At 41.1% G+C, this 72,089-nt stretch overlaps 1 protein-coding gene across 1 annotated transcript; it reads right to left on the bottom strand.

The window, feature by feature from the left end:
* Positions 1-11,282: 11,282 nt before the first annotated feature.
* On the bottom strand, positions 11,283-37,180 carry LOC311084173 (hydroperoxide isomerase ALOXE3-like). Its single transcript, XM_084116079.1, has 16 exons — positions 37,108-37,180; positions 36,942-37,000; positions 36,672-36,822; positions 36,222-36,426; positions 24,601-24,682; positions 24,367-24,489; positions 23,292-23,395; positions 20,713-20,882; positions 20,457-20,600; positions 19,798-20,001; positions 17,735-17,821; positions 17,218-17,387; positions 16,718-16,839; positions 14,213-14,313; positions 11,874-12,044; positions 11,283-11,595 (listed from the first exon to the last, which is right to left on the bottom strand). Exons 3-16 carry the CDS (start codon positions 36,813-36,815, stop codon positions 11,416-11,418), a joined length of 2,007 nt encoding a protein of 668 aa, XP_083972205.1. The 5' UTR covers positions 36,816-36,822; positions 36,942-37,000; positions 37,108-37,180; the 3' UTR covers positions 11,283-11,415.
* Positions 37,181-72,089: the final 34,909 nt, after the last annotated feature.

Here is a 72,089-nt window from a genome sequence, read left to right on the forward strand (position 1 = left end):
ATACACCTCAAATTAAGCTCATAAACACGAGAAGCTCAAACACACACTTCAGCAACACAAGAATGAAACACAAATGTGTTGTTTATCTAAAGTCATTTTTGCTTATTAGTAATTGGAACATCAAAGGTCAACAGCAAAGGCATTGCTTAATGAAGTGAGATTAAATACATAAAGTATTTGTATTATTTAATATATTACCATATTCTGAGTTTTTACTGTTTTTACTGATTTTGAGGAATGCTGAATATGTTTTTGTGCAAGTGAGATGCAATAACCCTCATGTTCACACACAAACGCCTCTGCACTTACTGCCGGTCTCTCCCAGCATGGGGACAGGAGAGCTATCAGGCCGTAAATGGGAAAACCTGTGTTACTACTTTGAAACAGTGACTCGGATATTTTGTTGTAAATTTAAAAGTAACTAGTGCAAAATGCCCGTGCAAAATCAGTTTTTGTGTGTGTTTTTAGTAATTGTTGGTTTGGTGCCCGTGAAAGAGACTGTGAACGCATTGAATTCAGGGAGCAGGCTAGGTTACTACAAATGATGGCTGTGAATAAAATATAATTCAGAAGTAAACAGTGTAGCTGACAGAGTGTTTATGTCAGAATGTTTATTTTTAAACCACAACCTTTTTTTTACCGATATATTTAAGAAAACGCTATGCTTGAGCAAACAGCTTGTGAATAGGCAACTACAAATCGTCCCCTTGGAATTATAAGGTTCTATCTGACATTTTTGTCAAAATTTAGTTATTCTCATATTCTCATTCTGTGACCACTTCTTTACATTATGTGATGTTGTTTTTTAAGTTGTGTACATTTTGGAACTTTTTATTTAGAAAATAAAAAGGTTCTTTCTACACAGTCGAATGGAATGCAAAAACTTTAAAGCTCAATATCTCAAAACTGCTCAGAACGCAGATAGAACCTTATAATTCCAAGGGGACAAAATGATGCCCGTGAAAGAGACTGTGATCGCATTGAATAGGATGTGTTTAGTTGGTGAATAGCATAGACTACTATTACACAGTAGCGATAACGTTAAGCGCACCAGAATCTATCTATCAATTACAGAAGTAAACAGCATAGCTGACTTATAGATTCAGTTTACATCCACAATGAATTACATCCACATCCATCGATTCAGGGAGCAGTGCAAAGTGCCCGTGCAAAATCAGTTTTTGTGTGTGTTTTTAGTAATTGTTGGTTTCTTGGTAAAGAAAACTATAATATTCAGAAGGAACCAAACTATAATATTCAGAAGTAAACAGTGTAGCTGACAGAGTGTTTATGTCAGAATGTTTATTTTTAAACCACAACCTTTTAAAAATGATATATTTAACGATATCTTTAGCATTTCTCATCCAAACAACGTCAAACTTGGCACTGCACTTACTCGTGCCCGTAGCGAGACACCTGTCGAGTTTGAAATCAATCGGACTAACAGTTCGAGAGATATGCGGTTAACAGACACACACACAGACAGACACACACACAGACAGACAGACAGACGTTCCTGTAATTTATAGATAGATGTAACTGTGAAGTCACTCGTCACTTGAAGAAAGTAATCTGATAAAGTAATGCGATACCCCGAACACTGCTTGTGAATGTTCTCTGAACGTGCTGAAATAATTAGTAACATTCAAGAAACTAGTGCAAAATGCCCGTGCAAAATCAGTTTGTGTTTTTAGTAATTGTTGGTTTGGTGTGATTGAGTGCTCATTGTTACAATTACACAGCAAAAGTTCAGTGACATTTTTATTTGTGCATGGTAGAAAGCACACAGTGAACTCTGAGAGAACGCTACGCTTGAGCAAACAGTTTGTGAATAGGCTACTACAAATGATGCCCGTGAAAGAGAATGTGAACGCATTGAAAAGGATATGTTTAGCTGGTGAATAGCATTTACACAGTAGCGATAACGTTAAGCGCACCAGAATGAAATATACTGTAATATTCAGAAGTAAACAGCATAGCTGACTTATAGATTCAGTTTACATCCACAAATGAATAAGCGCGTCGATTCAGGGAGCAGTGCAAAGTGCCCGTGCAAAATCAGTTTTTGTGAGCTGATCGCAGAACAAAAAAGTTCAGGAGATATTTCATGATAAAAAATAACTTTTATATTGATTCAATGGATTAATTGCATTTTGAAAAAAAAAAAAGTGTCATGAATTTATTGCATTTTTGGGAAAAAATTATTCGTTTTTATAATAAGTCTGTGAAAATCAAAATCTGGATTTGAATTTTTTATGATATTATAACCTAAAGATGCTATGTGAAAGTTTGAAACAGAAAATAGTGGTTTTCATCTTGCCACTTTCTTGGTAAAGAAAACACATCAAATTAATCAAAATGGATTTATCACGTTCTGGAACCAAACTATAATATTCAGAAGTAAACAGTGTAGCTGACAGAGTGTTTATGTCAGAGTGTTTATTTTTAAACCACAACCTTCTAAAAATTATATATTTAACGATAGCTTTTGCATTTCTCATCCAAACAACGTCAAACTTGGCACTGCACTTACTCGTGCCCGTAGCAAGACACCTGTCGAGTTTGAAATCCATCGGACTAACGGTTCGAGAGATATGTGGTTAACAGACAGACACACACACAGACACACACACAGACACACACACAGACAGACAGACAGACGTTCCTGTAATTTATAGAGAGATGTTAGACGATTGTCCAACTAAAACAATTCATTAAAGAAAAAAACACTCCACCAATGATGTATAAATAATGTTTTTGTGTGAATGTTTTGAGAACATGATTAAAGGCCAGATAACTTTGAACGAACTTTCTATTAATGTTACTAGAAGAACGTTTGTTCGTAACTTTGAGGTTCTGAGAACATTCCCTGTCAGCTGGGAATTCCCTTAAAGCAGGAGGTGTCTGATGTCTCCCGCTTCATTAGGTGTCAGGATCATGAGATGAAGAAAGAGCAGAAGAGGCAGGAGATCAGGAGGGAGGCTGGAGTGACTCCGAGATCTCGATCTGAGGGAACAGGCCATGAGAGAGAGCAAGAAACAGGAAGAGAATAGGAGATCGACGAATGCTTTTCAGGTACGGCGGTTGTTGGACAACATTCACACAGTGAAAGCAGACTGGACCAGATGCGGTTCTGAAACCCCTTCTTCTGTCTTCCATCAGGAGCTTCTGACCGAAAGAGAGCTGAAGAAAGCAGCGGAGGCTCAGAGGAAGGAGGAAGAAGAGGAGAAGAGACAGCAGATCTCCAGCCAGAGAGAGGAACAGAAGAGAGTGTGGAGGGAGAAGCAGGAGGGATACTCAGGTGCTCTACATCAGGCGTCCTCAGAGATCACAGGATTCTCATCAGTGCCAGAAATTAACTTCTTTATTTTGCTTCCTACAGCTGATTTCAGGAGCATGTTCTTACATGTATGAGGGCTAGCACGTATTAAACACACAGCATGCTGATTATTAGTGTTAGACACTTCCAACCCAGACTAAACTTGATATATTAAATGCTAGACAACAGGTAAAATAACTTTGGGCGCATTTTAGGCATTTTTGTTACTTTAAAACTGTGAATCTCTAGAGATCATGGGCTGTTATTTTAGTATTATTTATAGTATACAGTATTTAGAAATTACCTTTTATTTGTATAGTTTAAGTTTTAGGAATTGTGAGTATGTGCTTTTGTCATTTTTTTTATTCGTTTTTTTTATTTATTTCTTTTGAGGTTTATTTTATATTTATTTCAGTTTTAGTTTTAGTAATTTTAGTACTTCAACTTACATATTGAAACGTTATTTCAGTTAGATGCCAAGGCAACATTTCAAAGTTTAAGTTTAAGTTTCTCATCTAATGTCTCATCTAATATATATATATATTTTTTAGCTTCATAACACTGTAAACCCTAACGCTCAAAATAATTCATTGTTTTGAGTATGGCCAACTCAAATTATACAAATTAGTTCCATCAAATTAACAAAAGATACTTAAAATTTTATGAGTATTTAAAACTTTCTTTTTTCTTTTGAGTTCACAAAACTGACACATTTTAAGTAAGTTGAATTGTTCGGTGTTTTGAGTTCTATGAACTTGTTTCTTTTCATTTTGACAAACTTAAATTGAACTGAAACTAGGCTGGGATTTTTATTTCCCAGCATGCTTTGCTATGACGCTCAAAAGGGAGAGTAAATGCTAAAATGTTTTTTGTGTCATATTAATGTTAAGTGGGAGATTTAGTAGTGTTTAATGTTTTGTTATGCTAGTTTAGAAGAGTTTCTGTTATGTTGGGTTTTTTGTGGAGTTATCATCATGGCTGGTGACGAGTGGAGCATGAGCTTGGTTTGAGAACAGTGTGTGTTAAATGTTTAAAGTTGCTGTACTCATTCCGCAAGTGCTATGATGCTATCGTGTCACCAATTAGCAATGTAGCACTTGTTGAATTAGCTGGTTAAATCTAGCCAAGTTTCCACTACTAAAAATGTTGAAGTTGAGATTAGATGGGAATTTTAGGTTGTGTATGAATTATCTTACTCAAATATTTAAAGTTAAGAGCAATTCAAATGTATGATTACAAAACAAAAATCTGCAAGCTCTGCTTACTTAAACATTCAATTTGTTAACTTAAACGATTTGATGTAACTGATTACCTCAAATTATTTGAGTTTTGCCAACTTTATTCGGGTCTTCAGTGTATTTAACCAACTAGAAACTGCTCTTTCTGAGTGTTTGTTTCAAATTCAAACTTGCTTGCAAACCAGTTCCAATCTTTCATTAGTCTGTGAAAGGTCTTTTGGGAACATTTATACAAATGTAAATAAATTAGTATAAACCTAAATTCAAAATAAACTAATTCAAAAGATTGTTACCTGACAAACCATTTGACATCCACATTCTTACAACTTGCTCATTCAAGAATCACATCTAACTGGGAAGGTTATTGAAATCAGTGTGGGAAGCCTGGAGAGAGAGTATAACCCTTTCCACTGCTTGCTTTGTCTCAGAACTGGGCGTGTGTTTGTCTTTATGTTTGCTTTAGAGAGCGTCAAAGACCCAGAGAGACTGTTATACAGAAGTTAGCCGTGCAGAAGCAGGAAGACATCGATCTTCTGAGGAAGAACGAGGAACAGAACATCGCAAAAGCAGACGCTGAGCGTGAGGCCAAACGGGCCCGAGTGCAGTGTGAGGAAGAAGAAAAACATGCAGCCATGCTGGAGTCTATCGCTGCACACAGAGAATCCAGGGTAAATGACCTATTCCTGATGTTTTATACATGTAAACATGTCTAAATCTGTGCTCCGCGTCGTGCCTCACATCGCCCCTCAGCCGCTCCACTGTAACACACGGCTGCGCGGGGCTCATGGCTTCAGTTTACCACAGTGATGCTGGGTTTGAGCATCACACTGTTTATATATATATTTTGAAATGCCTTTATTGAATTAAACATTTTTCTCGACTCTATATCAGAGGCAAATGCTGGAACGAAAGGCAGAGGAAGAAAAACAGAAATCTCTGGAGACGCTGAATGCACTGAAGGAAGCAGACAACTTCAAGCTCAAAAACCTAAAGAAGAAGGAAAAGCACTCCAAGACATCTACATACAAGAAAGGGTGGGTATTATTTTAATATGTGTTATTTTATGCATTAAACTCATAATTTCTCTCTAATGCAACACTGGTTTTGTAAAGGCTGAAAAGCGTGCAAGGGCTCTCCGTACGAGAAAAGAACAGAAAGACTTTGTGGTGAAGATCATCGCTCTCATCGTTGAGGAGGAAAACCAGTTCCAGAAATACACCAAACGAGTCATCGAAGCAGCGGAGAAGGCGGAGAGAGACGTCTACCCTCTCCTGAGGACCAGCGGTCAGTGCGCGGACACGGCGAGAGCGCGCAAGTGTTTTCTTCTTAATCTCCAGTTCTCCTGTTGTTCACTTTACTATTTGACTCAAGATAAGGCTATTTTCGATTCTCTGCTTATTTTTAATTTTTACCTTCAAGTCAAGTCAAGTCATCTTCATTTATATAGCGCTTTTAACAATGTAGATTGTTTCAAAGCAGCTTTACAGAGATAAACGTATAATTTATGGTAACAGAGATTGTTTTGGCTTTATAGCGGTTCTTTAGTAAAGTTATTTTCCAGCTAAGGTTAGTTTTGATTGATTCGCTTCCGTCGCAACAATCATTTGTTATTAAATTAGGGGCCGCTATTTATTTTATCAATTCAGGGTAGATACACGAATTGAGTTTCCCGACATCGCTTTATCTGTAGAGTGATAAAGGGATCCTCCATAGGGAGAGACTAGTTGGCTCTTCAGCACTGCGTTGTCATCGGGTCCAGGCGAAGGTCCTTCATCAGATCTGGATACGGCAGGCTGCGGGAAAACCTCGGGATAAACAAAGACACTAAAATTAGCGTAGATGCCATTCTTCTCATGATGTAACGAGTACATCAGGATTTATGGGAAGTGTTCCCGGTTCCAGCTGACCTAATCTATGCAGCCTAACATTGAATTATAGAAGTCTATAATGTATTATGTGAATGCTAGGTCAAAGAGATGTGTCTTTAATCTGGCTTTGAACTGACAGAGTGTGTCTGCTTCCCGGAAAATGGTAGGAAGGCTGTTCCAAAGTTTTGGTGCTAAATAGGAGAAGGATCTGCCACCAGCAGTCGATTTTGATATTCTAGGTATTATCAACTGGCCGGAGTTTTGAGATCGCAATAGATGTGACGGACTATAATGCGTTAAGAGCTCGCTCAAGTACTGCGGGGCTAAACCATTTAGTGCTTTGTACGTGATCAGCAATATTTTAAAATTGATGCGATGTTTAATAGGGAGCCAGTGCAGTGTTGACAGAACCGGGCTAATATGGTCATACTTCCTGGTTCTGGTAAGAACTCGAGCTGCTGCGTTTTGGACCAGCTGTAGTTTGTTTATTAAGCGTGCAGGGCAACCACCCAGTAGAGCATTACAATAATCTAGCCTTGAGCTCATGAACGCATTAACTAATTGTTCCGCATTTGTCAATGAGAGCATATGACGTAATTTAGATATATTTTTAAGATGGAAAAATGCAGTTTGACAGATACTAGACACGTGACTTTCAAATGAAAGATTGGTATCAAAGAGCACACCCAGGTTCCTAACCGACGACGAAGACTTAGCAGAGCAGCCATCAAGTGTTAGACAGTATTCTAGGTTATTACGTTATTACGTAAATCTTCACACAAATCTGTATTTTATTTAGACGCGTTCCTACTTTAAACTACAGCCACGTCTTAAAAGTATTGCACTTCAAATGTTATTGCACTTACTCCTGGATCAGATTACACGATTTAGACTCCTAAAATCTTGTTGTGTCGTGGACAAGAAACATGTCAGACTACACGTTGCTTTCCGACCAGTCATCGGGTGCCGTCTCACACACATTCACTCGCACACACACACACACACACACACACGCAACTCACTCACTCACTCACTCACTCACTCACTCACTCACTCACACACACACACACACACACACACACTCTCTCTAGCTTACTCCCTCACACAAACGCACTCACTCACGCTCACTCACTCACACACACTCACTCACGCTCACTCACTCACTCTCTCGCACACACACACACACTTACTCTCGCTCACTCACTCACTCTCTCGCACACACACACTTACTCTCGCTCACTCATTCACTCTCTCGCACACACACACACACACTCACTCTCTCTCAATCACTCACTCTCTCGCACACACACACCCACTCTCGCTCACTCACTCACTCTCTCGCACACACTCACTCTCGCTCAATCACTCACTCTCTCGCACACACACACTCACTCTCACTCAATCACTCACTCTCTCGCACACACACACACTCACTCTCGCTCAATCACTCACTCTCTCGCACACACACACACACTTACTCTTGCTCAATCACTCACTCTCTCGCACACACAGACCCACTCTCGCTCACTCACTCACTCTCACACACACACTCACTCTCGCTCAATCACTCACTCTCTCGCACACACACACTTACTCTCGCTCACTCACTCACTCTCTCGCACACACACACACACTTACTCTCGCTCAATCACTCACTCTCTCGCACACACAGACCCACTCTCGCTCACTCACTCACTCTCTCGCACACAGACACACTACTCTCGCTCAATCACTCACACTCTCGCACACACACACACTCACTCTCGCTCACTGACTCGCACACACACACACACACACACTCACTCTCGCTCACTCACTCACTCACTCTCTCGCACAAACACCCACTCTCACTCACTCATTCACTCACACACACACACACACACACTCACTCATTCACTCACACACACACACACACTCACTCACGCTCACTCACACACACACACACACACACACACACACACACACACTCACTCACGCTCACTCACTCACTCTCTCGCACACACACAGTGAGTGAGTGAGCTAGAGTGAGTGTGTGTGTGCGAGTCAGTGAGCGAGAGTGAGTGTGTGTGTGTGCGAGAGAGTGAGTGATTGAGCGAGGGTAAGTGTGTGTGTGTGCGAGAGAGTGAGTGAGTGAGTGAGCGAGAGTGGGTCTGTGTGTGCGAGAGAGTGAGTGATTGAGCGAGAGTAAGTGTGTGTGTGTGTGCGAGAGAGTGAGTGAGTGAGCGAGAGTAAGTGTGTGTGTCTGCGAGAGAGTGAGTGATTGAGCGAGAGTGAGTGTGTGTGTGTGAGAGTGAGTGAGTGAGTGAGCGAGAGTGGGTCTGTGTGTGTGAGAGAGTGAGTGAGTGAGCAAGAGTGAGTGTGTGTGTGTGTGTGCGAGAGAGTGAGTGATTGATTGAGCGAGAGTGAGTGTGTGTGTGTGCGAGAGAGTGAGTGATTGAGCGAGAGTGAGTGTGTGTGTGCGAGAGAGTGAGTGATTGAGAGAGAGTGAGTGTGTGTGTGTGCGAGAGAGTGAATGAGTGAGCGAGAGTAAGTGTGTGTGTGTGTGTGTGTGTGCGAGAGAGTGAGTGAGTGAGCGTGTGTGTGTGTGTGTGAGTGAGTGAGCGTGAGTGAGTGCGTTTGTGTGAGGGAGTAAGCTAGAGAGAGAGAGTGTGTGTGTGTGTGTGTGTGTGTGAGTGAGTGAGTGAGTGAGTGAGTGTGTGTGTCTGTGCGAGTGAATGTGTGTGAGACGGCACGCGATGACTGGTCGGAAAGCAACGTGTAGTCTGACATGTTTCTTGTCCACGACACAACAAGATTTTAGGAGTGTAAATTGTGTAATCTGATCCAGGCGTAAGTGTCGCCTCCAGCAGCTTGTTTAGATTTCTCCCATTTTGGGATTATTTGCTTCATTGCTGGGCCGAGACAGCAACTGTAAACTGATATAAACTAGAGGAGATTCAGGACAAGACCAGGACCAGCGGTCAGTGCGCGGACACGGCGAGAGCGCGCAAGTGTTTTCTTCTTAATATCCAGTTCTCCTGTTGTTCACTTTACTATTTGACTCAAGATAAGGCTATTTTCGATTCTCTGCTTATTTTTAATTTTTACCTTCACACAAATCTGTATTTTATTTAGACGCGTTCCTACTTTAAACTAGAAAAAAAAGTTTGATGAGACAAACTTTAAGTTGGCTTGAGAAAGCTGGACCAGAGAGTTTGAAGAAGTTTAAAGTAGTTTGAAGTTTGATAGACAGATTAGTTCAAAAGAAAGAATAGTTAGAAAAAAAGAAACAGATTAGTTTGAAAGAAAAAGAAAGATTAGTTTGAAAGATAGATATATAGAGATTACTTTCATTGAAAGCAAGATTAGTTAGAAAGAAAGATTAGTTAGAAAAAAAGAAGGAAAGATTTGTTAGAAAGAAGGAAAGATTAGTTAGAAAGAAAGATAGCAAGATAGATTAGAAAGAAAGAAAGATAGATTAGTTAGAAAGAAAGAGATTAGTTAGAAAGATAAGTTTGAGAGAAAGAAAGATATATAGATTAGTTAGAAAGAAAGAAGGAAAGATTTGTTAAAAAGAAAGAAAGATTAGTTAGGAAGAAAGAAAAAGATAGATTAGTTAGAAAGAAAGATAGATGATTAATTAGAAAGAAAGATAGATAATTAGATAGATAGATAGATAGATAGATAGATAGATAGATAGATTAGTTAGAAAGAGATTTGTTAGAAAGAAAGAAAAAGAAAGAAAGAAAGAAAGAAAGAAAGAAAGAAAGAAAGAAAGAAAGATGGATTAGTTAAAAAGAAAGATCAGGTCAGCCGGAACCGGGAACACTTCCCATAAATCCTGATGTACTCGTTACATCATAAGAAGAATGGCGTCTACGCTAATATTAGTCTCTCTGTTTATACCGAGGTTTACCACAGCCTGCCGGATCCAGGCCATATCCAGATCTTATGAAGGACCAGCGCCTGGACGGGTCGACAACGCAGTCCTGAAGTGTCAACCAGTTTCTCCGTTTCCTGAGGTGAGGTGGACCCCGGCCGTATCCAGATTATAGAGACACCAGCCACCATAGTCACATGTTTGCCGGGAGCCAGAGCGCCTGACATCAAAGCAAATTTAAAAGTGCTGGCTAATGCTAATCGTAAATTCTCTAAAATTATTATTCACGTCGGCACTAATGATGTTAGACTCCGCCAGTCGGAGATCACCAAAATTAATATTAAAGAGGTGTGTGAACTTGCAAGTACGACGTCAGGCACTGTAATTTGCTCTGGCCCCCTTCCTGTTCGCCGGAGTGATAAGATAGTTAGTAGATTGTCCTCACTCAATGGCTGGCTGTCGAGATGGTGTGTGAATTCTAAAAGGTGGAGGGGAGGAGGGTGTGGCAGGGGGGCCTCCAACATACATTTTGCCTAGGGCCTCCAAATGTCTAGAACCGGCCCTGTGTGTGTGTGTGTGTGTGTGTGTGTGTGTATAGTTAAGTGTGGTGTAGCAATTGAGGGCTACAGCAGTCCATCTCCCTCCTTTAAATTTTCTTTTGTATTTTTTTTTTTTGTACATTTGCAGTTGTTTTTGTTTTTTCTTTGTTCCTTTTTTGTGACTTGTGAATATTGACCTGTCTCTCTACTCGCCCGCATATTGGTAACGAACGTGTGTGCCCCCCTGTATAGGACTGATATTTCCCGGTGGCGTAGTCGAGTGTTAAGTATAGTTCTGGGGTCTCTATTTTCCCTATTACCTAACGGTCCTGCCACATATGCAATGTTTAATATCGCAGGATTGTACTGATTAATGTCACTAGATGGCACCACAGCTGTAAAAACATATATCATAATCCACAAGTTAAAAAACAAATGCACCACACATTAAGCAGAGCCTTTCACATCATTTTTTATTTTCTCTGAAAGGCAACATCCATGATTCACTTTGATTTATTTTTGCTTTGGTCTTTATTTTTATTTTCAAAGCTATTAATAGAAAGACAAATGTATTAAGGACTACTGTATCCTTTCAAATGGCTACACTGTTGTCCACATTTTTGGGGTTCAGATAGGTGTAGGGAAGCTCCAACTTCTTGTTCCGCTTCTCGATGAGATCTGACAACTCCTCCAGATCCTTTTGAAAATCTTTAATGAGCTTGCAGGGGACCTCTTCATCATACAGATTTTCAGGGAATTTTCCCAGAGGGTACTACAGACAGAGTATCAAGATTGTAATCGTAAATAACATGTTGATAAGAAACATGTTTATAACAATGTTTAACACACTACGCATGACAGCACACTAATACTCTGTAAGAGCCCACTGCAACTCTATGCTTACACTTTGCTAAATCTCTTTTGTAATGTAACAGTCAGGTAATGCAAACTAGAGGAATGAAAGCAGTGTAAGTAAGCCATTGTCATCCAGAGTAATATGACACCATTTTGCAGTCTTTTAACATGTACCCTGATGGTGTAAAAACTCACATGGTCTGCAGAGTCATTGCTCAGGAGTTTCAGGACAGCCATCCCATTCACTGTCGTGCCCACATCAGGTAGGGTCTCCAGGATCGTGAGCTCAGTGGTCTGGCCTTTCTTCTTGGGAGGGGGCATTCTGAGGGCAGTGGGGTAGTTAGGCATCCAGCCGCCAAAGTCATACTGGGGGGAAAGAATTTGTGAGAAATGTGATAAGTCAAATATTCATAAAGAATAACAAGAGCGCATAATTCACATTACTTAGGCCATGGAAAGTGGATATTGACAGGTTTTTCTCGTCGTCCTGGGCTACTTGCTCTAGGGCAGTGGTTCTCAAACTTTTTAGTCATGCCCCCCTTAAACACAATCTGGTAACAAGTCAACAGTCTTAAGAAGAATGATTCAGTGGAATTGGTGCTGCTTTATCAAGGCAGAGCGCCAACCACTATTCATGCACTTGAAAGCCGTTGTAACGTCTGTGTTCTGTTTTTCTGCTGATCTCCTGTGCACTTAAGAGAACCGCTGCCCTAGGAGGTTAAAGCTTCTTGAGGTAATGTTACAGTAATAACAGAAACAGTTTAAAGTAGAGTCTGCAAATATGGGTTTGTGAAAGGTTGTTGACATTTGAGCTCAATATCAAGAAAGTGAAAACCCTCCCCTTCATGCTGCTGAAGCTTGATTAGCAGGGATTGTATATAGCTCGGTCTATATGTTTGTTTCCCAATCTTAGCCAGAACAACAGAGGGTTTTTGAGCTCGAACACTGAATGTCATTGTAGGTTGCAGTAGAGATGAAACAAGATCTAAGTGCGGCAGTCTTAAACTTTAATTACAAAAACAAACTCAAATCTTGACAAAACAGAATGTCATGATCAGGAATAGAACAACCAACTAAACAAGACGTTAGAACTGACAACTGGATACGACTAAACAGGGCTTAAGTACACCACAAACAGAGGAAGCCCCCAAAACGCTGTCGCCGTCTAAACGAAAGGCACATCTGATAAAATATTTTTACATTTTCACCCGCGAGCGCTCTCGGATGATCGGATGATAAGAGCAGATCATTTCTGACTCTAATGAGAGCAGTCTCAGTACTATGGTACGGTCTAAATCCTGACTGAAAATCCTCACAGACATCATTTCTTTCTAAAAAGGAACATAGTTGTGAGGATACCACCTTTTCTAGTATCTTTTACAGAAAAGGTATGTATTAATATGTATTAAACCTAGTATGTATTAATAATGGGGATGGTACAAGAATAAATGTTATAAATGTGAAGGAGACAACAGTTGAAATTACAGTAGTATCTGAATCAATAGCAGGGGTATGTTGGTGGGAAGTTAAAAAAACAAAACACGATTGGGAGTAAAATAAGGCTACCGAACAAGCCACTGAACTGCCCCTCCAAACCTCCCACCGGCTATCTGAGTTTGAGACTGACTTAAAACAAAGAGAAGTCGCAATTCACACTTAAATCGCTATTCTAGACATTAGCATTAGGCTATTAAAGTGTTGATAATGAAGGAATTAAATTATTTAGGCTACATGCAAGTAATATTTCTATCATATATATATTATATGTATATTATATAATTGACCCACACTCCTAACTAGCAGGTGGCGGTAATGCACCTAAAAGTTGTATGCCAACCGCCATAAACAAGCAAGAAGTTGCTTGTCAGACGAACATGATCCTCGCTGTAAGCCATGTCACACTGCAAGATCTCAGTTGTCATAAATATCAGACTGTACGACAGTCAAGACATGTTAAAAACTTACAAATGCAAGAAAACTCGTCAGGAGTTTTACATCATCAATCAATGACGCTGACAGTGAGCTGCGTTACACGCAGGATTGAAATGGGGGCTACAAAGAAATCTCTAACGTTAATTTTGGTCATGGCTTGTCTTGAAAAACAAAGACAATTTGACGGTCGTCATAGGAGAAGTCACACTGCAGGACTGAGATTCAAATCTTCTGACACTGCCAGAATTCTGTCGGTGGTAAAATGTGATCGCAGCGGTCAGAAGTCAAACTAACGATCAAAGACTTCAGATTTTAGCCAAAGATCAGAGGAATCTTTTAGGATTTGCTGAATTTCTCTCAGACGGCCAAATCGTGGCCAAAATCGCACAGTGTGCACTCGGCTTAACACAAAGGCCGCAAAATACGGGAACAGAACTATACACATGAATCAAAATACATGAACACGTGACACTCAGCGTACAGCTAGAGGAATGTGTGGAGCAATTCGCTGGATTTGAGGGAAAGTGTATGAGATTAGGATCACGGACTGCAGCTTTAATGGCTCTGTGTGATTGGAAGTGAATTGACTTGTACTAACTGACCTGTCCACTGTTTACAGCGGCATGTTGGGCTGATGCAGTGAAGATCACCATGGTGACAAACTTGATAAGCTCTTCCAATGTCTGAAAAGATGATGGTATTCCTGTGAAAAATAATAAAAGGCTGTTTCTGTGAGGAACTCAGTTTAGGATATTTATACATGCACACACTCACTCACTCGCACTCACTCACTCACACACTCACACACTCACACACTCACACACACACACAGAAATGGAAAGTGGAGCCATAAACCAAACTTTGACTATTGACCTGGTTAAATTGTCAATTACAGTGGGGTTTACAAAAGAGGTTGTGCCTCAAAGCAAATATCAAAAACGATAGATTTTCCATCTATTCTATCTATCTATTCTATGCAAATACTAGAGCTGGGCGATTTTTTCCCCTAAAAAAATCTGCGATTTTTTTATAAAAAACTCGATTTATGATTCGATTCGATTTTCCCGCCCCCATTTAAAACAAAATAACTGCGAACTGTAAATATATTTTAAAAATATATATTTATTGTATTTAATTAAAGTGCATCAACATAAACAAAATTGCAAAGGCAAACCCTTTCTCTAACTGAAAAGTCACTGTGCAGTGTGCAACAAAGATGGTTAAACAAATAATTTATTTATACTGTATTTGGATTGAGCTAATAAAACAACAAAAATTCCTGAGGTAACTCTTATGTTCAGATTACACGATTTTTGTCTGTTACGATAGTCACTGTGTCAGATTACACGATTTTGACTCCTAAAAATCTTTAGGACAAGAAACATGTCAGACTACACGTTGTTTTCCGACCAGTCATCGCGAGCCATCTCACACACTCATTCACTCGCACATATACACAAGCTCACTCACATAGCCTACACACACACACACACACACTCACTCACTCACTCACATACACGCACTCTCTCTCTCTCTCTCTCTCTCTCTCACACACACACACACACACACACTCATCACTCACTCTCGCTCACACACACTCGCTCACTCATTCGCGAACACACACTCTCACTCACTCACTCACTCGCGCGCCGTCGTCGTGGAGGACCGTTAAAAAATTAAACATGCTAGTCTTTTTGTCGTGATGTCGTGAAGCATCGAGGGCTGCGCCGCAGGGAGCGTGCTACGGAAACCCTGAACGAAGATCTGGTGAATGCAAAATGTATGTATTGTATGCTGAAGAGGGGGAGAAAAAATAAAAAAAATCGATTTTTTGAAAATATGAATCGATTTGACCTACCAACTCGATTTTTAAATCAAATCGATTTTTTCCCCAGCCCTAGCAAATACTAATCTGAACACACACACACAAAAGAAAGGAAACCTTTGTTGGATTAAATGTCCTAATATGGCAACAATTCCGTTGGAAATGCATACTCATTGGTTCCTACTAAATTCTGAAAAAACAGAAATTCTAATTATTGGCTGCTCTGTCGAGTCTTCGTCGTCGGTTAGGAACCTGGGTGTGCTCTTTGATACCAATCTTTCATTTGAAAGTCACGCGTCTAATATCTGTAAAACCGCATTCTTCCATCTTAAATATATATCTAAACTACGCCATATGCTCTCATTGACAAATGCAGAACAATTAGTTCATGCGTTCATGACCTCAAGGCTAGATTATTGTAATGCTCTACTGGGTGGTTGCCCTGCACGCTTAATAAACAAACTACAGCTGGTTCAAAACGAGCGAGCTCTTAACGCATTATAGTCTTTCACGTCTACTGTGATCTCAAAATTCCGGCCAGTTAATAATACCTAGAATATCAAAATTGACTGAAGAATGGCGTCTACGCTAATTTTAGTGTCTTTGTTTATCCCAAGGTTTTCCCGCAGCCTGCCGGATCCAGGCCGTATCCAGATCTGACGAAGGACCTTCGCCTGGACCCGATGACATAGCGGGGTGCTGAAGTGCCAACTAGTTTCTCCTTTAGGAGGATCCCTTTACCACTCTACAGATAAAATGTTGTCGGGAAAATTCGGTTTGCGTATCTACCCCGAAGTGACAAAATTCTGTATCAAAAATGTTAAGGCCAGACAAGTAGTTTTTTAAGGCTTGGTTTGTAGGGAATTACAAACCTGCGCACATATATTCAAACACGCATACCAATAGACTGAACTCGTAATACGCATGTGCACGCCATCAGCGTTTCTCACAGGTTTCACGTTTAAAGTCTGTGTAGAGTTTCCTGTCGTGTTAGCGGCCCCTAATTTAATAACTAATGATCGTTGCGACCGAAGTGAATCAATCAAATTAACTTTAGCTGGAAAATAACTTTATTCAAGAACTGCTATAAAGCCAAAACAATCTCTGTTACTTTAAACTATCCTTGTATCTCTGTAAAGCTGCTTTGGAACAATCTACATTGTTAAAAGCGCTATATAAATGAAGATAACTTGACTTGGTCTAGACACATTTTTATTCCACCAGAAATCACACTTGCAGCATCTTCAACTGCAACAGCCCTGATAACGGACTAATAACAGACCTGAGGAATGTCTTTCCAGGAAGCCATTGGTGAATATCTCACTGATCCAACACTGTAGCTCTGTGTCATTTGGCACATCTTCATCATGTTGATAGTAGTGTGGCAAGAAAGCTGCAACAAACCTGTAAGCAACCTCACAGTCAGATGTTTTCCAGGTTTACATATTTACAGCTTTACTTTTTTTTGAAGATTTGCTTTGCATTTATTTCTTAAGCAGGAATATATTCAAAGCGACTTACAACACAGTACATGTGCTGCATGTGCTTACTGACTAGACCCATGAACCTGTATAATTGACGTTGTATTTGTTGAAATATGAATCAGAAATTGCACCAGGATGTATTAGTTCAGCCCTAAAAACTGAGTGTATTATGTAACACACACACACACACACACAGAGAGAGAGAGAGAGAGAGAGAGAGAGAAAGAGAGAGAGAGAGAGAGAGAGAGCATAATGCCTATCAATAAAACACTAGACTAAACTCCACTGGTAGTCATACTTGTTGATGATATCCCAGAGTCTCATCCCATCATCTCTGTAGTAGTAGCAGGGCACAGTCTCCAGGCCTCTCTCAGAGATGTTATCGGGAAGACAGAGGGCGCTGTAGGTCAGGGAGGCAGTAGCGCGCTTCAGCAACTTCACCAATGACTCTCCACCTACTCCTGCATACTAAGAGTGGTATCATTAATGGAGAGAAGACATGACAAAGTTAGGTCAAAGGCTACTGTATAACAAAGTTCTGTCACCACCACTCCCATAATAATTTCCACATTTTTAAATAAAAAATTATAAATTAGTAAAGGCAATCTAGCAATCTTTTACTAGCAATCTAGCAATCTACTGTTCAAGATGTCAGTCATCACAGAAAACATTAAAGAGCCATTAATGTATTTTTTTGTACCAATCTTACAAGATATGTTTGCAGGTACATAGGATAGTGAACTGAATTCAACAGTGTATTGGATTATAATTGAAGACTGAACCTTTAGTGCTCTTTAACCATGACATATGCATACCATGCTAATGGCCCCATCCGTGGATATCAGTCGACTTCGGGCCATGGTGTTGATCTGGAGCGTGTATCGCATATGGGGAAAGAGGAGCTACAGAAGGAAAAGTAAGTAAGAGATTTGCATTCACTGCCTTCACATTCTTTGAAGATAAAAATATATGAATAAAGAATGAATTTTAATTTCTTGTCTGTGAGTGCGTGCGTTATTGCACCTGCGTGTGTGTACCTGTACCTGCAAGCCTGCTTTTGTATGTGACTTCCTTAATTCCATTCCAGTTATTCTTACATGAATTACAGAATAATTACATTTTTTGAGAGAATGGTAGGATGGAGATGAATGGGTTTGAGTAAGACATTACTTGTACCTAATGTTCTGTGTAGTCTGTGACCAGTGTTGGGAACGTTACTTTAAAGGGCACCTATTATGCCTCTTTTCACAAGATGTAAAAGAATTTGGAAACACTTTGCAGTTTGAATGTCCTGCATAAACAAAATTACAGAATGTTTTTGTTTCCACTGTTTGATCGTGTCCGCGCCTCACACACACACACACAAATGTAACACTTTGCGACTTTTCGATCGTGTCCGCATCTCTCTTTCTCTCTCTCTCACACACTCACACACACACACACACACTCCAGCATTCCAATCTTTACATCGCAGCCTGCTCCAGAGCCATGTTCAGAGCTAAGGCGGGGCTACAGATTAGGTGTCCCTAAAGAACCCGCGTATAACAGTAGTTCCGCATTACATTAATTAATTTGCACGCGAGTTTTATTTATTTTTATACCGTGTATTCTCCGTGTAAATGTATGCACCAAACCATGACGCCCGTACGGGTACATGTACCGTTCCACCCCTAGTTCTTGCCTTTGACCTCAATGAATTTGAAGTAGTGCTTATATCTCCACCTTGAAAATGCCAACTTTTTATCGGATTACTCCTGACTCGCCATCTCTGCTGCTCAATCTCTGTTTAGCTGATGTGTGTGTGTGTGTGTGTGTGTGTGTGTGTGTGTGTGGCGCGTGTGCTGGCATGTGTGTAAAAAACACTGGCTCTGATTGGCTACCATGAAACACATGACTCTGCCTTAGCCAATCATAATTGCTTACCTCTTTATTAACCCACCTCCTCACTAGCTGTGCGAGCCAGGGGTGCGTTCGGATTACACAGTTTATTCAATCAATGCATAGTAACGCACCGCATTTAACGTCCAGTAATGTTAACGGCGTTGTAACGACAGGAAAAGTAATTAATTAGATTTCCCCGTTACTGAAAAAATAACGTTGTTACCTAACGCCGTTCTTTTAAACGGCGTTATTCCAAACACTGTCTGTGACCACAGGCTTTAGATATCTCAGTCTCGCTCTCCAAAAGGCAATAATGAAGGGCAGGCTTTTTCACAAAGCCACATCTCTGAGGTAAAATAAACAGCTGTGACCACAGACCACAGCTGAAAAACTCCCCTGCTGTCAAATAGTATAGAAGTAACCTACATTATTTAAAGCTACACTGTATAATATTTTAAGTTGATTCTTAGCAAAAAACACTTTGTTCTTTCAAAATGATAGATTCTCATTAATGTGTAATAACTTCAACCAACTAATTAATTATTCTTGTAAGTGTATAATCTGCTATTTAGAATACATACGAGCGAGTCGCTCGAATGGCGGAAGCCATGTTGCGCATCCATCTTGAAAATACATTAGACAAAGAGGGACATACCTGGAAATTCAAGCTTGGCCTTTTTTCACGCAGTGGCACAGTGACGAATGCGAGGGGGAGATTACTCGCGACTGCCGGCAGATTTGAAATAATACGGCCACCATAGTAGTTAAAACGCCCTCGGAATGGGAGGGGCTAGAAAGTAATATTCAGCTGGTAGTCATATACAATTTCACCGCTAGGTGGGAGAAAATCCTACACAGTGTAGCTTTAACTCTCTATCATTCTCTCTCTCTCTCTGTCTTTCTCTGTGGATATGGCATGTCTGGAACACGCCCCTGTTGTTCTATGAGCCCTCGCCGTTCACACGTCAAACCAACTCATGCGCGACAGATTCAATACCTTGTGGAGAGGATGTGAAGAGGGAAGATTGCGCAACATGGCCACGGTGAACACCTCCGCCAGCAGGTGAGTCCTCAGCAGGTGAAAGTCCACCTCGTGAACGCCAAACTCTGCGTTTCGGACGAAGAGCTTGGCCAGTTTCCAGTCGGCCTTTGAATCCGTTGGGAGGAAGATGGGGTTGTCTTTGCTGGGCTGTTGCATTAACTGTGCAGATTAAATTTGAACATCCGTGAAAATGGTACAAACGGTTTCTGAGGGAATCTGGGTAATTATTTTTAAAGACATTGACATCTTAAAAAAAGGTTTATTTAATGTTTAATCATTCAGACATGTTTGCCTACTCATCAGTTGTACATTATATATATCACCTTTTCTTTGTTTCTTTGTAATAATTTGGTTATTTACCTCATCTTTCAAGATTTATTCATCTGTATTTCATTTAATAAAGACTGACCATGTAGTTCTGTTTGGGTCAAAGCACTTCGATGTCACCCTGGGATATTGCTTCTTGAGCATTTCCCAGCTGAAGACAATTCTAATCCCTCTATATGCTCAAGGAGCGATATCCCATACAGCGTGATGTCTTGTGTTCTCCCTCAAAGAGCCGAGGTTTTATTCATAACCTGTGGATTTCTGCACTTCGGATGCAAGATACGCACCTGAATGGCGATGGGCTTCATCATGCCTTGAGGGTTGCAGTACAGCAGGACCAGGGGAGCCGTGAGATACTGCTTCCTGCCACTGACAACATTCCCCACCAGCCCGTCCAACATCTTATAGTCAGACAAGAAGATGTTCCCTTTCTGGGTATGGGGGTAGACCACACCAAATAATGAAGAAACCCAGGAAATGAGACAAAACCAAAGCAAACCAGACGCAGTCATTCCAAATCATTGCCAGGAGCAAGTAGCATACCTTCATCTCCTGCTCCAAGCTGCTCCCTCTTAGGGAGTCTTTGACCATGTCATCTGTGACGGGGAAATTCTCGGGCAGAGTTGAGCAGCGCTGGATCATCATGGGATTGAGGCCATTCAGAAACTGGTAGCCAAAGAAGTCATCCTTATCCCAGTGCTCCTTACAGTATTCTGCAAAGCATGCTGTGTCAGAACATATCCCTTACGACACGAAAATATATTTCTAATATATGAATGATCAATATATTAAATGGTTTAACAGTATATTTGAAAATACACAGAATAATATAGTGTGTTAATATATTACAATGTATTGAATAATACATAAGGAATTGACGCTTTTCATATATTGAAAAATATCGGACAACATATGTACTAATATATCATAATGTATGTAACTTTATATTCAGTAATACACTTCATAATATATAGATATATATGTGATTAGATATGGTACTGCATGTGTAATATATTGCAGATATATTAATAAATACTCATACAACTTAAACACACATATATATATAGAGAGAGAGAGAGAAATATAGAATGTAATATATTTCTTATATATTTTTTAATTAATTTACATTATAAGTGTTTCATATTTTCAAGCTAATTAACAAAAGCACAAGCACACCTGCATGTACTTAAGTATTTATCCAAGAGACTATCACTGTGCTGAGGAGTGCACAGCCATTACTTTGTTAAATATAATAATTATAGTTTAAATGATCTATGGCCAATCATCAACCGAACCACAGGCTCTACTCTTCAGCACAATGGTAACTCCAAAAACTCAGATATACCAGAAAATCGTTCTAATTAAAAAAATAATAGAACAATAAACACTAACAGATCTCAGGCCTATATTAATATTGAGCAGAACACATTAAATAACACTTAATTTGAACATTTGCTCTCCTTTAACAGTAACAGTTAGGGAAAGGTTTTTTTTTTGCAAATCTGTGCCCAGACGGCCTGGGTAAAAATAATGATTTTTTTTTTTTAAATTAATATTACCTTTTGAGAGGTCTGACTAGGGGTTTTTAGGGGTGCTGAATCTATCCCAGCCATTAGGTTTGAGTAAAAATGACTCCAAGTCCATACAGAAATCCATAAAAAGTGGTTTTATTGAACAATTACAAAACAAAACTTCCTAAATCAGTTTAAAATTTAACAAACCTCATCCAACTCCCCTGCATCTTCCTCGCTCCTGTTATAATCTGGCTGGTTAATGTTCTGGCAAGAGTTACCATGACAGTTCCCACAAACAGAAATACGCTTGACAGCAGCACCTGAGAGTGTCACAGTCCCCTGCACAGTTGCAGCTGACAAACTTCAGAAGGTAGTCCAGTGCAATGGGATCTGTTGTAGGGACTGATGCATAACCTTGTTCTCCTTGTTTCCATCCGTACTCACGGACATCCAGTGATGGACTTTGTCTGAGAAACTGCCTCCGACTACAGGAGCTGCAGCACAGCACTCTCTGCGGGCATATCTCCAGACCAGAGATCGGCTACTGCTACAAAGTCCATCACTGGATGTCCGTGAGTATGGATGAAAACAAGGAGAACAAGGTTATGTGCCAGTCCCTACAACAGATCCTATTGCACTGGACTACCTTGTTTGTCAGCTGCAACTGTGCAGGGCACTGTGACACTCTCAGGTGCTGCTGTAAAAAGCAAGGCGTCAAGCGTATTTCTGTTTGTGGGAACGGTCATGGTAACTCTTGCCAGAACATCAACCAGCCAGATGATAACATGAGTGAGAGAGATGTAGGGGAGTTGGATGAGGTTTGTTAAATTTTAAACTGATTTAGGAAGTTTTGTTTTGTAATTGTTCAATAAAACCACTTTTTATGGATTTCTGTATGGGCTTGGAGTCATTTTTACTCAAAACTAATGGCCTCTCCAGGCGTTTCCCCGAGGATTTGGCCGCGGATAAATTGGGAGGTGTTACTAGACACCTATAGGAACACATGCTAAAAAAAAAGCTATTGGTAAGAATTTTTTTTGCAGATTGCCAAAAAAAATGCCTACCTTTCCCTAACTATAAGAAGCAAAGCATGCTGGGAACTAGAAATCTGTTGTAACTCATTCCATGAATGTGTGTGTGTGTGTGTGTGTGTGTGTGTGTGTGTGTGCGTATGTGTATATATATATATATATATATATATATATATATATATATATATATATATATATATATATATATATATATGTATGTGTGTGTGTGTGTGTGTGTGTGTGTGTGTACATACATTCACATTTATATGGGAACATGTATGTGCAATATACGTACACAATAAAGGATAAAACTTTGTGAATATTACATGTAATGCTATTTTTGTCTTCATTTATAAATATTTTATATTCATTAATATATAGCCATACATAGTCAATGCATATATTGCAGTATATTAAAAAATATATAAGAACTAGTTTCCCATATACAGGAATTTATTATGTAATATATCGCATTATATTTTGCTGTATATTCCCATATAAATTTGTTAAGTAAGGGTTGCTACATGTTATTTGCAATACAGTCATTTTGAACAGTTCATTCATTTAAGATGAGTACCAATGGTTTTCGATCTGTTTTCAGAAATGATTGCTTCCAGCTGGCAAATGCTTTTCCACGATTTTCGGCTGTCAGCTAATCCAGTTAGCTTCAGAGCAGCTAACCTGCACACACAGAATACACAGGTACACAGTGCAAACATTAATAGTGTAACTAGCCTTGATATACTACCTATGGTCCATCCTAGTTTTAGTTGTGAGCATCTTTGTAGTTACTATTAGATATTATATCATTACTGTCTTCGAGACAAAGCTATTTTGCGAATGCCATCCACTTCCATGCAAAATACACGGACTATACATGGATCATGTTTTTAAATCAACACAGTTCATTTTTAACTAAAGTATACTTAAAGTTAAATCTAGCTTAAATATTCAGCATTTCCACCAGTGCAATCTATAACTAAAAACACACCATATTTAGGCTAATCTACAAACAGAAAACATTGATAAAGTCCATTGTCCTAACAATAATGGTGAAATGGTTAAGTTTGCTGTCGTGGGCTTACTAACAAACTCTCTAAATGCGTCTCTAGAGTTACCATTACATTGTAGCCTGGATGCCAGCTGAACTTGTGAGCCCCCCCCCACAACATTTGAGGTCTGGAAGTTCGGTCTGGACTTGATCCGTTGTGGAACAACTATGCTCGAACCAGAGCTGTTCGGACCAATCAAATTGTCAGGGTGGGCTTTATACGATGATGGACAGATGATCAACAGTAATGTAATCATCCATTCATTTTGCGCCGGAATTGTCCTTTAAGCACGAGAATATGTCGTCTCCCTAATTTTTATGCAGAGTGAAACTACACCTGCTGCCGCTACCAATAATTGTGATCTGGAAGAGGAAGCCTATATGGCAAAGATTAACCATGAATAGGCCTACTGTCCATATTGCATGTAATTGAAATTAAAATAGAGTCGTCACCTGTTCAGTTGTTTCCCTAAATTCTTAAATTCTTATGGTTGTGTTGTTCTAAAAACCCAATATTGGGTCCAACAGACCCGTGAACACTGAACATTGTGCAACAAAGACATGAACACTACAGGAGGGTTAAAATGACTTGGTCACTTACTGAGTTCCTGCGGTGAAGAAAAACTCTGTTGTCTTTGTGAAAGAGAATCGGACTTCAGGTGGCAGAGAGAGGGCAGTGTCGCAATCGATAACTTGAGGCGTGTCCGCAGCATACTCGCGCCAACTGGGGGTAGAATATTCAGCTGTACTTCAATGGAAGGAATTTAATTTCTCTGAATTTATTTTAATATAACACAGACACTGCGCTGTCACACCCAACTTGTTGCCCACCAACCTGAATAGCTTTTGTTGCTCCTCTAGATGCCTCATCCTTTGTATTTGGGCTATTTGGTTGGTCTCCTGGAACACCAGTGAAGCTGAAATGCAAATGCCAACATTAATTCACAATCTAAATTTATGTTTGCAACGAAAACATTTTTGAAAGAAAAAATGTAGGTTATATTGTGTGTACATATATATATATATATATATATATATATATATATATATATATAGTTTCTTGACCATAGGACGATGATTTGTCATCCATGTAAAACATTTTTCATACACAGTAAAAACTCCAGTGTTAAATTAACTCTCCAGGGAGTTTATTTGACTCCACACTCAAGAGTGTTAAATTAACTCTGAAGCAGTGTTAAAGTTAATGAGATAATTACGTGATTAATTGAGTGATGATTGAGCATTACTGAAGACACCTGATGTTAACAACATTTTTCATAGACACTTTAATTTGATTACAAATGTGCTTTATTTGAAAAAGGTGAATAGTAGCATTAGCCTATAGCTAATACAGCACAGTCTTCTGAAATACATAAAAAAAAATATGTTTTTTTTAAATATGCCATCACCCAATGAACATCACAACAATAGGCGAGTTTACATTACATTTTTGAGAAATGATGGTGTTTCTATTAACCGATGTTATGCGACTAAAACTTAATTTTTTCCTCTTGTGATAAGTAAAATCATTCCAAAAACCATTGCAACGGACGTTGGTAGGTTTATGTACTATATCCCAGCCACTGCACTGGCCATTATTATTAATGGAAGGAGCTGTATGTGTGTTTTCAAAGCATTAATGGTAAGGAACGACCCTTATTATACTTGAGAGCGACACATATGAGGAGTTTCTGGGTGTTTCTCCCTCAGATCTGCTTCGAGGTCTTGATTGTGGCATTTATTTGAGGTTTAGAATCCATTATTCGTGTAAATTCTTTTGTCTTATATGAATTTAATAAAGAACTCTGTCTCGTATTCTGTCCAAACACACCGCGCCTTCTAAGTCAGGTGACCTGCAAATGCGCAAAAACTGTTTCCATTGCTAGCCTGGCTAACGTCAGACCTCGTCTCATTGAGACGTGGTCTGGGAACCACATGTTCATTTTCTCGTATTTGAGGCGTGGTTTACGAATGCCCAGAGCCGTTTATTGGGCGCTACGAATGTCTATCAAATGCGCCTGTACGTAGCTCATAGCCAATCGTTTCAATTATACCAGATGACGTATGTAGAGCGACAGAAATTCGACGAGGAAGACGACGAAATAAACTTGTGTTCTAAACTACTTAGAACACTATCTAAGGCTGCATCGAAAGGTAACTTTGCGTCTGCTGCCATGTTGGATCCATAGATATAAACAAACTGCTTCGGTGTGTCGCATAGACGTCGTCATAGTCTTGCTGCTCCCTCCCCGTTCTGTGATTGGTCCCCTTTTTGAGGGGAAAATCTGGTCCATGGTATCCAGGCTGCCTAGCAGCTTGAATAAAATCGCACTGCATGCAAGGCAGCATGAGGAAACCCAGGCTATTCCATTGCAATTTTGCAAAATATTTATTTTTCGAATTGCCTGAAAAACCACCTCATGCGAGCGTAAAAACTTTTTTGCAATAAATGTGAGTTTTTGCGAAATTGACGCGTTTCCATTGGGCGTATAGTCAATTCGCAATTTCAATTTGTGCCATTTGAAGGGTAATGGAAATGCGGCCAATGACAGCCATGTAATCTCTAGTCCTGACCCTGTGCAGGAGTTTACTTTATTTGAGTTACAAATGATTTGCTCTTATCATCCGATCGTGGTTGTATCTTGCTATTAGTGTTATTCGATCTTAGTGCTGCATTTGATACTATTGACCACAACATTCTTTTAAATAGACTTGAAAATTATGTTGGCATTAGTGGAATTGCATTAGCATGGTTTAAATCAGGGTTCACCAATCTTGGTCCTGGAGGGCCGCTGTCCTGCAGAGTTTAGCTCCAACAAGCTCCAACACACCTGTTTGAAAGTTTCTAGTATGCCTAGTGAGACCTTGATTAGCTGGTTCAGGTGTGTTTAATTGGGGTTGGAGCTAAACTCTGCAGGACATCGGCCCTCCAGGACCGAGATTGGTGAACCCTGATTTAAATCACACTTATCTGACCTGTTAACCGATAATACTAACCCTAACCCTAAACAGAGATTCTGATTATTGGACAAAAATCTAGAATACTGTCTAACACTTGATGGCTGCTCTGTTAAGTCTTCGTCGTCGTTTAGGAACCTGGGTGTGCTCTTTGATACCAATCTTTCATTTGAAAGTCACGTGTCTAGTATCTGTAAAACCGCATTTTTCCATCTTAAAAATATATCTAAATTACGCTCTCATTGACAAATGTGGAACAGTTAGTTCATGCGTTCATGACCTCAAGGCTAGATTATTGTAATGCTCTACTGCAGGGGTGTCAAACTCAGTTCCTGGAGGGCCACAACCCTGCAGAGTTTAGCTTCAACCCTAATTAAACACACCTGATCCAGCTAATCAAGGTCTTCAGGATTACTAGAAACTTCCAGGCAGGTGTTTTTGGAGCTGGTTGGAGATAAACTCTGCAGGACAGTGGCCCTCCAGGACTGGAGTTTGACACATGTGCTCTACTGGGTGGTTGCCCTGCATGCTTAATAAATAAACTACAGCTGGTCCAAAACGCAGCAGCTCGAGTTCTTACCAGAACCAGGAAGTATGATCATATTAGCCCAGTTCTGTCAAAACTGCACTGGCTCCCTATTAAACATCGTATACATTTTAAAATATTGCTGATTACAGTAGGTAGCCAACCAGAATGCCTATTACCGCCGAGCCAGCCGCCGCGGTGGTTTTGAAACTAAATGCAAATGTTGAAACTAAATGTTATGGCAAAAATAAACCATAAACCATTTCAAAGTCATTCGCGAAATGACCGCCAGGTGGCGCAAAGGGATATTGTGCAAAACAGCAGCAATTGCCGCATTTTTTCAATTGCCGAAATGTAAGTGTGGCTAATGTCAATTAACAGTAAGGATGAAATACTACAACTATGGTAAACAGAATAGAATTTTTTTTAAGGACAGAAAAATAGAATAAAAAGTTAAAAATAGAGATGAGAACAATATAGCCTATATTTCATATTGTAGGCTTAGACGTCGGTGAGCGACAAGCCTATTCCCCGGGGAGCAGTGCGATAAAAAAAATAAAATAATAATAATTAATAACAAAAATAACAAACAGAAATAGATTATGTGCAATGAAGCTGATTATTTTTACTATTCTATTGAGGAATGAGACAAATGAAGAGCGCTTCTCGCTTGTGTGAGCGAACACACACTGGAGTAACGAACGTTCACAACGAGTAAATTCATGGCCGAGTGGTAGAACTTATGTTTCGATCATTGAGATGACATGGGTTCAAATCCCGAACTAACTTTTTTTGTTGAATTAGCCTATTAATGCAGTTTATAGCCTATCATTGATGCAGAGAGATTTGTCTAGTTTTAAAACTCAGTTACACCACAGTTTTTTGCTTTTATTTATAAAATAAAATTACCATGCATTTCCATTTTACACTAAGGAACAAAAATTATACAATAGAATGACTTTACATTATGTAGCCTATAATAATAACAATCGTAATTTCAAAAGCAGTTATGTTAAAAAAAACATTTAACATAAGGGGGGGGGGGGGGGGGGGGTTCCACAGTAATCAATGCTACTTCACCAATAGACCATATAAAATATATAAAATAAAGATATGCAACAGGCACGTTTAAACAACAAACAATAAAATCAGAACCAGTATTCTGTTACGTTCATGGTTCCAGCGGCCGTAATGCATGCATGGCTTTTCAAAATGTCACAGAGCGGTTTGAGGTTGTTTTGAATGAAATATTGAAGTTTATAATTAAGTGTTTTCACACACCACGACGAGTGGCGCTATGCATTGTTCTAAAGTCGGGTTTTATTCTGGCATGTTGAATTAGTGTTCGACAAACGCGGTGGCGCATTCATTTGGATTTATTTTACTCGAGTAAAATAAATTAAGATCTTAACAGCTAAAATAACTCAATAGGCTACTCTGCAATTTTTCGGTCATACAGATAAGAGTAGAGTAGCCTACATCGTTCAAAACTGTAAACTTTTATTCATATTAGGCTAACGACAAAAGTTTGTCTGTCGTCTCTGTCTCCAGGAACTGCGCATCACACAAATGAACCGAAAGCCACTTGCCTCAGCTCAGTCACAATACGAAATTAATCGGCTATGTCTAAAGCCTGATTATGTAATCCATATGAAACCTAGAGGTAGAGGATCTACTCAAACATGTTTAGCTATCATGTGAGCGCTTCAATGAGGAAAGGACAAGGAAAGGGTGAAAATCTTGCTCTAATTAAATGTAGGCTAAATCGCCCTGAATTAAATTGTAAAAATGTATTTATTCAATAAATAAAATTTATTTTTCAATGTTGCGATATTGTTAATAAACATCTATGACAGAAATATTACTACATGTAGCCTAAATAATTTAATTCCTTCATTATCAACACTTTAATAGCCTAATGTCTAGAATAGCGATTTAAGTGTGAATTGCAACTTCTCTTTGTTTTAGTCTCAAACTCAGATAGCCTGTGGGGGGTTTGGAGACGGCAGTAGTTGCTTTATCGTGGGGGTGCAGGACAAGAGGTGTTAATGTTCCGTCTTTCATATGGAGAGTGTCGGAGCCAGCCTGATGAGCAGGCAAAGGCAACATTCTTTTAAGGATAAATCTCAAAATCTCCAAAAGTCCATATGTAGGCCCTATATCTTATTAAATTATAAATATTGTAGTTTTATTGATTGCATTTAAAAGTTGTCCACACACAATTTCAATTGAAGTGTTCAATCCAGTTGTTTCAATTAGTTTTGTTGAGTTTTAAAGTGTGTGAGCAGTGTGTGTGATTGTTAACAATCTGGCATTATCCAAACATGAACTGTTGACGAAACGCGTTCATGCCATGAAAGAATTGGAATGAGCAGCAGACACAGAGCTCTTTAATTCGCGATCAACCTCGTTTTATTGTAAGGTGAATTCAGCAAGGCTTTGAAGCAACAAAGGTATTTTTCTTACAGTTTTTCTTTCGTGATTTGTGTGGATGACACGTAGCGACATACAGTATTATCAGCTGTATGGTGTGTTTTTACCCTGAAATGTTTAATTTCGAGAGAGACCCGGCGCGCGCAGTGAGGGAGACAAAAGAAACTTACTAAAAGATCCAGCGCGAGAGAGAGGCAAAGAAAAACGCCTGTTCTTAATTTATGTTGCTTTGAACTTTGTTCGTTTTGTACCGTTTTAATTTTTTAACTTAGCTGCAATTTCGTTGACAATACACATGTAAAATGTCACAAGAATAAGATTCTGTGTTTCTTATTTTGCATCACAAAAGGAAAAAACTCTAAACTCGATGCAACCCTGTTTTAAATAAATAAACTGTCCCGACACTTTATTTAAACCTTGAAATGTGCGATGGGTTTTCAAACTTAATTAATTTAGTGTTCTTTTACATTTTTTTTTCTTTTTGTGTGTGTGAAAGCAATAGCCTACTGTAGGCTATTGAAAGTCTTTTTCTGATTTGTTTGATCTGTTTTGAAAAATGTCTTCCGTTGCTTTGGCCGGGTATCACTGTCAGTCATCTCAATTTCGTGAATGATTCACAAAACAATAATTTAGCAGATTAAAGACGAGCTTCATCATCTTCATTTTCTGGTGTGATCGGCTGACAGTCTTCCTTCATCAGATAGGTGCCGGAGCACAAGGTCCCTGTATTCGCAAACCTGTTCTCAAGAGTGAGCTAGAATCAGCCAGTCGTCGAGATAGTTCAGGATGCGAACCCCGTGTTCCCGGAGAGCAGTGGTTCTCAATTCCAGTCCTCGTGACCCACTGCTCTGCACATTTTGTATGTGCAGACACACCTGAACCAGATCATCAGCTCATTAGGAGAGACTCCATGAACTGAACTAAGTGTGGCAGTTAAGAGAGACATACAAAATTTGCAGAGCAGTGGGTCACGAGGACTGGAATTGAGAACCACTGCCGGAGAGGAACAAGGGCTGCCTCGACGACCTTCGTGAAGACGCGAGGAGACAGGACTAGCCCGAAAGGGAGAACCGTGTACTGGTATGCCCGCCCCTTGAAAACAAACCGAAGAAACGGTCTGTGTCGAAGTAAAATGGAGACATGGAAGTAGGCGTCCTTCAGGTCGATCGCTGCAAACCAATCCTGCGGCCGCACACACTGGAGGATGCGTTTGGCCGTAAGCATCTTGAACGGCAGCCTGTGAAGGGAGCGGTTCAAGACGCGCAGGTCGAGGATTGGCCGTAACCCACCGGATTTCTTTGGTACAATGAAGTAAGGGCTGTAGAAGCCGGACTTCATTTCGGCTGGAGGGAGAATCTCGATCGCACCCTTCGCCAGTAGGGTGTCGACCTCGGCTCTCATGACAGGGGCATTGCCACCGATCATAGTGAAGCGGACTCCCCCGAAGCGGGGAGGAGACCGCGCGAACTGAATCGCGTAGCCGAGCCTGATGGTTCTCGCGACCCAGCGGAACAGTCTGGGAAGCTCTAGCCAGGCCTCCAGAAACTGCGCCAGCGGGGTCATAGGAACCACAGACGTACCGTCGGTGGGGCAGCGAGGCGGAATGACCGGCCCAGGCGAGGGTGGCATAGCGGCCCTGTGCGGGGGCACGGTCATTAGCCGCGTCCTGCCAGAGGAGGCCAGGGGAGGACCAGCGTCCCACGGGGGCGTGCTCTGGCAGGGGTCTGGCGACAGAGGGGGATGAGAGGAGCGTGGCCCGTGGGCGGTGCGTGCTGTCATCCACAGCCTCTTTGGGCTCAGAGAAAGAGCATCAGTTCTTTTTGAATGAGATTCTCCCCCAGCCCTCCACCGGGGGAAGGAGTGGTCCTGCTACCAGGTCCTGAAAGAACTGAGCCCTAACTCTAAGCCGCCCGTCTCAGGAGTGCTGCTTAACCAGGTGTTAGTCAGTTAAGGGGCAGAGACAGGCGGTGCCAGCCTCCAGCGACCTCCTCATGCTCGGGCTGGTGAAGGCTCGAGGGGAGGAGCCGCATGGAGGTGGCGTCAGCGGGAAACAGACTAAGGAGGCCACACGGACGGATGACCGTCAGTGCAGAAGCCTCAGTCCGTTTCTGGAGAGATCGAAGACTGTTGGGCGCAGTCCTCAACCACCCCGCCGACCAAGCTGCCTGTCTCAAGAGTGCTGCTTAGACTGGCGTGGCAGTCTAAGGGGCGGAGACTGGCAGCGCCGCCCTCCTGTGACCTCCTCCTGCTCAGGGCCGGTGAAGGCCTGAGGGGAGGAGCCGCATGGAGGTGGCCTTGGCGGGAAGCAAACTAAGGAGACCACACGGATGGATGACCATCAGTGCAGACGGACCTGAGTCTGCTTCTGGTGGCCGAAGCCACCCCGCCGAAGAGCCCAGCCTGGAACATGGGGGAGCTGAGAAAATGAATTCCCAGACCCCCTCACATCAACCTGGCTAAGCCCATGTCTGGACCACTCTAGTGGACACCACTTGACCCAGGATCACGCAGGTACCGATGTCGCCCGAGAACGAGGTCAGTAGTGTGCGCGGCGGAACAACCAGGCCGGGCATGGGAGGCATAGCGTCCCAGCAAGGGGGCGTGGTCGAGTTTCCGCATTCTGTCAGTGTTGGCCAGGGAAGGACCAGCGTTCCACTGCGGCCGGTTCTGACAGAACTCCAGAGTCAGCACTGCCTCGAAGGCGAAGGCGACACACAGGACTGCATGCCTGTGTCACAATAGTGACAGAGAACATACAGACCAAGATCGCCTCACGATCAAGGGCAGCGAAGGCGGAGGACGCACATCCGTCCTGATGCACATCTGGGAAGCCTACAGCGCTCGGGGGGGAGGACGCCACTCCAACCGATGCTTTCAGCTGCCTGGGAAAGCATGGCCATCAGCTCTGGATCTGACTCGACTAACGCTGAGTCCGAGGGAGGCAACGCAGTCGAATCCTCATTTCCAGAGGAATCAAGCCCGCCTTATGATGCTGTGAGTGGCATGACACCATCTGCTGGAGTCCCGAATGAAAACACTGGGTCCCCGAGAGGAACCAGGCACACACGGAAGCCCCACGGTTTGCGATGTGGAGGGGGGCGTGGCCCGAGGAAAGCTTGTCGGAATTATGCCACACCATAACCCTCAGATCACCCTGGCCACCAGCCAAAGTATCCCTCTCGTTTTTCTTTTTAGGAAGAGATAGATTGGGGTGTGGCAGAGGGGACTCTCACACAGAGATCATGGAGTCTCGATCTATAAACATTGCGATGGTCATGTTCCCGCAATTAAAACATGACTCATCCACGAGCGCTGCCGAGCGTGATTAAACCCAACACGCAAAACAGCGCTCGCGACCGTTAAACAGATGAGTCACGCGCCCACATCCAGTAATACACGGGCGAACCGTCTTGAAAAAGACGTGCCGCGTGCAGCTCTTTTAGAGAGAGGAAAAGCTCAGCAGTGTGCTGAAGTGCCCAGGGAGAAACACACTCACTGTCGGCAGATCACTGCACAGATCAGCAGCAGGCAATGCGATCTCGCTGGAACACGGCGTCACACAAACACACTGAAGAGCCGCTCGTCTCGTAGAGTGAAGATGATACAGAATGGCTTGTAGGAGTGAAGAAAACTCTTGGCTCCGAAGCGAAAACATATCTGCATGTTGCCAGTGTACTTCCTTATATACCCCCGGCGTGGGGCGGAGATACGCTATGCAAATTACGCAGACCCATGGCATTTCATTGCCATTGGCTCGTTTTATATACTCGAAGATGACAGGCTTTCTAAGCAAAACCCCATTCGTCGTCATCCGACGTAACTCGGAGTGACCACGAAAGGGAACTTATATACCATATATAACAACATATATTTACCATTGCTCTGCTAAACAGCAATTTAACAGAGCAAACATATTATATTTAACAGAGCAAACACTGCATATGTATTCATATAAAATTCTGTATGCAAAACTAATGGATTGGTATACTCTGCTGACATTAGTTGCATCCATGTGACCCAAAATGACTCTTTTGCACTTTAACAAATTATTGACCTTCCTTTCCTTTAGAAACACTCTTATGCCTAATAATGTCTTGCTTTTCACCCTGTGTGGCACTGTTACACAACCTGTTGGTTTAGGGTTAATCCACTGTCCAACACAACACTTTGCTAACATTGGCATAATTCTATACAAGTTGCAACATATACCCCGGGTTTCACAGGCAAGGTTTACGCCTGTAGTCCCAGACTAAAATGCACATTTCAGCTGTTTTACCTGAAAGCAACTTGCACTGACTTATCTTAAAATATGTCATTGCCATTGTTCTGTCTCAAGATGCACACCAGTAATGTGAAACCGGGGCTGGGTTAGAAATTAAGGGTTAACCCTAACTCTAACCCTAACCCTTGTCTACAGACCTTTATTTAACAGCATGGATACTCCAAGGTATTTACTGCAGTGGTTAGGCCTTTAGCGTTGATACAGGACTAAGAACTTCTCAGTGCAACAGTCTGTAATGTAATTTAGCAAAGAGTGTTTGTATGGATTGTCACTAGATAGAGCTATTGGTGCATTCAAGTCATGTCATAAAGATCGTATTTACGTGTTGAACGCACATGAACGCCACTGTAAGAACTGATAAATTGGGAAATTCCAGACAGTCTGTTTCTGGGTTGACCAGACCCTGAGAGGACAAAAGGACCTCTCTGGAGATTACCATTTGAACTGGCCCTCGTGCACTATCGAGACGAAAGTCTCACCTCTGAGTCATCCTAATCTACATCTCCTTCCCTCTCCCCTCACCCCCTCTCTCTCATGTTCAGATGATCACCTGGTTTCTCCCAAGAAAATGTATAGTTTAATGTGAATGATTATCACAGAGTATTTTTATGTTTGGTATCGTTTAAAATGTCACCGTGCGACTGATACAAATGTCTCATTTCAGAATAAGTAAAACACAAGGTAATAAGGTTTTTGAAGGTTTATGGATAACTAGCATACAAGGAGGGGTTGGCCTCTAGACAAATGGTCTCCCTACACCCAGAGGTGCTACCTCTGAATGCAAATTTCTTTTGTTAGCACATGTTGACATGTGAAAGAGGTCTGGCTATTTAATGAGATGCAGCAGGGAGATCGAGGCCTTTTCTGTACTTCAGATTGGCCCGTGAGGCTGAGAGATAGATCTCTCAGCCTCACGTATTTCTTAAAGTTGGGTTTGCATCTTCACTCTATTCCAGAGCATTTGATGTTTTGTATCGATTATCTTTGAATTGATTATGAAATTGGCATGATACATTTACCTGACATAATAAATCCTTACATGTGATTATTCTAACTGATCTTGACATTGTTCATTTAATGGTTAAAAGGAATAGTCAAACATTCACTCATGATTAATAATCCACAGATATCATTAAAACCCTTTCATTTATGGAGTCAGATGAAATTAACGAGTAAATACATATGATCAATGTATTACAAATTCAACCAACCAATACTTTGCATGAGTGAGGACAGAACACGTGATACCTTCCCCGTTTATTGGCGAACCGGCAGATTGGACCAATATAGCGGGCCTTACACCACTACAATGATAAAAATATGAGTAGGAAGCTCAGAATTTTCTATAACCCCGATCTTGAAGAGTTAGGGGTGTGACAGTGAGAAACATTGAGGAATACGATACTTATACTGTAGCAGTGACATTTTCAGTCTTTACTATTTACAATGAAGTAAGCTAATACCTGCACAAAATATGAGCATTATAATATAACAATATAATATGTAATGATACAGTGGCTTCATAAATTAATTTAAAACATAAAAAAATAAATAGTAAAACCTCATGAGTACAAACTTCCCAGGAGGACCTAAACGCACCATATGTTCCACCATGAACCCTGTTGGCCTGCTGTCTAACCAGCAAGTTTAATTTAACAATAATTGTGCAGTTTGCTTGAATTACAGAGTTTTAATGTAAAAATACACTTAAATGTAAAACTAATAACATTTACTTTAAAATGACAAGGAAATATGTTAAATTGTTAGTATGGATATAAACCTTTAATATAATGAGCTACATATTTAATTACACAATTTTATTGTAATTTTACATAACTTTGTATGTAATTTAAAAAAACAGAAAAATACTGTATAAATAATACAGTAATTGTCCTGTGAAAAAAATAAGAATTAATGTATTTTTTCCTTAATGATATAATCCTTAAATTACCAGTCAATTAATTAATTTACAGATATTGTTTGTAATTTTACAAAGTTTTGAATATAATTTAAAATAACAGAAAAATACTCTAAAAAAATTACAGTTATTCTCTGTAAAATTAGGATTTTTTTTACAGTGTAGGGTTAGTGTAAGGGGACAGAATATACAGTTTGTACAGTATAAAAACCGTAAAACAGACTGTGTGTGTGTGTGTGTGTGTGTGTGTGTGTGTGTGTGTGTGTGTGTGTGTGTGTGTGTGTGTGTGTGTGTGTGTGTGTGTGCGTGTGCACATGGTGCACAAACTGGAGTGCCTACCTTTAGCAGGTCTTAAATAGAGCTTCTCGTCCCAGTCAAGCCAGCAGTAGCACGGAAACAAAACCTCGTCTCCTTCTGGCGTGTTGATCGTGATCTTATCGCAGAACCACTGGTCGTATATAAGACCCATAAATGGCTTGGAGTAGAGCTTGACAGATATGAGCTCTCCCAGGGACGCTTCACAGTGTATCTTAAATTCTCGCTTCTAAACAGACATATGTACAATGGCGTATTAGGGCCATTGTAGGTAAAAAAATATATAATAATATGCAGTTGGGTTTAAAATTCAGAGAAGAAACATTTTTATTTTTAAATTAAAAGTTATTATTTTTATCATTACTCCATAAAACTTTTATACTCACTCTTTCAATTATCTTCCATTAAATGTAGCATTGACTGATAGTTTTTAGTCCAAAACTCCATACTGTTGGTTTAATTGGGTGCACTTACCTGTCCTCGCCAAAACCACCGAATGTTATTTAGAATCTTTTTCTCACTCTCGGCCTCAGTGCCACGCAGTTTGATGTAGATATGGCTGTAGGTGCCCGCCGAAAGCCTATCTCCTGTGTATAACGTAACTATGTAGATCACCATGGCTGTTCTGCAAAGTAAAGGACAATGATTTTTAAGAGATAATACAAACATGATGAGACCACCAAAGAATATCCCCACGTCCAGAGAGGGAGAGAGAGAGAGCGTAAGTGAAAGAGAGAGTCTCACCTCGTACTGTATGAGAACTCACAATGTTACTGCTGTAAGAACTGCAACAACTGTTGTAACTAGATTGATTGTAAAGAGAGAGCAGTTTATGTCATGGAAATTACAACAAAAATGAATTACATTTTAATTGAACACTCCGTTGCAAAGATCTTCAAAGTTTTATTACCAGGTTTTTGTCAAAACAAGGACCTTGTTCCTTTCAAACTGACCAGAACAAGAAGAGGCAGAGCATTTTATAACTCCCTTGTAATGTATTCATTTTCGTCACGGTCCAATTTAATGAGTAATACCTTCTTATTACAAATAGGCAAATATCTAGATCAATATCTCTCAAAATTAAGTTCATTGTCTGCTTGGAATGTTTCATAACACTGGCATTTCCCCCTCTGGGGTCTGCGGTGTTACCTGGGCCCTGGAGGTGTTCTGACACAATCATTTGTGCTTTGCCATCTCTGTTACTGGTGACATTTTCATGACGAAAGTCTGATTACACTGCACTGCATGAAAAGGGCAGAATCGGAGCCAAAGTACACAGAACAGTCAATTTCCAGAAATACCCAGATACTTGGTGTACACAGACATATACAGGAATAAATGAAGTTTCATGGACATACACACATACACATACACTATCACAATCGTGTTTTCATTTTATCTCTCAGAACGTCTCGTCTCTTTATACCGGACAGTCTGTTATTCATAATAGCTCCGCATATGTCGTTAAATAAAGCAACTCCGATTTTTCTAGAGCTTCCTCTGTTTGTCTGACTGAAAATATATAACTATTGGGAGAGAGTGCTAAAGCTCCTTGGGTCGTATTTTTGGTGGCATATTTGTAGAAATTATCATTCTTTCTAAATGTAATTTAGATTTAAGCCATAGCTACTGTCCTGTGACTACAAATAAACAGAAACAGACGCGACTGAATAAATAGGCTACGTGTGTCCTCTTTCTTTTGTGAAATAACAGTAAACCACTTTATTTCTCTGTGATGTGCAATCTTGACACAAATTAATTCATTATGATCAATGTATCACTTTTTATTGTAAGCGTGGTAAAACATCCATGCTTGGGTTTTAAATCTTTAACTAAACAACAAAAATGCCAGCAAACGGTCGCTTTATAATGTTTGTTTTGCAATCTCGCTAGTTTCCAGTGATTTCTTTCTGATTTGTTTTTTGATAAAACTTGATAAATGATGGTTTGTGTGACGTTGGTTTTGGGCTCGGTGCTACAGGTCCGAGGCTATTAGCCCAGCTCGTTTAAAGCCCTGACTCGCACTGGCCCGACAGTGGAAACGCGGCTATTATGTCAACAGAAATAATGTTTGCAAATTAAACGCTTTAACAAAATCAATAAATTTACATTTTTAACTTGCCACCATGCATTAATTCAAGTTGGTAACACAACTTAATTGAATTAGCAGGTTGGAGAAAAATAAAGATTTTTAATTATTCAGATTATACAAATTAGCACATATCTTAAACATTAATGCACATATGCATTTAATCATTGATATTTTAATTGTTTTCTTTAACCATTTTCTAATTGTTCTCTCCTTTTCTTGTAGAGGGCATATTTAAGAGAATACTTGACACAGTGAAGTTTCGCTGGGTTTTCCTCCTCTATCTTACTGAGGATGCAATATCAGGTCTGAAGTCGCTCTGTAAAGACAGCTTGAACATCTCTAAGGTGCTTCACCTTGAGAAAACTCTACTGAGCATTCAACAGAACAAGGTGATGTCAATATTCTGACAGTTATAATTCTACTCCATTGCCTGTCTCTCCACTGAAATGAAAGATTGTTTAGATGATGATTATAGCAGGGGGTTAAGGCCTTTATTTCCAAACATATGGAGTATTGCTGAACATGGGATGCTAGGAAGCAAGGGGGTGTTGATGAAAATGAAACCCATGTCCCAACAGGACATCTCATCACCTATTTGTCAAAAGCATGCTTCCTTAACAGACTTGACTTCATGTCATGACTTGGCCAATTTATTTAGTTGAACATGCCTGAAAAGATCTTTATTTTTATTTATTTATTTTTTTAACTAAAAACAGTAAAACAGTGTGCAGGATTTTTTTCTTTTAGGCTATGTTCAATCTTTCAATCCAAATCCAAATTTTTGTGAATATCCAATTGAAATCTGATCATATTTAGCAAGTGTGAATGGCAAAAAATAAATATGACTTTTTGAAATAGGTTTTGAGCTACATCCATATGTGGTTTGAGCTACATCCATATGTGGTCAATTGAAAATTCTGTGGGAGTCTGTAATTATTTTGTAGTGTTTTGTCGTCAATGCGCAACACTTCATCTTGACTCCCGAAAGTCTTTCAACCTTCAAACATCATCACTGGTCTTCATCTTGTATGATTATTACAAGTAATGGCATTCCTGTACAGCATCGGTTCCCAACAGAGAGGTCTCAGCCCACAAGGGGGGCCCAGCGAGCTCTGAGGGGGTTTGCGTCATATTTTGAAAAGTTTTGAGCAATGAGCATTAAGCAGTCCGTAACTTTTTTATGTTCAAAATTAACAAAATTTAGATAATGAGCGAGTTCATCCTGAAACCATTTTCCAAACCATGTTTTTGTCTTATCCTGAATCACTATGGTACACCTATAATAAGTGTTTATACTGGGACTATTTCACACTGGTTGGGATTGCCGCCGCTGTGGAGTAGCCCAGTACCTGCGTGACTCGTCTTAGACATACACAGAGAGAAGTATGTCCGGCTACAATGTTCTTCCGAAAGACGCATTATTCTGTTAATAAACGCATGTTTATTATTCGCTCACTACAGTGCCAAAAGTTACCGACAGCAGCTTTAAGGAGAACAATCATATTACATTAGCTAATTTTATCTACGATCCCCTGGCTGACCAAAAAATGGGTTTTCAACCATGACAACCTTTAAAACCAAATACAGGGCCAGACTGGATGATAAAGATGTCTTTCACTGTTAAAAGATCTCTCCAGGCATTGACCAAATTACTCACGGCCAGCAGCAATCCTCACACTGATTGATAAAGCCTCACAAATAACATGCAAGTATTAAGATCCCAGAAAGCAGTCATTTTGTAATAGTCTATATTCATTCTTTTTTTACCTACACGCCAGTGTGAATACTGGGGGTGTAATTTCAACAAATCGTGAACAAGTCAGTTAGTCTTGTTCCTCAGAATTCCTGGCACCAGAAACAAATGCACCTGTAAATTGCACTTAATTCTGAGGAACATGACAGACTTGTTCAGACATGAAAATATTCTTGTGAAAAATGTTGCGAAAGTAAGCTCTACCAGAAAGACGATGTAGATGTAGCGTTTAGCTTCATGTATCTACTCTTCAGGACAATGGTAACCACAAAAACTTCAATCTACTGCCCAAATTCCAAAGGTATCAAGACAATTTTATTAAGTTACTACAAGTTTTGTAAAAATTCACTGAACACGGAAATTTTTGTTTAAATTACACACAATATTAAGTTAATGAAGTGATCAACATCATGAGCTGCATTTCCACTGTCGGGCCAAAAGCGAGCTGCTAGTCCGTGCCAGGGCCAGTCACATTTCCACTGTCACTTCCGGGGCTTGATCGGGCCTCGTCAGGGCTTCCTCTGGGCCAACAGCCAGGGTTTTTGAGCCGCCGAATACCTTGGTCCAAAGTGGGCCAGCTCGGGCTTGAGGAGTGGTTATGAACAGAGGCGGAGTTAACCATTACCATAGTAAACATGGTAAATATGACTGTTTAAAGAAATTAGATAAATTATATAGACTATCACAATCGTGTTTTCATTTTATCTCTCAGTACGTCTCGTCTCTTTATACCGGACAGTCTGTTATTCATAATAGCTCCGCATATGTCGTTAAATAAAGCAACTCCGATTTTTCTAGAGCTTCCTCTGTTTGTCTGACTGAAAATATATAACTATTGGGAGAGAGTGCTAAAGCTCCTTGGGTCGTATTTTTGGTGGCATATTTGTAGAAATTATCATTCTTTCTAAATGTGATTTAGATTTAAGCCATAGCTACTGTCCTGTGACTACAAATAAACAGAAACAGACGCGACTGAATAAATAGGCTACGTGTGTCCTCTTTCTTTTGTGAAATAACAGTAAACCACTTTATTTCTCTGTGATGTGCAATCTTGACACAAATTAATTCATTATGATCAATGTATCACTTTTTATTGTAAGCGTGGTAAAACATCCATGCTTGGGTTTTAAATCTTTAACTAAACAACAAAAATGCCAGCAAACGGTCGCTTTATAAAGTTTGTTTTGCAATCTCGCTAGTTTCCAGTGATTTCTTTCTGATTCGTTTTTTGATAAAACTTGATAAATGATGGTTTGTGTGACGTTGGTTTTGGGCTCGGTGCTACAGGTCCGAGGCTATTAGCCCAGCTCGTTTAAAGCCCTGACTCGCACTGGCCCGACAGTGGAAACGCGGCTATTATGTCAACAGAAATAATGTTTGCAACCTAAACGCTTTAACAAAATCAATAAATTTACATTTTTAACTTGCCACCATGCATTAATTCAAGTTGGTAACACAACTTAATTGAATTAGCAGGTTGGAGAAAAATAAAGATTTTTAATTATTCAGATTATACAAATTAGCACATATCTTGATCATTAATGCACATATGCATTTAATCATTGATATTTAATTGTTTTCTTTAACCATTTTCTAATTGTTCTCTCCTTTTCTTGTAGAGGGCATATTTAAGAGAATACTTGACACAGTGAAGTTTCGCTGGGTTTTCCTCCTCTATCTTACTGAGGATGCAATATCAGGTCTGAAGTCGCTCTGTAAAGACAGCTTGAACATCTCTAAGGTGCTTCACCTTGAGAAAACTCTACTGAGCATTCAACAGAACAAGGTGATGTCAATATTCTGCCAGTTATAATTCTACTCCATTGCCTGTCTCTCCACTGAAATGGAAGATTGTTTAGATGATGATTATAGCAGGGGGTTAAGGCCTTTATTTCCAAACATATGGAGTATTGCTGAACATGGGATGCTAGGAAGCAAGGGGGTGTTGATGAAAATGAAACCCATGTCCCAACAGGACATCTCATCACCTATTTGTCAGAAGCATGCTTCCTTTTTTTATTTTTTTATTTTTATTAAGGAATTTCAAATAATACAAACAACAAAAACAAAGACAGACAAGCAAACAAACAAACCCCAAGCGCTCCAAGTTAAATAAAATGTACAATGTACAAATGTGTCTGTTTACAGAAAACATAAATCAAAACAAGAGAATCCAAAACTTTCTTAAAATAAAAAATTCTAAATTTGTGTAGAAAGGATTGGAGAAGATCCCAAAGACTCCTGAATTTGTCCTGTTTGTGGCTGAGGTCATAAGTTAATTTCTCCAGAGGAAGAAAGGCTGACAGCTGAGAAATCCACATAGAAATAGTAGGGACCTGAGATGTACGCCAGTTTTAATAGTATACATTTCTTAGCCAGGAATATAAGGGTAGTAAACAGAGGTTTGAAGTCTGAGTCAAGCAGGTCTTTAGGAATGTCATTCAGCAAAAAAAGTGAGGGGGATAAAATAAAACGTTTTCCTATTATCTCCTGAATTGCAGAATGAACCCCTTTCCAAAATGGTTGGATATGAACACAGAACCAAAATACATGAAAAAAATTTACCCTTACAAGTCTTGCATTTAAAACATTTTATGCAGACGAACAGGTGTAAAATAAATTCTCTGAAAGAATTTAAAATTTTGTTCATGTATGTAAATCGAGGTGCATTTTGGAAAAATACCATCACAGATCCTGGTCCAATCTTCGGAGTTAAACAGAACTCCTAGGTCCTATTCCCACAGTGGTTTCAAAGAATCGTAAACTGAGGAATCAGAGTAAGCTAGTAAGGTACAAAATTTGGAAATAAGCCCTTTGAAAGAATTAACTGACAATATGGTTTCTTCCAATTCTGATAATTTGAATCGAAATTTGTTTCGCTTTATAAAAAACTCTAAAAAATGCCAAATTTGAAGATATTTGAAAAAGTCTTCTGAGGGTATATCAAACTCTGATTTAATTTGTACGAATGATCTCAAAGTTTCAGAGGTAAACATTCCTGAGAAATCAGACAGACCCCTAAAAGTCCAGTCCAGCAATCCAATGCTCCTAATCTGAATGGAAAAAGTCCAGGTTCAAAGCTAGAGGGGAGTGAATGGATATATTTTGTGGGATATGTTTTTCAAATGTTTTTTCACATCCTTCCAAACCAGTAATGTGTTATAGACAATCACATTGTCAGTAAGAGAGTTTATCTGAGTTATACTATTAATAAAGCACAAGGAACCTAAACTTCTTGGATGGCAAAATGAAGATTCAAAATCAATCCACAGAGCGTCCTGCCTATTCCTAACCCAGCTTGTTATCATTATGATTTGGGCAGCCCAGTAATAAAGCTGGAAATTGGGTAAGGAGAGACCCCCGAGGTCCCTCGGTTTACAGAGTTTAGAAAAACCAACTCTCTGTTGCTTATTCTTCCAAATAAAACGAGATATGTAAGAATTCAAAGATTGAAAGAACGATGTAGCTAAGTAGCATGGGAGATTTTGAAAAAGATAGTTTAATTGAGGAAGTATGTTCATCTTAATGACGTTTACTCTCCCAAGAAGGGAAATTGGTAAAGATGTCCACTTTTCTAAATCTTTTTTAACTTTTTGAATTAAAGGAGAATAATTTGTTTCAAACAAATTGTTCAAGTCAGGAGTGAGGAAAATGCACAAATATTTAAAGCCTTTTTTAGAAACCTCAAAAGGAAATTGTATTGGGAATTTATGAGAGTAATTAAAAGACATAGGGCCCTATTTTAACGATCTGAAACACAAGTGTCAAAGCGCAAAGCGCAAGTAACTTTGTGGGCGGGTCTTGGCGCTGTTGCTATTATACCGGCGGGATAAATTACTCTTGCGCCAGGCGCAAATCTAAAATGGGTTGGTCTGAAGAGCTTCATTATTCATAGGTGTGGTTTGGGCGTAACGTGAAATAAACCAATCAGAGCGTCATCTCACATTCCCTTTAAGAGCAGGCGCGCTTGTTCTAAAGCGGATTCCTATCATAACGGCGGATTTGCCAGGCACACACCAGGAGCGGTTCACAGCCGAGGAGAGCAACGCTCTCGTCAGGGACGTTAGGGATGGAGAAACCCACCCAAATTAACTTCGATTAAAAAGGCGTATGATAATTTGGGTAAATGTGTAAGCTAGATGTATGCTTTTATAATAAACTGTCTATCTATCTATCTATCTATCTATCTATCTATCTATCTATCTATCGTAATAATGTATGATTTGCAAAAAGGAAAACTGCTGCTTCTGTGTAGATGAGAGAATCAAAGTGCGCGTTGTGCACACGCTACATTGATTATGGCCAAGCATGCACCCTTAAAATAGCTTATGAATAACATGCGCAACGCGCCACTGACTTTAAACAAATTCTCTAAATATAAAAGAACGTCATCTGCATACAGAGAGATGACATGTTTTTTCCCTTTAATTATAATTCCGGATATGTCAGGATTGGTCCTGATAGACTCTGCCAGGGGTTCAATGAATAATGTAAACAATAAGGGTGATAGGGGGCATCCCTGTCTGCAACCTCTATGTACTGTCACGAACCGCACAAGGATGAAAGCAGACGGGATCCAAAATGCAGCAAGATGAGTTTTAATAGGGTAATCCAAAAACGAAGTCAAGACAGGCAGGGTTCAATATCCAGGAAATCAATACAAAACAATAAACAGGCAAGGCAGGAAAACACAAGAACAGAAGCGGCGTGACATACAACATTGATCCACAAAGAACACAAGACAAACAGGGCATTAAATACATGCATGACGAGGGGAAAACGAGAGACAGCTGGTGATTACAATTACTAACACCTGGGTGTGATACCCAGACAGGAATTGTGGGAGATGAAGTTCATGTGCATGACACCGTGGGGAAAAGGAGGACATCTAGTGGATACACGTGGAACACAACCAGACACTGTGACATTACCCCCCTTCAACGGAGTGGCTCCCAGACACTACAAGACAGGACAAGGAACAAAACAAAAGCTCAGGAGGGAGGTGGCCCGGTGGAGGACCAGGGGGAGGGATGGGGGGCCAGGTCCGTGCGGGGAAACAGACACCAGGGGCAACAGACTCCATGAGGACCAGGGAAACATGGACCGTAGAACGGGGAAACAAATAGTTCATCAGGCGGTCGAGGCAAGGGGAACAGTTCATCAGGCGGTCGAGGCAAGGGGAACAGTTCATCAGGCGGTCGAGGCAAGGGGAACAGTTCATCAGGCGGTCGGGGCAATGCGAAAAGTTCATCTGGCGGCCAGGGCGGAGACTTTCCCTCGGGCGGAGACTTTCCCTCGGGCGGCCAGGGCGGAGACTTTCCCTCGGGCGGCCAGGGCGGAGACTTTCCCTCGGGCGGCCAGGGCGGAGACTTTCCCTCGGGCGGCCAGGGCGGAGACTCTCCCTCGGGCGGCCAGGGCGGAGACTTTCCCTCGGGCGGCCAAGGCGGAGACTTTCCCTCGGGCGGCCAGGGCGGAGACTCTCCCTCGGGCGGCCAGGGCGGAGACTTTCCCTCGGGCGGCCAGGGCGGAGACTTTCCCTCGGGCGGCCAAGGCGGAGACGACCCCTCGGGCGGCCAGGGCGGAGACTTTCCCTCGGGCGGCCAAGGCGGAGACTTTCCCTCGGGCGGCCAGGGCGGAGACTCTCCCTCGGGCGGCCAAGGCGGAGACTTTCCCTCGGGCGGCCAGGGCGGAGACTCTCCCTCGGGCGGCCAGGGCGGAGACTTTCCCTCGGGCGGCCAGGGCGGAGACTTTCCCTCGGGCGGCCAGGGCGGAGACTCTCCCTCGGGCGGCCAGGGCGGAGACTTTCCCTCGGGCGGCCAGGGCGGAGACTCTCCCTCGGGCGGCCAGGGCGGAGACTTTCCCTCGGGCGGCCAAGGCGGAGACGACCCCTCGGGCGGCCAGGGCACAGAAACAGACACCGGCTCAGGAACTGGAACAGACACCACCGGCTCAGGCACAGGAACTGGCACCACCGGCTCAGGCACAGGAACTGGCACCACCGGCTCCGGCACTGGAACTGGCACCAACGGCTCAGGCACTGGAACTGGCACTGGAACTGGCACCACCGGAACTGGCACTGGAACTGGCACCACCGGAACAGGCACTGGAACTGGCACCACCGGCTCAGGCACTGGAACTGGCACCACCGGCTCAGGCACTGGAACTGGCACCACCGGCTCAGGCACTGGAACTGGCACCACCGGCTCAGGCACTGGAACTGGCACCACCGGCCCAGGCACTGGAACTGGCACCACCGGCCCAGGAACAGACACCACCGGCCCAGGAACAGACACCACCGGCCCAGGAACAGACACCACCGGCCCAAGTGTGTGCGTAGCCCACACACACCACATGGCTGTGGCCATAATGGCCAGTGTCGCGGTCACTGAGGGCTCAGGAAAAGACGCCACCGGCTCAGGCTCAGGAACAGACACCACCGGCTCAGACTCAGGAACAGACACAGGCTTGACGGCGGCCATCTTGTCAGGGGACATAGGCTCGGCAGGTGTGACGTGAACAGGCTCGGCGGCGGCCTTCTTGTCCGAAGACACAGGCTCGGCAGGCGTGACGTGAACAGGCTCGGCGGCGGCCATCTTGTCCGAAGACACAGGCTCGGCAGGCGTGACGTGAACAGGCTCGGCGGCGGCCATCTTGTCCGAAGACACAGGCTCGGCAGGCGTGACGTGAACAGACTCGGCGGCGGCCATCTTGTCCGAAGACACAGGCTCGGCAGGCGTGGGTGGAGCCGGCAGGACGAGCAGCTCGGGGACGGCCTCCGGGACAACGGCGGGCTGCTTGGGGACGGCCTCTGGGACGATGGCGGGCTGCTCGGGGACGGCCTCCGGGTCATTGGGGAGGCCGGAGGTCTTCCTCCTCCTCCGCCGTCTTCGATGGTGAGGTGCAGGTTCAGGTCTGGACGGAATTAATGGCGTATGGAGCTCTGGGCTAGGCAGCGGCGATGCATTCTCTGGGCTGGGCAGCGGCGATGCATTCTCTGGGCTGGGCAGCGGCGATGCATTCTCTGGGCTGGGCAGCGGCGATGCATTCTCTGGGCTGGGCAGTGGCGATGCATTCTCTGAGAAGGACATGACAGCCGGCTGCACGTGCACGGGCTTCGGAACCTTGGCTGGTTGCACGGGCCTTGGGATGACCACCGGCTGAACGGGCTTCGGGATCACGGACACTGTCTCGGGATCGAGGTCAGGACCGGGAAACTTCCTCCTCCTCTGCCGTCTCTGATGGCGAGTGGACGACTCTTGACTGGGTGGAGCCCGTGGCGGAGGAATTTCGGCATCGAAAGGTGGCCAGACCGAGTGATGGGACTGGACCTCCTCCCGACCCTCCCCGCCTCCTCTACGACCACCCCGAGTTCCACGGAACTTGGCCAAGCGGGTCCCCTTGAAGGACTCTTCATGGCGGGGGGCGTGGTCCGACACAAAACTCTCTGTGGGCTGAGGCTCAGGGGGTTTGACGATGAACCTTTCATCTGTCTTCCGAGCCCACAGAGCAAAACACTCAAAAATGTTCATCCTGGGTTGGGACTCACTGAAAGACGGTTCTGGTGGTGGTTGTCTCCGCTCACCTCTTGCAGTGGAGAAATGGCGACGGGAACTCATACTGCTTGGATCTTCTTGGGGTGGATCAATCTGTCACGAACCGCACAAGGATGAAAGCAGACGGGATCCAAAATGCAGCAAGATGAGTTTTAATAGGGTAATCCAAAAACGAAGTCAAGACAGGCAGGGTTCAATATCCAGGAAATCAATACAAAACAATAAACAGGCAAGGCAGGAAAACACAAGAACAGAAGCGGCGTGACATACAACATTGATCCACAAAGAACACAAGACAAACAGGGCATTAAATACATGCATGACGAGGGGAAAACGAGAGACAGCTGGTGATTACAATTACTAACACCTGGGTGTGATACCCAGACAGGAATTGTGGGAGATGAAGTTCATGTGCATGACACCGTGGGGAAAAGGAGGACATCTAGTGGATACACGTGGAACACAACCAGACACTGTGACATGTACTGGAAAAAATTCGGACATCAAACCGTTTGTGTTGACAGAGGCAATAGAGTCTGAATAAAGATGCTTAATAATATTAATACAATTAGAGCTTAATCCGAATTTTTCCAAAACTGAAAACAAGAAGGGCCACTCCACGCAATCAAAAGCCTTTTCGGCATCCAAAGATAATATCATTGATGTCTTTTTTTGAGTACGAAAATAATGTATAGCATTAAAGGACAAGTTCGGTATTTTACACTTAAAGCCCTGTTTACAGATCGTTTCTGATGAAATAGAACGGTTAAGATTAAATTTTGGACAAATGCTACTGTCCCGAGATTTTTAGGTTTATTTCGCTTTCCCCCCCACCCCCACAATGGTAGTCTAGGTGCACTGGAACATTCCTTCCTAAAACACATTAAACTTTCGTTTGCAAAAACGTGAAACTCACCGAGTGGTCAGGGGTGTTCACTGATATGCTCACACAAAAATCGCTGCAAAAGATGCTTTCAAAAAATCAGCTCCGACAACAAAATGTCACACCACTACTGGGTATTGAATGCCATTCTAAAAAGGTATGTTTTAAGTTTAGACCTAAAGGTAGTTTCCTCTGTAATTATACGAATGTCCGGCGGTAATTTGTTCCAGAGTCTTGGTGCAGCAACTCCGAACGCCTGATCACCCCACCGTTTATATCGTGACCTTGGCACTTCTAAAACCAATTGATTAGAAGACCGCAACACTCTGCCATGGTCACGCACGGTTAAAATCTCAGCTAAGTACTCAGGTGCCAGGCCATTTAAGGCTTTAAAAACAAACAGTAAAATCTTAAACTCTATTCTAAAACGCACAGGAAGCCAATGAAGAGTAAAAAGGACGGGCGTGATATGTGCCCGCCTAGATGTGTTAGTTAAAAACCTAGCAGCCGCATTTTGCACAAGTTGAAGACGAGCTATGGAGGTTTGCTTCAAACCAACATAGAGAGCATTACAATAGTCCAGCCTCGAACTAATAAAAGCATGAATTGCCTTTTCTAGATCATGCCTGTTAAGAAAAGGCTTAACTTTAGCCAGAAGACGAAGCTGGAAGAAGCTCATTCTTACAACATTTGTGATTTGTTTGTCAAAATATAAGTTACAATCGAAAGTAACCCCCAAGTTTTTAACAGCTGGCTTCAGGAATGATGCCATGGTTCCTAAACTAACCGATGGACCATTAGGGGAGTTACTAAAAATTATGCACTCCGTTTTAGCTTCGTTTAAGCTAAGAAAGTTTTGTGACAGCCACAGCTTGATATCCTTAATACAGTCCAGAAGGGAGTCTAACACCATATTATCTTTCGATTGCATAGGGAAATAAATTTGCAGATCATCTGCATAACAGTGAAAAGACAGGTTGTGCTTTCCTATAATTGCCCCTAATGGAAGCATATATAAGGAAAACAGGATTGGTCCCAGAATTGAACCCTGGGGTACCCCACAAGAGAGTGGAGCAGCTGACGAAGAGCAGTCACCTATCATAACAGAGAAACTCCTATTTGCCAGATAGGAGCTAAACCATTTAAGTGCTGAACCTCGAATGCCTACACAGTCATCAAGGCGAGAGAGGAGAACTGCGTGGTCCACCGTATCAAACGCCGCTGTGAGGTCTAAAAGCACCAAAACAGCTGGATTACCGGCATCTACAGACAGGGCGATATCATTATGTACTCTCAGTAAAGCAGACTCGGTACTATGGCGTGATCTGAAACCAGACTGAAACTTTTCAAGCACAGAGTTCTGTTGCAAAAAGGCTTGTAACTGTAAAGAAACAACTTTTTCCAAAACTTTTGACAGAAACGGCAGATGAGAGACAGGTCTAAAATTGGACAACACTGTAGGGTCAAGATTTGGCTTCTTAAGTAGGGGCCTGACCACAGCATGTTTAAATGCAGCCGGGACAGAACCTACACTAAGACACAGATTAAAAAAAGTGAGTAGACTTGGCCCAATGGTGCTATTAAAAACATCCTTAACTATCCTAGCTGGGACAATGTCTGAAGGACAAAAAGTAGGCTTCAAATGTTGTACTATATCAGAGAGCTGCGTCAGAGAAACTGGTTTAAATTCCTCCAGCATTGCAGAGCGCCCAGGGACACCAGATACAAGCACGTCAAAATTAGCCCCGCAGTTTTGCCTTACAGATGCTACTTTGTCAGTAAAATAACAAAGAAATTTCTCACATGTAGTAATAGAAACCTCAGTCGGATCAGTGGTGCATGGATTTACAACAGAGTTGATAGTATTAAATAACACTCTAGGTTCATTGCAACTGTTAGCAATGATTGAAGAGAGATGTTGCATTTTTGCCACCTTCACCGCCTTCTGATATGTGGCAACACTGTCCCTTAATAAACCCAGAGAGACATGTAAATTGTCTTTCTTCCACCTTCGTTCAGCTTGTCTACATTGTTGCCTAAGGGCCCTTGTGGTGTCATTTAGCCAGTGATCGACCTTAGGTTTAATGGATTTGTTCCGAACAGGGGCAATAGCATCTAGGATTTCAGTACTTGTTGAATGGAAAACTGAAAGAACATCATCTGGGGAAGAGGAGGAGACTAGTCCATTCATTGCATAAAACTGTGAGCTCACGAATGCAGACGCAAACTCTCCAGGTGAAGAGGAGGTGATGCAACGGCGCCTAGCAACTGATGAGATGCGGTTGTTAGCAGGTGGAGAAACACTGATCTCAAACCTAATGGGGAAGTGATCTGAGATACCAGTTTCTGATATATCTTCAAGTGAAACAGAAAGCCCATATGAGATTATGAGGTCCAATGTGTGGCCGTGATGATGTGTCGACCCTTCCACCCATTGGGTTAGGCCAAAAGAGTTCAGCAGTGTTTTAAAATCAATAGCAAGTGAGTTTGAGGGACAACATACGTGGATATTGAAGTCCCCACACACAAGGAGCTTATCGTATTTAGGAACAACATCAGCTAAAAACTCAGAAAAATCGCAAATAAAATTCTTATTCAGTTTTGGTGGGCGATAAATAACTGCACACAACACAGGAGAATCCAGTACAGCCACAAACAGCTGAAGTTCAAAACTGTTATAGCAGAGTGCAGGTAATAACCTGCAACTGTACTCGTCTTTGAAGATTGTGGCCAGCCCACCACCTCGACCTGACACTCGCGGGGAGTTGAGGAAAGAACAACTAGGGGGGAGGAGCTCCGAGAATGCGCTGTCATCACCTGGTTTCAGCCAGGTTTCCGTCAACAACAGAAAGTCCAGAGCATTCGTCGTAAAAAAGTCATTCAATATAAACGTCTTATTTGTAAGTGATCTAATATTGATCAGCGCCATGTGAATTGAGCGACTTATAGATTGTTGTTGGGGCGCGCGACTAAGCGAGCGTAGATTCCCCTGTACGCATCCTCGCTTGGAGCGCTTCCTGTTCCAGCAACGGAGCGATGTGAACTCGGTCGCGGCGTCCGGCACAATCGCCCGAAGCCACCGGTAGCTGTGCACTGGATATTGTCGCAGATTGCAACCGACGGACCAGGCGGAGAAACTGCCATCAGGACGAGCCAGATCGCAGGTGAAAGATGTTGCCAGGTACGTTCTGAGCCTGACACGTACTCCGCTTCTCCTTCCGCGTCTCCTGCGGCGATTCCTGTGGGGTAGCAAGCAGGGCTGACGCTGTAGAAAAGCCGGTATTGAAGACAGGAAAGGCGGCGGTGTATCTGACTGATTGTTTGATCCATAGATCGGCACTTTCTCCGCAGTTTTACATAAACTTAAGAAAGTCAGGCGGTCATACACCAGCAGCGATGACACATTTCGAGAGACAAGCAGTAAAAACAGGAAAATCAGTAATAAATTCAACAGAGATAAGCGGCAAGCCACACACAACGGCGCCATCTTCCCATCATCTTTGTATCAACAGCTTATCATTCTGTGAAGACAGATACGATCTGTAAACAGGGCTTTAAGTGTAAAATACCGAACTTGTCCTTTAAGAGCACGACGTACGTTATCTGAACCATGTCTGGATTTCACAAATCCTGCTTGATCAGGATTTATCACCTTGGGAAGAATAGATTCCAATCTTCGGGCTAAAACTTTTGCCATTATCTTATAGTCCACATTAAGAAGGCTAATAGGCCTATAAGATGAGCAAACTAGAGGATCTTTATCTTTTTTTTTGGAGTAAACTAATTGAAGCGTGTCTCCATGAAGGGAGGACTTCACCTTTCCAGATATCATTGATCGCAGGCATGAAAATCGGATGGATATTAGGCCAGAATTTTTTTTTAAATTCCAATGGGAAACCATCTGGGCCGGGACATTTCCCATTCGGCATGGACTGAATTGCTGCCCAAGCCTCCTCTACTGAAAACGGAGCGTTTAAGTTAAAACGATCTTCCTCTGAACATAACGGTAATGTGATATTACTTAAAAAGGCAGCAATGTCAGAGTCTGTCGCTTTTAATTCAGAACTATACAGAGATTTATAGAATTCCTTGAAAGTACTGTTTATGGTTAAAGGGTCACTCAAAGTGACACCATTTATATTTCGTATCATATTAATTGACCAGTCATTATTTTGATTTTTTAGTTGGTATGCCAGTAACCGGCTAGATTTATTGCCAAATTCGTAATATTTTTGTTTAGTAAAGAGCAGAAGCTTCTGAATATGGGAGGTATGATCCATATTTAGCTTAATTCTTGCATTCACCAAAACTTTTAAGTTCGAAACAGTAGGAAATTGCTTATGTATTTGTTCCAATCTGGTTACCTCATTTTCAAGATTTTTTCTATTACTATCTTTGACTCTTTTAAGATGGGAAGTATAAGAAATAAGGTGACCGCGTAAAGTGGCTTTGGCTGCGTCCCAAATCATGGCAGAAGACCCTGGAGAGTCTCTGTTGTCAAGCCAAAATTGTGACAAACTATCTGAGACAAAAGATGAGAAAGGATCGCTGTTTAAAATGGTAATGGTAAATGGACTGCATTTATATAGCGCTTTCACAGACCTATGGCCACCAAAGTGCTTTACATAGCCTCACATTCACCCATTCACACACTCATTCATACACCGACGGCGGTGTCAGCCATGCAAGGCGCCATCCAGCTCGTCGGGAGCAGCTGGGGTTAGGTGTCTTGCTCATGGACACCTCGACACTTGGTCAGGTGGAACCGGGGATTGAACCACCAACCTTCCGGTTTGTAGACAACCTACATGAACCACTGAGCCACTGCCGCAAAAGAGATGTGTTAAACTTCCAATTTGAGGATCTGGGAATACTGAAAGCAGGGTAATTTGCAAGCGCACTGCTGCGTGATCTGATAGGGCAAAAGAGTTAATGTGACAAGATTGAACTGCATGCAAAAATTGTTTAGAAAGAAAAAAATAGTCAAGCCTAGAATATGAATTGTGAGGGTGAGAATAAAATGTATAATCTTTCACTTTAGGATTTAATTGACGCCATGCGTCTTTCAAGCCAGAATCTGAACAATATTTATCTAGGGAAGCGTTCATTATACAATTAAAGTCTCTGGCTAGGAAACCTAAGCATTTACAATGGTAAGTGAACAATAAGATCATCTGAGATATAAAGTTAGGGGAGTCTACATTTGGAGCATGAACGTTGAGAATAGTTATACGGTGATTGAGGATTGAACCTGTGATCATAATAAATCTCCCTTCAGGATCTGATTGCTTGTGTTCTAAAATAAAAGGTAGATTTTTATTCATAAGAATAGCTACCCCTCTTTTGTTTTGTTCTTTTTTGTAAGAGGAAAGCATGCTTCCTTAACAGACTTGACTTCATGTCATGACTTGGCCAATTTATTTAGTTGAACATGCCTGAAAAGATCTTCATTTTTATTTATTTTTTTATTTTTTTAACTAAAAACAGTAAAACAGTGTGCAGGATTTTTTCTTTTAGGTTATGTTCAATCTTTCAATCCAAATCCAAATTTTTGTGAATATCCGATTGAAATCTGATCATATTTAGCAAGTCGTCCCCTTGGAATTATAAGGTTCTATCTGACATTTTTGTCAAAATTTAGTTATTCACATATTCTTATTCTGTGACCACTTCTTTACATTATGTGATGTTGTTTTTTAAGTTGTGTACATTTTGGAACTTTTTATTTAGAAAATAAAAAGGTTCTTTCTACACAGTCGAATGGAATGCAAAAACTTTAAAGCTCAATATCTCAAAACTGCTCAGAACGCAGATAGAACCTTATAATTCCAAGGGGACGAAGTGTGAATGGCAAAAAATAAATGTGACTTTTTGAAATAGGTTTTGAGCTACATCCATATGTGGTTTGAGCTACATCCATATGTGGTCAATTTAAAATTCTGTGGGAGTCTGTAATTATTTTGTAGTGTTTTGTCGTCAATGCGCAACACTTCATCTTGACTCCCGAAAGTCTTTCAACCTTCAAACATCATCACTGGTCTTCATCTTGTATGATTATTACATGTATTGGCATTCTGTCACGACTCGTTGAATTAGTGAGAGAGGATTCAAGTGCAGGAAGGATCTTTATTAAACAAAACAAAACTACAAACAAAAACCTCCTCAAGGGGGAAAACCAAGACAGGCAAAAGTCAGGACCAGAACACAAGGGAAACATAAATAAGTCTTTAAGTGCTGCATCCCCAAGACCGAGTCCTTCCGCTGCCACGCTGAATCTCAGGGCGAACTCCTTCATCCTGGTCCCCTGTTGCCAGAGAGAGGCCAAATTACTGAACCTCATGATGCGCTCATATTGAGGGCAGGAAACAGGGGTGATCGGTGGTTGGTGGGAGTCCTTCTGCTGAATCCTCATCTTGGCTGGTTCGTTCTGTCAACATGAGAGGGAAATTACTGGGCATATAAAGGGAACTGGGATTGATGACAGCTGGAGACGCTAATCAACACAACGAGTAACCACACCCACACAATTACACTCACACAGACACATCAGCATGAGACAGCCGATTCATGAACCGTGACACATTCCTGTACAGCATCGGTTCCCAACAGGGAGGTCTCAGCCCACAAGGGGGCCCCAGCGAGCTCTGAGGGGGTTTGCGTCATATTTTGAAAAAAATTTTAACAATGAGCATTAAGCAGTCCGTAACTTTTTTTTATGTTCAAAATTAACAAAATTTATATAATGAGCGAGTTCATCGTGAAACCATTTTCCAAACCGTGTTTTTGTCTTATCCTGAATCACTATGGTACACCTATAATAAGTGTTTATACTGGGACTATTTCACACTGGTTGGGATTGCCGCCGCTGTGGAGTAGCCCAGTACCTGCGTGACTCGTCTTAGACATACACAGAGAGAAGTATGTCCGGCTACAATGTTCTTCCCGAAAGACGCATTATTCTGTTAACTAGAAAAATGCATTTCCGGGGGAACTGCAAAGTGTGCTTTCTCGGGTGCGGATCACTAACGTGAGCAGGTAGTGGATAAGGGTGCGTTGAAGTTTGCTTGATCTGAGAATTTCAACAATAGTACTTTTTTCAAGATTGTGCAAAAAGGTGAAAATTCATGTGCATTAAGAGACATGTCTACAATGTAGACTAGTGCCAATGGCATTGTTTATGTGGCTTGGTTGTTGGTTTTGACAGTCTTAATTTACTGTATCCAACAAGCAAATACAAAACTCACCCAGCTGGTTGAATGTTCCCTTTGATTAGGAACAAATTTACTATCTCAAATTAAGGTCTACCGTAATTAACGATGCATTGATTGCTGCTGTCAAGATGGTTGTCATCACCTACACAGAAACGCTGATTTTTATAGCCTACCGTCAGTCCTCATATTGTAATTAAATAAAAAACGCTATCAGTTTCAATATAAGCTTATTCTAGCGATGCAATCGCAACAACATGGATAACGCTGTTTGGCCTTGCCTAACTTTATATGACATATGCGCCATATGCTAGAGTTACACACCCCGCTGCCATTTCAGGGCTTGAGTTTCGGTGCGGGAATGTGGGGATTGCGCATAATTTAAACCATTCCTGCAAGGTTAGCTTTTATAGTGCGAGAAATTCCCGCACAAATATATTCGCTTCATCTCAGAACAAATGATTAAAAAAATAAATTCACAGATGCGAGAAAAAAGATGTCAAACTGTCTTTTATTTTCGAATTTAATAGGCTTTCAGCAAGCACACTTAATGCATGTTTATTATTCGCTCACTAGGCAAGGCAAGGCAAGGCAAGGCAAGTTTATTTATATAGCACATTTCATACACAGTGGCAATTCAAAGTGCTTTACATAGAAGAAATTAAAATAAAAAGAAATAAGAATAATTAAAACAGTTTAGAAAAAAATAAAAAATAAAATACAGTACAGTACAAACAGTCGGACGAACATTGGCACAGTGCTCATTCAGTAAATGCATAGTTAAACAGATGTGTTTTGAGTCTGGATTTGAATGTGACTACTGTAGGAGCACGTCTGATCTCCTCTGGAAGCTGGTTCCAGCATAATAGCTAAAAGCAGACTCACCATGCTTAGAGTGAACCCTTGGTATTTCTAGCTGATATGATCCTAATGATCTGAGTGATCTGTTGGGTTTATATTCTGTGAGCATATCTGCAATGTATTGAGGTCCTAGGCCATTAAATGATTTATATACCAGTAATAATACTTTAAAATCAATCCTAAATTTAACTGGGAGCCAGTGTAAAGACCTGAGGACTGGTGTGATATGTTCATATTTTCTGGTTCTGCTCAGAATCCTGGCGGCAGCGTTCTGTATGAGCTGCAACTGTCTTATGGTCTTTTTGGGAAGGCCAGTGAGGAGTCAAATAAAATCAAATCAAGTATATTTGTATAGCGCTTTTCACAATACAGATTGTATCAAAGCAGCTTCACAGTATTAAAATAAAATAATACAACAAAGTTTGTTTCTAGTGGAATTTATTGATTGATAGAATAAAATTAAATATCCCCAAAATATCCCCAACTGAGCAAGCCAAAGGCAACAGTGGCAAGGAACCGAAAAACTCCATCAAGTGACCTAATGGTGTCCTAAAACTCCATCAGGTGACCTAATGGAGAAAAAAAAACCTTGGGAGAACCCAGGCTCAGTCGGGGGCCAGTTCTCCTCTGGCATTTATGAACTAGAGGCCGGATTGTAGTTTGAAACTGTGAGATTAACAATATTATATGAATGCCTGGCTGAAAAGATGCGTCTTTAATCTAGTTTTAAACTGGGAGAGTGAGTCCGAGTAACGAACAGTATCAGGAAGGCTATTCCAGAGTTTTGGAGCCAAATGTGAAAATGCTCTCCCTCCTTTGGTTGATCTGGATATCCTAGGTATGACCAAAAGCCTCGAATTTATTGATCTTAAAGAGCGTGATGGATTATAGGGTGATAGAAGATCCGTTAAATAGACTGGAGCTAAGCCGTTTAGGGCTTTATAAGTCAATAGCAATACCTTATAATTAATACGGAACTTTATAGGTAGCCAATGTAGTGATGATAAAATCGGTGTTATATGATCATATTTTCTTGATCTAGTAAGAACTCTAGCAGCGGCATTTTGGACTAACTGTAGCTTGTTTATTGAGGATGCAGGACAACCGGCTAATAAAGCATTACAGTAATCTAGTCTCGAGGTCATGAATGCATGAACTAACTTTTCTGCATCAGAAACTGATAGCATATTACGTAGCTTAGCAATGTTTCTAAGGTGGAAAAAGGCTGTTTTTGTAACATACGAAATATGATTTTCAAAAGACAGGTTACAATCAAGTATAACACCCAGGTCTTTTACTGTAGAGGATAAAGTAACAGGACATCCTACGATGTCAAAGTTGTATTGTGAGAGGTTCTGTGGGCGGTTTTTTGAACCGATAAGTATTACCTCTGTCTTGTCTGGATTTAATAAAAGAAAATTACGCGTCATCCAATCTTTTATATCTTTAACACACTCTGTCAATTTGGATAATTTAGCGTTTTCATCCGGCCGTGATGAAATATATATTTGAGTGTCATCAGCATAACAATGGAAACTAATTCCATGTTTCCTTATAATATTTCCAAGTAGCAGCATATATATTGAGAATAACAGAGGGCCCAACACAGATCCCTGCGGCACTCCATAGTTTACTGGAATTATGATCGATTTTTCTCCATTTAAATAGACAAAATGGTAGCGGTCTGATAAGTATGATCTAAACCAGCTTAATGCTTGTCCTTGAACACCAGTATAATTTTGTAGTCGATCTAAGAGTATTGTATGATCTATAGTATCGAACGCAGCACTTAGATCAAGTAAAACTAGTATTGAGATGCAGCCTTGGTCAGAAGCTAAGAGTAAATCATTTGTGATTTTAACGAGCGCAGTTTCAGTGCTATGATGCGGCCTGAATCCTGACTGAAACTTTTCATAGATATCATTTTCTTGCAAGAAAGAGCCCAGTTGAGTGGACACAACTTTTTCTAGTATTTTAGACATAAAAGGTAGATTTGAAATGGGTCTATAATTTGCTAGATTATGCGGGTCTAATTGTGGTTTCTTAATGAGAGGTTTTATCACTGCCAGTTTAAATGTTCTTGGAACATGACCTAAAGATAAAGATGAGTTAATAATATTGAGGAGAGGCTCTTCCACTACAGGTAACACTTCCTTCAGTAGTTTAGTTGGTATAGGATCTAATAAACATGTTGTTGTTTTAGATGAAGTGATAAGTTTATTTAACTCTTTTTGTTCTATAGTTGTAAAGCACTGTAATTGTTCTTGCGGGGGGAAAATTGAGGCTGAATTATAAGGTGCGATTGAGGATTGAACGTTTACAGTTGTGGTTCTGATGTTTTCTATTTTCTCAGTGAAGAAGTTCATGAAATCATTACTACTAAACTGTAACGGGATATTTTGTTCAGGTGACGTCTGTTTATTTGTTAGTCTAGCCAGGATTAAACCTAGGATTGTTTTGGTTGTTTTCTATTAGTTTGCGGAGATGCTCAGCCCTGGCCGCTTTTAGGGCCTTTTTATAACGTGACATACTGTCTTTCCACGCGATTCTAAAGACCTCTAAATTAGTTTGTTTCCATTTACGCTCTAAATTACGGGTTTCTCTCTTTTGAACATGCGTAGTATTATTGTACCATGGTGCTTTATTTTTCTCTGTGACCTTTTTTAATCTAACGGGTGCAACAACATCCAATGATCTAGAGAGAATGGTGCTCATAGTGCTAGTTAGTTCTTCTAGTTCATCTGTTTGTTTGGGTTCAGGCAGCAGCTGAGACAGATCAGACAAGCAACTCGAGAAATTATCTATGGTGGATGGAAGGATTGTTCTGCCTGGTCGAAAACGCGGCGCCGCATGACATATTACAGCAGTACGTAATATGCAAGTTACCAAGTAATGAATGAATGAATGAATGAGGCATTTATATAGCGCTTTCATATGTACTACTGTACACCCAAAGCGCTTTACAATCATATCAGGGGTCTCTCCTCAACCACCACCAGTGTGCAGCATCCACTTGGATGATGCGACGGCAGCCACAGAACAACGGCGCCAGTGCGCTCACCACACACCAGCTATAGGTGGAGAGAGGAGAGAGAGTGATAGAGCCAATTCAATGTAAGGGGATTATTAGGAGCCCATGATTGGTAAGGGCCAATGGGTGGAATGTGGCCAGGACACCGGGGTTACACCCCTACTCTTTACGAGAAATGCCATGGGATTTTTTAATGACCACAGAGAGTCAGGACCTCGGTTTTACGTCTCATCCGAAGGACGGTGCTCTTTGACAGTATAGTGTCCCCGTCACTACACTGGGGCGTTAGGACCCACACAGACCACAGGGTGAGCACCCCCTGCTGGCCTCACCAACACCTCTTCCAGCAGCAACCTGTTTTTTTCTCAGGAGGTCTCCCATCCAGGTACTAACCAGGCTCAGCCCTGCTTAGCTTCAGTGGGCAACCAGTCTTGGGCTACAGGGTGATATGGCTGCTGGCTAATGGTCAGTGACATCATCACTTTGTGGAATGATATCTATATCGGTTGGATCGGATCCATATGATATAATTAAATCGAGTGTGTGATTAAGACGATGAGTTGGTCCGTTGACGTTTTGTTTGACCCCAAAGGAATTTAATAAATCTATAAACGCAGCCCCTAACGCATCATTTGGATTATCTACGTGTATGTTAAAATCTCCAACAATTAATGCTTTATCTACATTGACCAATAGATCTGAGAGAAAATCTGCAAACTCTTTTAGGAAATCAGCGTAAGGCCCAGGCGGTCTATATACGGTAGCCAAGGCTAGAGATAATATGGATTTTTTTCTAACATCTAAGAGCGTAACATTTAGTACAAGTATTTCAAACGAAATAAACTTATAACCCATTTTCTGAGTAACATTGAGAATATCTCTATAGACCGCTGCAACACCGCCGCCACGACCAATCAGACGGGGTTCGTGCTTATAGGAGTATCCTAATGGAGTAGACTCATTTAGACCGAAATAATCATTAGGTTTAAGCCAAGTTTCAGTAAGGCAAAGTACATCGAAGCTATTATCCGTGACTATTTAATTTACAATAACTGCCTTAGGTGTGAGTGATCTAATGTTTAGAAGACCTAGCTTTAGAAATTGTTTTTGGTTACTAATAGCAACATTTTCTGGTTTAATAACAATTAGATTTTTTTCTAGATCCTGCAGTAGATTTATTATTTGATCTCACTAAACGAGGAAGAGACACAGTTTCTATGCAATGTTCTACACTATTTATATCAGTTAATTTGGTGCAGCAGAGACTATGATTTGAACTTTTGGTTACTAGTCAAAAGGTATTTAACATTTTGGAGATGTTATCTGACAGAAGATCCGATCCGAATCTGCTTGGGTGTAAGCCATCAGCACGGTAAAGCCTAGGACGCTCCCAAAACAGATTCCAATTATTTACAAAGAGCAGTTTCTGCTCATTGCACCATGATATTAACCATTCATTTAGCGCGAATAATCTACTAAACTTTTCATGACCTAGTCGGTACGTGGGAAGCGGTCCTGACACAATGATCGTTATATCAGGCAATGTGCTGCGTACCGTATCGATCAGATTCCTGAAGTCTTTCTTCAGAACCTCTGTCTGTCGCAGCCTGATGTCGGCCCCTCCCGCGTGCAGGACCACAGTTCCGACGCGCTCGTTCAGAATCTCGGGAACGTGAGCAGCGATTTCAGAAACACGAGCACCAGGAAAGCAGTGACTATGCACCTTACTTTTATTTAACGTAGCTTGTACGTGTCGAACGATGGAATCACCGATGATCACAGCATCGCGTTCTGTTTCGCGAAGAGGGGAAAAGCGGTTTTGTGTGGATATCTCGAAATCCGGGAGGGTCGGAGAGAGTTTTCTTGGTCTAGACCTGACTCGCGTCTTCCGCTGCGGAAATATCCAGGCTTCGTGGTGGCATGTTGGAGCCGGCGTAAACGAGACCATAGCTGATCACGGCCTCGATGCTCGTGACCGATGCTGAGTAACGCACGGAGTGGACGAGGTCGGAGTCAGCAGGTTAGTAACGTTGATCACTGATTTGTGTTCATCGGCGCGTGATGTTTCAAGAGCTAACCGCCGGTCTATCAGCTCGGCTTTTCTCACTAAAAGGTCGTGGATCTGTTTCTCAACAGCTTCCAGCTCAGACTGCAACGCGTGTAGCTCAAATGTGTCCTCACCTGCACCAAAAGGTAGACTACTTACATCTGATATATTCGCCATTTTAACAGATGGACAGTAAGTTAAGTTAGCAACGACGCTACCAGTGATGCTATCAATATTAATACTAATTTATGACTGAAGTCTTGGATATAATCCGTCTTTTTAGTGGTACAGGTGTAGAGTAGACGCACGATAGGCGAAAAAATGTTTGTTTGTAAGTGAGTGTGGAGAAGACGCGTTCAGCCGTGATCCACAGGAGTAACCTATAAGAGTATCCGACGTTGGATCACTAATAGGCTTGAGACGCGTCTGCTCAACAGTCCGCGTTGTAACTATGAAGTGAGGAAAAATAGAAAATGTTCGTTGTAAGTGAGTTTAAAGAGAAATCAAGAATTATAAATCAATCGATGGAGCTCCAAAGACAACAACGCGTTCAGACGCGACGCATGCGCATTCGAAACAGGAAGTCGAACCACTACAATCCATTACAGTCCATTACAATAATCCACCCTGCTGGTGATGAAAGCATGAACAAGTTTCTCTAAGTCTTGTCTGGAAACAAAGCATCTAATTCTTGCAATATTTTTTAGATGATAGTATGCTGATTTAGTTATTGCTTTGACATGACTACTGAAACTAAGGTCTGACTCTAGTGTCACACCAAGATTCCTGACTTGATGTTTAGTTGTTTGACCCCTAGAGTGAAGGTATGCGTTCACCTTGAGAACTTCATTTTTGTTTCCAAATGCAATGACTTCAGTTTTGTCTTTGTTTAACTGAAGAAAGTTTTGACACATCCAACTGTTGACTTCATCGATGCATTGGCACAGGGAGTCAATGGGGCTGTAATCGTTAGGCGATAGGGCTAAGTAGAGCTGTGTGTCGTCTGCATAGCTGTGGTAAGCAATTTGGTTCTTTCTCATTATTTGGCTCATTGGGAGCATATACAGGTTGAACAGGAGGGGCGCAAGAATTGAGCCTTGAGGGACTCCGCATGTCATGGATGTCCACTCAGACTTATGATCTCCTATACTCACATAATAACCTCTCCCATCTAAGTATGACCTGAACCATTTTAGGACTATCCCAGAAAGCCCCACCCAGTTTTCCAGCCTGTCAAGAAGTATGTTATGATCGACAGTGTCAAATGCAGCACTAAGGTCAAGTAATACCAGCACTGATAATTTGCCTGAATCAGTATTTAAGCGAATATCGTTTATTATCTTTATGAGCGCTGTCTCTGTGCTGTGGTGCGGTCGGAAACCAGATTGAAAATTGTCAAAGTATCCATTCGAGCATAAGAATTTGTTCAGCTGATTGAAGACAACTTTTTCAATGATCATGCCTATGAAAGGAAGATTTGAGATCGGCCTATAGTTGCTTAATATGGTCTTATCCAGATTGTTCTTTTTCAGGAGGGGCTTGACAACTGCAGTTTTCAGGGAGTTTGGAAAACTCCCAGAGAGAATTGAGGCATTTACCACTTCTAGAAGATCTGCTTCTAAACTGTTTAACACACTTTTGAAAAATGATGTGGGAAGTGTGTCAAGAGCACAGGTTGATGTTTTAAGGTGCTGTACGGTTTCTTCCAAAATTTTGCCATCAATTTCTTTGAAGTCAGACACAGTAACTACTTTCTCAGGTGGTTTGATGGTCTGTCTAACCCCAGGGCAACTCAAGGATGTGCTGATCACCTTTCTGATATTATTGATTTTCTCAGAGAAGTAAGAAGCAAACTCACTGCACTTGTTGTCTGAGAGCATTTCACTGGGAATCTGGCTTGGGGGGTTTGTCAGTCTCTCTACAGTAGCAAAAAGAGTGCATGTGTTGTTTAAATTACTGTTTATAATATTTGAGAAGAAAGTCTGTCTAGCTTTGCCTAGTTCCATATTAAAAGCATGGATGCAGTCTTTGTAGATGTTATAATGGACTACAAGTTTTGTCTTCCGCCACATGCGCTCTACTTTTCTGCATTGTCTTTTCATATTTTGCACTGCTGTTGAGGTTCTCCAAGGTGCTTTTTGTCTGCCACTCTTCTTCCTGACTTTAACAGAAGCAATATCATCAATTACAGTTTTAACTTTTGAGTCAAAGGAATCAAGGAGAAAATCAACAGAGTCTGCAGATATGCTTGGTGTTAAGGATATAGCCTTCATAAATAGTACACTAGTGTTCTCATTTAAGCATCTCTTCTTGACAGACACAGATCTAGCTTCAGTGGCAGGAGAGATCAATATATCAAAGAACATACAGAAATGATCAGACAGTGCTACATCCTTAATAACAATCGATGAAATGTTTAGACCCTTACTGATGAGTAAATCTAGAGTGTGTCCACGATTGTGTGTGGGTCCATGTACATGCTGAGTCAGATCAAAAGTTTTTAAAACAGTATTGATTTCTTTTGCCATATTGGTTTCTGCATTATCTATGTGGATGTTTAAATCTCCAGCAATGGCAAAACAGTCAAACTCTGAGGTAATTGTTGATAACAGTTCTGTAAAGTCCTCAGCAAAGGCTGGAGAGTATTTTGGAGGCTTGTAAATAATGACAAGCAAAATACGTGGAGCACCTTTTAACACAATACCCAGATATTCAAAAGACAAGTAATTCCCAAATGATATTTGCTTACATTGATAGATATCTTTAAAAAGAGCAGCTAGACCCCCACCTCTCTTAACAGCTCTGCAGACACTCATAAAAGTAAAGTTAGGAGGGGCTGCTTCATTGAGGATTGTTGCACTGCAGCTGTCTTCTAGCCAGGTTTCATTTAGAAGCATAAAATCCAGATTGTTTGTGGTTATTAAGTCGCTGACTAGAAGTGATTTATTTTTAAGTGAGCAGATGTTAAGGAGTGCTAACTTAACAGTCTTACTTTTCCCCACAGCAATATTAGTTTGACGTGTAAGAGGCACCAGATTAGTTAGGTTTGCTGTACGGCTATTGAAGGCCTTAGACTTTCTATCTTGTAATAGAACAGCAATAGATGAAGATACAGGCACACTGGGTTCCCGTTTGTTCTGTAAACATTTGAGAAAGTTACTGTTATCAAAACGGGGACCCGACACATATCACTGAGAGCTGGTATCAGTTGTTTTTGGTTCACCTCGAGCAGATGGAGGAGGGTGTGGGCCCTGGCGTTGTGGCAGAGGCCGAAGAGCTCTCACAGGAGGAGGGGGAGGGCGAGCTGGGCCCGCAGGCTTGGGTGGTAATGGTGCCTGTCCTTTTTTTGGTTGGTATCTGGGGGCTCGCAGCAAAAGAGTGGGATAGTCTGGTTCCAGCATGCACTAGTTCTTCCATTTTCTGTGAGAAGCACAGAAGTGGCGATGCTGATGCTGGGGAGAGGGAGAAAGTGTCTGGTGAAAGGGGCTGTTGCTCTGGTGTTATCGGAGGTTGTGATATGCTGTCCTGGCTTCCCTGGCTGTTTTCCAGGAAGTCGTCCTTGGGTGCTGAATCTTCAAGCAGTTCTGATATGTCTGTCTGTGGTGAGCTCTGTTGGCAGAGCTCAGCGGAGATTGTGTCCTTGAGCAGAGGTTGTTGTGGCGGAGTGGTGTTATCATGTCCATTTTGCTGCTGAAGTGAAGTCCTGTGGTCATTAATACTGTGTCCAGGTGTGTGTGTGCCGTTCAGATTGAGTGGATTGGCACACACTGCAGAAGGATGATTGAGGGAGAAGTAGATATTGTCCTTTAACACTCTTGAACCAAGTTTGTTTGGGTGATGGCCATCCCGATGAAAAAGTTGTCTCTGACTCCAGAAAAGATTGAAATTGTCAATGAAGTTTACTCTTTTTATATTGCAGGTTTTTTGCAGCCATGTATTAAGCCCAAGCAACCGTGAAAACCTGTTTGTTCCTCTTGCTGGGAGTGGTCCACTGATGAATGTTTGAACTTTCAGTCTTTTAAGTGTTTCAAAAAGTTCATTGAAATCCTTCTTAAGGAGTTCTGACTGCTCTTTATGAATATCATTCTTCCCCACATGTATGATGAGTCGATTTGCAGCCTTATGTTTCATCAGAATGTTCTGAAGTTACTTGTTTATATCTGAAGTTGTTGCTTGTGGAAGGCAGCATGTAGTTGTATCCCTGCTGCTAATGTTTCTGATTATGGAGTCCCCCACTATCAGAGTCCTGGGCTCGGCTGCGCTCTGAGCTGAGTGCCACTGTCTGCTCGACCTTGAGCGCCAGTTAGCATCAGTGTTAGCTACTGGCCCATTCAGTCTGAGTTCGATCACATTCATCACATTTGGGGATTCCTCATTTACATTCATTAGCACTTCAAATCTGTTCTCAAGATGTATAGGCGGTGGTAGGAGACCAGTGTTTGCAATCCTTGTCAGAGCTGTATCTGGGGTAGAGGATGCTACTGCGGCAATATGTGATGCTCGTGACAATCTGATGTCTCGAGTGCCTTTGGGTCTCGCTCCCTGTTTGTGCCATCGATTAGTAAGTCAATCGGCTTGTTTCTCTACCTGTCGAGGAGCACTAGTTTCATGGGACTCACCGGTATGCTGAGGGTGTCCATGACGAAGCTCTGTTGTGTGCTCCGTCTGGTTTGGTGGTCCCGTAAGTAACTTTGTTTCAAGAACTGCAATCCTTTGTAAAAGTCTGTGGCAGTTGGTGCAGAAAGTAGATTACAGAAGAGGCATTTTCTCTTATCCTTGAGGCAGTTGTGTTTTCCTTTCCCAGAATGTAAGCTGGTCGGGTAAAAGAATTCTGCGTTTTTGTAGTAATCCAAACTTTGTCGTCTAAGCACTGTGCTGATTTGCTGAAGTTAAAATTAGGTGATAAAAGGAAATAAAATAAAGGAAATAAAATATAAAAAAAAATAGGAGATAAAATGTAAAAGCGATAGAGCAAAGCGCGGAGCAGTAAGCAAGAGCGTCCGAACAGTAGCTGAGCAGGAAGTCGAGTGGAAGTCGAGTGCACTACATTGCCAAAAGTTACCGACTGCAGCTTTAAGGAGAACGATCATATTACATTAGCTAATTTTATCTACGATCCCCTGGCTGACCAAAAAATGGGTTTTCAACCATGACAGCCTTTAAAACCTGTGGTTGCTGTGGTTTCCAGGAGATGAGTGCATGCAGAAAATTTAACATTGCTTTTATTAAAACAGCAAAGTGACGTTCTTGCCAGCGCATAACTTTTTTGTACAACTATTAAGATGATTGTGCATGCAATGAGCATTTATATAAGTGCAACAGAGAATTTAGTGTGAGCATAATACACGTGACTTTGCCAGTAAAAACCCAGCAGTATTTTTTTATATATATACACAAAATCATTCTAACATAATGAAAGGCTTAAATAATGCGACTTACCCAGATTCTTAATTCGTGCAGATATTTCTTGTGTGATTGTTCTTGGCAGATATTTCTTGTGAGGTAATGTTGCAGCACAATGTGTTGCATTTATATTTTGGGCGCATCTGATTTGCCATTACATTATTAATAAATATTTTAATTGAACTGAAAGATTTTTCCACGTTAGTCTCAGAATGTCCGGGGTTGGTTTGAGGTCTTGCCTACAGTTTGTAAATCTTCTAAATATTCATATTCACAAATTCCATATAAAGGGTGATCAACAGTTATGACTTCTAAAATAAAATACAAATGACCAGATAAGAGGTATCTGATTGACAGTTTGACAGATGTTGTTTTAAAAAATAATTACAACATTATGGGGAAGTGGTATTAAATATTTGGTAACACATAATACAATTATTTTAATTACGCATTTTGTTCAGTTTTGCTTTTACAAAATGTTCCCTGTTTTTTATATAATTAATTTAAAGGAGAACTCGGCAACTCTAGCGAACTCTAGTCACTTCTTCGCTGATTTCCCCTTTTGTTGTCGCATGTTTTCCCCACGAGCTCCCCCTATAGCTGTGGGGGGGCGGATATTTCACAACACAGTCGTAAAAAACTCACTTGCGGCGGCCTCCTCCCCCTCTCTACCGCTGCTCACGTGCGTTTGTTTTGATCGGAGCAAGCCAACTGTATCGTGTGGAGCTATGTCTACCGAGGTGGGAAATCTGGTAATACATGCGTGTGTGTTTATGTCGAATTGCCGTAAAGCAATTCGTGTTTCGCGCTCGTTCTCGTTCTCGCTTCTCACGAGACTTCCAATTTCTATCTTGCCGGGACGGTAGTCCCCAAGTTGCAAGGTTGGTTTTCCGCCTGGGAACGCTGGGGGGAGCGGGGAAAGACACAAATATCACCAGAACAGGTTGTTTAACCATCCAAATGATTTCTAGACAGTTTTATTAAGTTAAAAAAGTTACCAAGTTCTTCTTTAACCTGAGATGTGCGCTATATCGCTTTTTGATCATTCTTTGTGTTATCGAATTTTGACAGTTTCATTATTTGTTCATAATAATTTGATTCATAATTATGTCATTTTTTCTAAAAGTAGCAATATTCTAAAGAGATACAAAGACAGTGTACGTGTACCCACCAGATTTTGTCATGAGTCATTTTGTACCCACCACTTTTAACTTCCGTTGACCGTTTTCAGTGGTTATGAGCAATATGAGAGAAAAATTTGGTAATCATTGTCTGACACAACAAAAAAACATTGTAATATTCATTTTATTTAAATTTTCGTGTTCGCATTTATGAGGGAAAAAACAATGTGTCAGTTTACGGTTATGGACGTGAGCGCTCTGAAAGCGGCACTAAAAGACTTTAAAACTTGCACAGAGACCTCAAACAGAACAGCTGCCTTTCTTTAAATTGAATTTCGTTTTGTATTAATTATATCTTAATTTTAATCAATGTTTCGTGAACCACTTGCCTGGATTTAAGAAGTAAATATAGCAGACAATCACGACATTGGAGGCGCCGGCGAGTGAACTGGAGTTCGTCTCATAAATTAACCGAAACTCGGCGTATAATGCACATTCACATTCACATTCACAGCATATTTAGACACATTTAGACGCATTCATAATCATTAGTCAAGTCAAGTCAAGTCATCTTCATTTATATAGCGCTTTTAACAATGTAGATTGTTTCAAAGCAGCTTTACAGAGATAAACGTATAATTTATGGTAACAGAGATTGTTTTGGCTTTATAGCGGTTCTTTAGTAAAGTTATTATTTTCCAGCTAAGGTTAGTTATGATCGATTCGCTTCCGTCACAACAATCATTTGTTATTAAATTAGGGGCCGCTAAGACGACACAATTCTCTCTACATAGACTTTAAACGTGAACCTGTGAGAAACACTGATGGCGTTCACATGCGCATTAAGAATTGGTTCTACAGTTATGTGCGTTTGAATATATGTACACAGGTTTGTAATTCCCTACAAACCAAGCCTAAACAAAGTACTGGTGTTTCCTAATAATTTTTGATACAGAATTTTATTTTATGTTATCAATTCGGGGTAGATACACGAATTGAGTTTCCCGACATCGCTTTATCTGTAGAGTGATAAAGGGATCCTCCATAGGGAGAGACTGGTTGGCACTTCAGCACTGCGTTGTCATCGGGTCCAGGCGAAGGTCCTTCATCAGATCTGGATACGGCCTGGATCCGGCAGGCTGCGGGAAAACCTCGGGATAAACAAAGACACTAAAATTAGCGTAGATGCCATTCTTCTTATGATGTAACAAGTACATCAGGATTTATAGGAAGTGTTCCCGGTTCCAGCTGACCTAATCTATGCAGCCTAATATTGAATTATAGAAGTCTATAATGTATTATGTGAAAGCTAGGTCAAAGAGATGTGTTTTTAGTCTAGCTTTGAACTGACAGAGTGTGTCTGCTTCCCGGACAATGGTAGGAAGGCTGTTCCAAAGTTTTGGTGCTAAATAGGAGAAGGATCTACCGCCAGCAGTCGATTTTGATATTCTAGGTATTATCAACTGGCCAGAATTTGGAGATCGCAATAGACGTGAAGGACTATAATGCGTTAAGAGCTCGCTCAAGTTCTGCAGAGCTAAACCATTTAGTGCTTTGTACGTGATCAGCAATATTTTAAAATTGATGCGATGTTTAATAGGGAGCCAGTGCAGTTTTGACAGAACCGGGCTAATATGGTCATACTTCCTGGTTCTGGTAAGAACTCGAGCTGCTGCGTTTTGAACTAGCTGTAGTTTGTTTATTAAGCGTGCAGGGCAATCACCCAGTAGAGCATTACAATAATCTAGCCTTGAGGTCATGAACGCATTAACTAATTGTTCCGCATTTGTCAATGAGAGCATATGACGTAATTTAGATATATTTTTAAGATGGAAAAATGCAGTTTTACAGATACTAGACACGTGACTTTCAAATGAAAGATTGGTATCAAAGAGCACACCCAGGTTCCTAACCGACGACGAAGACTTAACAGAGCAGCCATCAAGTGTTAGACAGTATTCTAGGTTATTACGTGAGGAAGTTTTTTGTCCAATAATTAGAAACTCTGTTTTTTCAGAATTTAGAAGTAGGAAATTACGAGTCATCCAATTTTTTATATCCGCTATGCATTCCGTTAATTTTGTGAATTGGTAAGTTTCGTTAGGTTTTGAAGAAATATAGAGCTGAGTATCGTCGGCATAACAGTGAAAGCTAATGCCATGTTTCCTAATGATATCTCCTAATGGTAGCATGTACAGAGTGAACAGCAGCGGTCCTAGTACTGAGCCTTGTGGTACGCCATATTGAACTTGTGATCGATGAGACATCTCTTCATTTACTGCTACAAACTGATAACGGTCAGATAAGTATGATTTAAACCATGCTAGTGCATTTCCACTAATGCCAACATAAGTTTCGAGTCTATTTAAAAGAATGTTGTGGTCGATAGTATCAAATGCAGCACTAAGATCGAGTAACACTAATAGAGAGACACAACCACGATCGGATGATAAGAGCAAATCATTTGTGACTCTAACGAGAGCAGTCTCAGTACTATGGTACGGTCTAAATCCTGACTGAAAATCCTCGCAGATATCATTTCTTTCAAGAAAGGAACACAGTTGTGAAGATACTGCTTTTTCTAATATCTTTGACAGAAAAGGTAGATTCGAGATCGGCCTGTAATTGACTAATTCTGTAGGATCAAGTTGCGTTTTTTTAACAAGCGGTTTAATCATAGCCAGCTTAAAGGTTTTTGGTATGTATCCTAGAGACAAAGATGAATTAATGATATTAAGAAGAGGGTCTATGACCTCTGTAAGTATTTCTTTCAGTAGCTTAGTCGGTATAGGGTCTAACATACATGTTGTAGATTTAGATGATTTAACGAGTTTAGTAAATTCTTCCTCTTCTATAGCAACGAACGAATCAAATTTTTCCTCCGGGAGACTACAATGCACTGCCTGATGCGATACTGTAGTAGACGGTTGCATAGTTATAATTTTCTCCCAGATATTATCAATCTTATAAGTGAAGAAGTTCATAAAGTCATTACTGCTGTGCTGCTTGGAAACTTCGGTGCTTGAAGCTTTCTTTTTCGTTAGTTTAGCCACCGTTTCAAGTAAATACCTAGGATTATGTTTATTTTCTTCTAATAGGTTTGAAAAATAAGCAGATCTAGCAGCTTTTAAAGCCTCTCTGTAAGCAATCGAGCTCTCTTTCCATGAAATGCGAAATACCTCTAGTTTTGTTTTCTTCCAGTTGCGCTCCATTTTTCTGGCTGCTCTCTTAAGGGCCTGAGTGTGCTCGTTGTACCACGGCGTTGGACTATTTTCTTTAATCTTCTTTAAGCGTGTCTAAAGTGCTGGAAAAGAGAGAGTTAAAAGTTTCTGTTGCAATATCGAGTTCTTCTAAGCTATCTGGGATGCTGAGATAATGAAACTGATCAGGAAGATTATTGATAAAGCAATCTTTAGTGGCAGAAGTGATAGGTCTAACATATTTGAAACACGGAGTCGGCTTTGCAGATTTGGCTAAATTAAGTTTACACGAGACTAGATAATGATCTGAGATGTCATCGCTCTGCTGCAGAATTTCAACGGCTTTAACATCTATTCCGTGTGATAATATTAGATCTAGAGTACGATTACGACGATGAGTAGGTCCCACACGTGTTGTCTAACTCCAATTGAGTTTACAATGTCTTTAAATGCCAATCCCAATGCATCTTTTTCATTATCGATGTGTATATTAAAATCACCAACAATTAGTACTTTATCTGCAGTCAATATTAATTCTGATAGAAAGTCCGCAAATTCTTTGATAAAATCTTTATGGTGCCCTGGTGGCCTGTATACAGTAGCCAGCACAAATCTCAAATGTGATTTATCATTTATACTATATATTTTTACATTAAGTACTAACACTTCAAAAGAATTATATTTAAAACTTGATTTCTTAGTGGTTTTGAAAATATTACTATAGATTACAGCAACTCCTC

This window comes from Abramis brama, assembly GCF_963993115.1.
Source record: "Abramis brama genome assembly, chromosome: 1".
NCBI lineage: Eukaryota > Metazoa > Chordata > Actinopteri > Cypriniformes > Leuciscidae > Abramis > Abramis brama.

What these genes read in the sequence shown, in the direction of transcription:
- LOC311084173 (XM_084116079.1), bottom strand. Translation starts at nt 36,815, where the DNA reads ATGGTGATCTACATAGTTACGTTATACACAGGAGATAGGCTTTCGGCG. An exon ending in CTATTTAAGACCTGCTAAAG is followed by an intron (nt 24,683 to 36,221) that starts GTAGGCACTCCA and finishes TTTGCATTTCAG; the next exon opens with CTTCACTGGTGTTCCAGGAG. An exon ending in CTCTGGGATATCATCAACAA is followed by an intron (nt 16,840 to 17,217) that starts GTATGACTACCA and finishes GGTTGCTTACAG; the next exon opens with GTTTGTTGCAGCTTTCTTGC.